The sequence below is a fragment of the Gadus macrocephalus genome, chromosome 16 (assembly GCF_031168955.1).
Source record: "Gadus macrocephalus chromosome 16, ASM3116895v1".
NCBI classification, from domain to species: Eukaryota; Metazoa; Chordata; class Actinopteri; order Gadiformes; family Gadidae; genus Gadus; species Gadus macrocephalus.
The window spans coordinates 18,670,814-18,742,331 of NC_082397.1; the positions used below are offsets into that span (position 1 = coordinate 18,670,814).

General features: G+C 43.5%; 4 protein-coding genes across 4 annotated transcripts; 1 reads left to right on the forward strand and 3 right to left on the reverse strand.

The window, feature by feature from the left end:
• Positions 1-1,115: 1,115 nt before the first annotated feature.
• Positions 1,116-20,296, reverse strand: cwf19l2 (CWF19 like cell cycle control factor 2). The gene is made up of 19 exons (XM_060074358.1): positions 20,138-20,296; positions 19,496-19,606; positions 19,203-19,337; positions 18,058-18,174; positions 17,662-17,781; positions 17,286-17,385; positions 14,459-14,574; positions 13,057-13,687; positions 12,508-12,739; positions 11,391-11,487; positions 10,350-10,451; positions 7,956-8,084; positions 7,578-7,715; positions 5,084-5,296; positions 4,707-4,823; positions 4,111-4,266; positions 3,857-3,937; positions 3,371-3,472; positions 1,116-1,453 (listed from the first exon to the last, which is right to left on the reverse strand). Exons 1-19 carry the CDS (start codon positions 20,228-20,230, stop codon positions 1,313-1,315), a joined length of 2,931 nt encoding a protein of 976 aa, XP_059930341.1. The 5' UTR covers positions 20,231-20,296; the 3' UTR covers positions 1,116-1,312.
• Positions 20,297-21,788: 1,492 nt separating this feature from the next.
• On the reverse strand, positions 21,789-30,725 carry alkbh8 (alkB homolog 8, tRNA methyltransferase). Its single transcript, XM_060074359.1, has 12 exons — positions 30,555-30,725; positions 28,980-29,113; positions 28,653-28,753; positions 28,416-28,544; positions 28,214-28,309; positions 27,910-28,014; positions 27,496-27,566; positions 26,005-26,111; positions 25,329-25,489; positions 24,464-24,732; positions 23,119-23,268; positions 21,789-22,889 (listed from the first exon to the last, which is right to left on the reverse strand). Exons 1-12 carry the CDS (start codon positions 30,687-30,689, stop codon positions 22,041-22,043), a joined length of 2,307 nt encoding a protein of 768 aa, XP_059930342.1. The 5' UTR covers positions 30,690-30,725; the 3' UTR covers positions 21,789-22,040.
• A 5,089-nt stretch (positions 30,726-35,814) lies between these two features.
• LOC132474995 (lectin BRA-3-like) lies at positions 35,815-38,416 on the forward strand. The gene is made up of 3 exons (XM_060075948.1): positions 35,815-36,728; positions 36,955-37,046; positions 37,479-38,416. Exons 1-3 carry the CDS (start codon positions 36,431-36,433, stop codon positions 37,602-37,604), a joined length of 516 nt encoding a protein of 171 aa, XP_059931931.1. The 5' UTR covers positions 35,815-36,430; the 3' UTR covers positions 37,605-38,416.
• Positions 38,417-53,559: 15,143 nt separating this feature from the next.
• Positions 53,560-59,569, reverse strand: LOC132474635 (toll-like receptor 13). The gene is made up of 4 exons (XM_060075430.1): positions 59,491-59,569; positions 55,768-58,343; positions 55,254-55,371; positions 53,560-54,147 (listed from the first exon to the last, which is right to left on the reverse strand). Exons 2-4 carry the CDS (start codon positions 58,259-58,261, stop codon positions 53,949-53,951), a joined length of 2,811 nt encoding a protein of 936 aa, XP_059931413.1. The 5' UTR covers positions 58,262-58,343; positions 59,491-59,569; the 3' UTR covers positions 53,560-53,948.
• Positions 59,570-71,518: the final 11,949 nt, after the last annotated feature.

A 71,518-nucleotide genomic window follows, 5' to 3' on the forward strand; every position in this document is an offset into this window, starting at 1 on the left:
CACCGAAACGTCGCGTTTGGGGAAAGCTCAATGTACAACTGGCTCGTAGTGGCTGTTCTGCACCATGGCTGAATATCGGGAACGTCTTCAAATACTGTGTTAGGAGCCCACCACTAATATCAATATTAAAAACATCCATAAAGTAGCATGCAATGGGACCTTTAATATACCTATATTTTGACGAGGCAAATGAATAAAAAACAGTTGATAAAATCTTTGTTCTCATTATTTCTACCAAACTTACAAATAGCCTGCTAACCAATAAGCCAACCTGGCACTTTCTTTGTCTGAAATTAATTAATGCATACTAATATTCCTTAGTCAAAAGAACTCGCAAAATAATGCAAAGATCCTAGCACACATGCCTCTGAGTATGTATGCATGTGAGTGTTTTTGGAAGTGTTGCATGGGAGAGCGTTGTGTTTTAGTGACAGCTGAAGGATCAGGACGCATTAAGTCCTTGGGCTGGACAGCATGGAGAGTAATGTTTAGAGGAAGCTGTGCCGGGGCTTATGACTCAAGGCCAGCCTGCCGTTAATGTGCCACCGTCCACCACCCCAGCGAACATACGCAGCCTGCTCTGGAGACGCCCACATTTAACGTTGATTAATCCAAAGCAGAGACGGATCATGGAGATAACCCACTTGTTAAATCAAAATAAATCTAGTTCTGATTAGAAATATATATTGCTACGCCTCCCATGTTTGAATGACATGACTGCTCTGAAGTGAAATATTCATATTTCATATATTCATATTCTGGCCACCATTGTACACTGTATTTTGTTGTGTTGTATTATAGTCCTTAACTGTGTAGCAACTGCAGTAGCTGCTATCATTGCTGTAACACAGGGAATTGGTATGCCTAGCGATTGTTGTACTTGCACTTGGTTCGATGAACATCCTTTCTGTACCGACAGCGATATATTGATGCACTTCTTATGACAAATGTACTTATTGTAAGTCGCTTTGGATAAAAGCGTCTGCTAAATGCCCTAAATGTAAATGTCTGATGTGACTTTACATTATCCAACTTAAATCCAATACTAATAGTGTTTATTCTAAACATATACTTTCTGCATAGCATTGAGTTGTTGTGTACAAGGATCCGACACATTGATCAAAATCCTTTTATTTAAAACACCTAGCATATTAAAATACCTTCATCCCATTCACATCATTTTAAAAGACTGAATGTGTATGTTTATTGGCTTGAGTGCGTTTGTCACAAAACCTTTCTTCTTGGAATTTTGGAACATACTTGTTACCTAAGTACTACACCAAGTACACCATGCATGTGTGTGTGCATTCAGCTAGCCGTCAGTCTTGGTACAGTCATACGGTTTCCACCACTGAGCGAACTGCAGGACTTTCTTCCTCTGATCGTCAAAGTTCTCCCTGATTGGTTTACGCCAGCGGCGCGGCTCCAGATCCATCATGCCACCCACCACCTCCTGGTTAATGGGAGAAAGGGGGAGAGAGGGAGAAAGGGGGAGAGAGGGAGAGGGAGAGGGAGATAAATAGAACATAGGGGGAACAAAATGCATTATATTTTAGCATTGACAGACACAATGATATGTTATGGCAGAACAACTTGAGTAAGACGGCACAGAGCCTGGCCTGGATATCAAAAACTGTTCAAGTGTACGTCCACACTGGCCGGTCCGGAGCTTTGATTTGAAAATGTTACAGACACATTGGTAGAGTTTGAAGAGTTTGTGTTCATTACATGCTTACTAGGGCTGTAACGATACACCAACTCACGATTCGGTTTGTGTCATGATTTTTGACCCACGGTTCGATACCTCCCACAATTTTTTTGGAATTTAAAAAGCATTTTATTTAAACACAAAACAAATAAATTGGAACACTGAACAGATTTGAACAGAAAGATTACTATTTAAGTATAGAAAAATTAATAAATAAATAACCAAAGATTGCAGTTGGAGGATGCTTGCAGGTAGCCGTAGGCTTACGTATTTGGAAATATTAATGTCAAATAAATAATAGTAATTTGAATAGTTTGGTAGCACTAACCCGAGTTCCCGGCGCTAGAAAAAACAGTGCCGGTCAAAGTGACCTGCAGAGGTTTCGTTTTTCGTCAAATATCCTTTTATCGCTTCTTATTAGGATATGTAGCTTAAATAATGACATAATCAGGCTGCACAGAATGAGAAATGTTTAATAGCCTAACTTTCAAATAGATGGGGAAAAAAAATGAACGTCTGATTCGCAATAACGAGGCATAGTGTTGCGAGTAGCGTATGCGTGCGTGAGAATGGCAGTGTGCGTGTGTGTGTGTGAGTGACGTCAGCGGATGAGCGAGGAGAGCGAGCAGTAGCGTGTGTATGTGTGTGTGTCTAGTGAAGAAACTAACGAGTCCGGTAGAATAAAGTACCCATCCTGTCAATTATCGGTGGCCTCTTCATTCCGACCTATAATCAGACCAACTGCCGGTCAAAGCACACAAAACAGTAGAGACAGGGATCACCCAGGCTAATATTGCGCGCTTGGCCCACTCTGGACAAAAGTTGTTCATATCGCATGAGGACTTCGACGGCTGTGGAGAAATGCGATCCTCCGTAGCCACGGAGAGCTGTCATCACAGAGAGGGCATCTCGTCGCAGACTTACGGCATCGAAAAGAGGAGTGGTGTCAGCAGACTATTATTTAGACATATTATTAGCAAATTTCAATCAGACCATTTGACCCGGAGAGATACAATTTTGTCTGACGTTACATTTTTCTATGACCGGACACGGGAAACCCTGGCACTAACAGCTCATCATATCACGTGGCTGGATCTGGACTGGAAGGATAATGGGAGTTAGAAAGGGAGTGTCGCGCTTCTGCCTTCTCACACCGCGAGACAGGTTCGGGGCCTTGAGTGTCGCGATTTCGGTTTCGATACGTATATCATTACAGCCCTAATGCTTACAGATCCTCGACCTCCAGTAACATGACGGGTTGAAACAAATATTAAGCGAAAGAAAGCGGAACATCTCGTTCCCCCCAGATTTGAGCCTGTATGCTCAGACTAAGAGACCCCCGCAGTACTAATAAAAACATGATCGTATCGCCTTTATTTAGTCATTTTAGCTCACCCATACTGAAGGAATTTTCTGTACTATACTAGGAGACCGGTTACCAAATGAGATTTATTTGCTGTTTTCAGTTTCCATTTTTCCACTCATGCGTTGTATACATCTATGTGCATTTTCATATTTTAGGGTCTGTTGATAGACCAAATCAACAGCTATCAAAAAGGGTTAGACTGAAAAGTGATAACTCTGTTGACTTTAGAATACAGGCAGCATCATAGATATACTATGTTTAACTCAATGGCTGTTTGTTCGATGTCCATTACTGACCTTGCCAAAGTAGTGAGGGAACTTCTGCTCGTTCTCAATCACATGAGCGAAGCCGCCCTGCAGTCCAAAGTCCACGGCGAAGTAGGGCAGGCCCCTGGGAACCTGAAGACCGAGACAAATCCTGTTAGAATGCCACCTCAAAATCCCTCCAAAACCACTTATACAGCCTCCATCTTCAGTTAGATCAACAAAATAAGAAGGAACACAAAGAAAACCGTTGGGAGACCGGTCTCATTTTCTATATCGGTTTAAACACACCTGTGTTGTCTAGATACATTTGTAAATTTCAATATTGGGTCGATATATATAGTGTTCAGTTTGTTATCGTTGAAAAATTACTGGTTGTGAAACATGTAATATCGTCTTGGACCCCAGGAAGATTAGCTGCCTCTCAAGGCCGGATACTCTTAATAGAAACAAACATAAAAAATCAACAACGGGAAGATCCAGAGGCATGGGGGACCATGAGCACCATGCTTTACGTACCGCCTGCCGGATATCCTTCGACGAGAGGTTGACCACTTTCTTGTTCATGGCCCACTCCTCGTCACAATCCATGATGGCTTTCTGGAAGAAACACACGGGCCACAGACGCAGAAGTTATTCAAGTACGTTAGATCCCCTCACTGTTCTGTATCTCCAACTTGAGCATGGACCCTGCGGGGCCTTCCACATCAAGGGTTCATCAAGGGTTCATTACATTGTACAAACGGGCTGACAATGCACAGACGGACACACACCTTATAGTATATAGGAGCCATGTCTCCCAGTTCTCGGGGTAGAGGTACGCACTCCAGAACCATGTGCTGCCGTCTGCGCGGGTTCATGTGCGTCTCCATGAAGACGCAGTCCTGGTCCTGGGACTCAAACATGCGCACCAAAGAACGGCGAAACAGCTGAGGACAGAGGAGAGGGACACCCCCGCAGCTGGAATGAACTGGTCTGTTTTGGTTAAGGAACTAAACAGGTTGGGGGACGTAAATGGATCACAGCATGTTGCATGTTAGCTCATTTGTTATCTGTAAGGAACGCTTTAAACCACTAACTTGATAAAGTACCAGTTCGTGGGAAACATTGAGACACGTCGATTTCAACATGGGAAACATTAAGGCGACAGATTTAAATGTACTGGTCAGTGAAATGTAACGTTATGTAATGTATTGTTCAGTAAAAAAAAAGAAGCCTTTCTCTGTTTTGTGTGTTGCCCGATCCACGAGATCCTTTCTTAGATCCTGATTACTTTACTTCTTATCATACGTCGCCGACGGCCATGCCATGTCTGGCGCCCTGAGCAGGGGCGCCTGAAAACAACAAGGAAAAACGCAGATTGGCTGACCTGCATCTCTGACCAGATGTCCTCGTCCAATCCCGTGGCGGAGCAGTGATGTTGGAGGGGTGAGATGAGACAGTGGCCCTCGGTCATCGACACTCCTGCTGGAAGGCTCAAATACGACTGGACACACAAAGACAAACATGTTCAAGGGCTTCTCGGGGACATGCGTGTCTCTAGAAATACCCTGCCCACCATGACTTTCAAATATATTTTATTATCTTTGAATACACATGTATTTATCGATGGCTGCAGGATGTATGCAGACATCTAAACATTGGTAATCAATTCTGTAAAATCCTTCATTTAACGTTTATCCCCGTTTCAATTCTTACTGCCCAGCCGGTCAGCCCGTGTGGGACCGACGACAGCAGCGGCAGTACCTTGGCCCCGATGGCCACGATGAGGTGCTTCTGCAGCTCCTGGCTGTTGAAGCAGCGCGGGCACTGGTCCATGGAGGCGGCCAGCCGCCGGCTCTCCGCCACCGCCTGGCTCCTCATGCGCTCCTCGTCCCGGCCCTCTCCCTCCCGCTGCGCCGCGCTCGACACAAACATGTCGTCCAGCGTGTAGTTGTCGCCGTCCGCCTTGCCCATCATCTGGGAGGAGGGGGGGGGGAGCGGATGTGGGGGATTAGGTAGAGTTGACAGCAATGAAGGCGGGTGGGTGCATAGAGGAGTTTGGAAAGGTTGTGACGCAAACGCATCGATACAGAGAGACAGAGAGCTGGTGTGTGTTGTATGTATACATGTGCCATGTATTTGATTGGACGCCTGATACAGAGCATTTCATTACAAGCTAAGCGATTCCAGTACTACTCAGTGTTTGTTTTTCTTTCTTTGAGTCCAATCAAGCAGTAAATGCATTGAATGGCACATGAATGTACAATGATTTTTAAACTTGAATTGATATTCTCACTTCATAGTTTTGGCGTTTATTTGTCTTATCTTTGGGTAAATGTAGCCTGGGTTCAGAGATAACGCATGCAAATGATGACGTCATCCTAACATTTAGTGCCTCTTCCATACCATGTCCAGAGTGTGTGGGGGGATGGTGTGTGTGTGTGCACATAAGCTCTGCAATGATTCTACTGTCCATCGCCATGGCAACCGAAAAACGGGTCAGAATCTGTGTATGAGTAAGAGTGAGAGAAATTGAAAGAATGACGCAAGCATGGCTGTAGTGCTGGTCTGTGAAAGAGTGAGAGAGTGTTAGTGAGATTAATTAGCAAGAGTGTGGGTGTATATGCAAGGACGCACGCACACACATTCGTTTTTTCGGCATATCTTTTGAGGTCTTATTTTAAAGTACATCTGCTATGACACTCTGGGATTAATAAAAGTGCATTGTGTGTGTGTGTGTGTGTGTGTGTGTGTGTGTGTGTGTGTGTGTGTGTGTGTGTGTGTGTGTGTGTGTGTGTGTGTGTGTGTGTGTGTGTGTGTGTGATGCCACACTATCTGTATTATCAGGTCTGTAACCTAAACCTGACTATCGTTATCAGCTACACATATACACCATGTAGACATGAGCACATATACCATATATCATTTATGAGTATCCCACATATAGGTTGGGAACCAACTGGTTATTGTAAGCATATAACAGACATCATTTGTCAATCCTGGCTAGCAAGCTACAGTATTATGCTTTTGAAAAAGGTGTCGATATATCTCATATGATACTATATAGCACAGTTCTGGTACCCAAACTAGCCCAATTGTTTTGGTTAGGTAGTCCTATTGGTCATTTTAATGTAGTTGTTTTAACATCGAGGTCCACTTTGGAAATGTGCACACTCTCGAGGTCTTGTGAGATTAGCTACTAGTGTGCTCATATCGAGCACGCAATAACTCCCCCTCGCATCGCTCACAAACCATTCTCACAGAAAATTAGAAATGCCCCCAATGTAAAGCATCGTGTGTATTACCCCCTCCTAGTCAGCAACAGCAAGTGATTTAGTCATTTGTAAATAAATTTGTGGCACTTAAAAATAGTACTTAGTTGTGTAGCATTTTATGCTAGCCAGTTTTGTTGTATATAGGGAATGGGTTAACCTAGCAATAGTTAGTGCTTGGCATTTCGTTCTATCATCCTTACTATACCGACAGCAATATATTGTTCTCCTTCTTCTGTCAAATCTACTTATTGCAAGTCACTTTGGATTAAAGCGTCTGCTAAATGCCTTAAATGTACATTTTATGTGGAATAGTTAGTTAGTTATGGGTTCACAACTAACTAATGTATCATTCTTCAAGTAAGGCACAATGATTTGAGGAATGCCAGAGTGTTCTGGAAAGATGGTACAATTGACACACTGTAGAGACAATGCAATTGTCCCTACAGACCAGAGCATAAATCTATAGCCATGATTGGTGTTGATATTTATAGACGCCCTGCCATGGTAACTGCAGATATATTTTTAGTATCCCTGATTGTAGGTGAGTCCCTGGTTGTGTGTGCGCGCGTATGGCCAAAAAAGAGCTTGCACATGAAAGAACATGAAAGAAACGTCATGTTAATGAATTTGATTTTAAAATCAACATGAGCCCTCTGCAGAGCAGGCATGCGCACACACACTATGTTATGCCCATCTGCGTCACTGCAACCATATGAACCATGACTATATGAGACAGTCACAGAGAGGGAGCAGTAGAAACAGAAAGTAAAAGACAGAGGAAACGTATAAAGTGGGACGACCAAATGTCTGTATTTGGGGGACACACGCACACATACACCCACACACACAGTAAAATGAATACATCATCACGATCGCAATGCACAAGGCACTTTATAACCCCATCAACCATCACCTCAGATGCATGTCCAACTCGGTTGACATATTCCTATCGGAGTCTGTGACATTGCGGGCCCAACTCTCACCTTGCCAGCCATGCGCGAGTAGAGTGCATTCTGGTCCTGTGGCGTGCTCATCTTCTCCCTGCGGACCATCTCCTGCAGACCCATACTGTCATCATCCTGGAAGTAGCGCACGCGCTCGCCGTCAACGTGAGTCTCAATCTGGGGACGGACAGACAGACCATCAGGGGATGGGGAAGGAAACACAGCCGACAGTCTGGACAATCATAAACACCCTTCTCCCTCACACTGCCCTTTGTTAATCTTCCATTGTGAATCCTAAGGATTGGTATTGGTTGTAACTGTAATAAGGATAGTAGGACACTCAAGGAGCACCAATTTCTGTCCTCTAAAAATAAAACCTCCTGTGCTCCTTCTCTCCCCTCCCCTCCCCTCCCGTACCGGCTTTCTCTTCCTGCGTCCTCCGTGCGGCTCCTGGGGTTCGGACGGGGCGTTGACCGGCCAGGCCCGGCCCGAGTGGTCCGTCCTGAACAGCAGCACTTCCTTGTCTTCCTCGGATCGCCCTGGAGGCTGAGACCCAGACACACAGACACAAACACAAACACACACATTGCTGGGTTCACTCTTGGTTGCCGACAGTCTGGCAGAGAGCTTGAGCACAATTGGACGTATCAAATGGATTGCTTTGGTTCTCAGGTCAACCTTGGTCTCCAGAGGCAGAACAGAGAGAAAAGTGGGTTGAGGGAAATGGCCAGATAAAAGAAAACAGTGGGCGAGAGCGAGAGATAATAACAGACCAGGAGCAGTGGAGAAACATTGGCTGACAGACAAAACAGAATCTCCTCTCCGTCTGCTCTGAACCAGCTCATTGGGAACCCATCGGTACCAGGTTTTAAGACCAACACGCTGGCACCGTAACAGAAGTCAAGCCCCTACCACAGCCACGACAACGAAGCACACAATTTGCATTCTTAAAACCAGAGTGGCCTTAATGGGATGGGGACAATGGGATGGGGACAATACAAATTAAGGGGGGAACACAAACATGGAATTATTCCAAGATAATTTTCTGGAGGGGACATCATTAATATAACCAATGTATATAAAATGGTCTGCCTTAACAGCCAGACTAAGAGTGTTATAGTCTGGCTGTAATATTTATTCATACATATTTTAAATAATTAATGTATGTGGAGGGGGGGGGCAATGCACGAGTATGATGGGCTGTGTACAGTAAGGCCAATATCCGTTATAGTCCCGCTTGACAGAAATCGAAGATATACCTCAGCAATTGACTTATCCTGGTCCCTAGCTTACTGAACATTTGTATTTACGCAACTATTCATAAAAGCCAATATTAATTTTGCAAGACCTCCTCATGTGTGCATTTATGTTTAATAATCAAAAGGTCCTTGAAGCTTTTTCACAAGACCATCAATTTAAAAGCATTAATACAAAAACAATCCTAAACCAACTGAATGCTATATATGCCAACTCCCTTCTTTGTAAAAAATAAATAATGGAATGGTATAGCCAATTTTTCTTTGATAAACTAAATGGGGAAGGGATTAAAACAGATTTTGTTTAAATCCGTCCGATTATTAAATTGAGTATGATTATTTCTGACATGGGTATTTTACCTATTTATACTCAATACTAATAATTAGCATTCAAGTACCGAATGAGATTACAATAACTACAGAACGAAAGACTGTCCAAATGTTCTGGCTCAGCATTGCGGCAGATTGCGTTGTGTTTTGTGTGTTGGAGAATATCGCAGTAACGCAACAGCGGAGCTTGGCCGATCTGCGCACTTCACGCATTGCGCGTCACGGCGAAAAGAACACGGATGGCTATAATGGAGGCGTCAAGCTGCCGGCAAACGACAGCGCGCTGGTCGGTGATGGGCTGCCACTTCCGCGTGCATGTGTGAAGCCATAAAAAGATAACCAAGTAGATCGATGGATGTATACTTTATTGATCCCCATCAATGAAATTCAAAAGGCATCAGGGGGAAAACGCTGCAGTGGGAAGAGTTGTCACAGTCCAACGTGGATCTCTGGCTGTTTACTACTGCGCTATTGGCACACAGATCTCCCTCTGATCCACCCCGTCCCGTGACTCCCATCTCCCCACTGCCCCCTTTTACCCAATAACATTCACGCACGTGTTCACACAAACACACAACCTCACCCACCCTCTGAGTGGCTCTATGGGAGACAAGCGCTGATTTAGACATTTGTTTCCCATTCAGTTCTCCTGGAGGTCAGACTCTGTGGAGACACTCCCGTACGTCGTGTCATAGGATAAAAACTAAGTTTTGAAAAACAGAGCAGGACGTAGCAGAAGCTATTTAGATGAATTTTAAGGCGAGTGTCTGGAGAGAGAGATGGATGCCCTCAGGATGTCTCCATGCGTAATAAAGTAGATTTAGGGCCGCATGTGTTTGGATTATGGCTCAGATAAGAGGAATGGAGAGACAGACTTCTAAGAGAGAGAGAGAGCGAGAGCAAGAGTGTGTCTGTCTACCCCCTTAACCGTGTGGGGCTAAACATGTGTGTAGTTTGACATTGTACATGAACTGGGTCTGGAAAGGTTATCTCCATTTGTTGATGTTCACACTCATCTTGATATACATCAAAGAGTGAGGGTCCATTATTAGGTTTGGATAAATCAGATGCAGAGGCCCTCGTCGTGGCTATCCCACCAACCAAATATGTCCTCTTGGAGTTACATTCTTCCATCAACTCTGATGACATTTAAATGACCTCCGGATTGATAAAGAAAGGGGAGTATGTGTCGTAGCCCTCATTTATCTTCATGCAGTCTGTTTACCTGGCTTGCTCTGGCGGCGTTCGCCTGTTGCAGTCTGGTTGCGTGGTTTTCTTTGGCTTTACGAGCGAGCTCCATCTGGGATTTGAGCTTGTCTACCAGGGCCTTGAGGACACCAACATAAAAACATCCATTACACACATGCTCAAATAAAAACACTCCTCTTACTAAAGATCACCGTCCTGTGCGTCCTAAACAGAATGGCATTCTGCGCACAAAAGGAAGGAAATACATTTACACTGATGAACCCGCACGGTTACCATTCACTCATACAACTAAAGTCACCCTTGGTGCAAAAAAACATGGAAAAACAGCCTTATGTACAAAGCATGCCCCCTAAAATGTTCAACACAAATAATGATTGTTATTTAAGGCAATTATTAGTAAAATGCCTTGATTGTAGTATGAATGGCATGGCCTGACATTTATTGGGAAAAGCTTTTGAATGATGTTCAACTTAAACACGCGTTTCAGAAATACGGAAATTGGTAAAAAAAATAATCCTAAAAGATAGCATATGATTCACTAAAAGATCCCCATAGTCATTGTTGCCTTGACAGTTAAAACCAGGAAGAGTGATAGGTGGTGGCGTCTATGGATGGATAACAAATGATTAGACCAACATCCATCCACTGGAGACACTTCTCCTAAAAGCAAAAGTTGATATCGTTCTTAGCCTCCTTCTCTTCTAATGATGACTAATAGGAGTTTTCAAAAGAAAGATAGAGGGAGACATTAGAAAGGACACTGTGGCCATTCAAGAGACATTTACTTACTGGCTCATTTACGGTCTCATTTATAGCCATTATTATTCACAAAAATGTGACTGAAAATTGACATTTTAGAGTGACTAAATGTTATCATAAGAGAAGGTGATTTATCCTAAAATGATTCTTAGTCAACTTCCTGAAGCCAGAATTGTAAGAGTGACTGACTTGTTTTCAGCTAAACTCCGTGAGATAGAGATAGCATGAAACATACAGCTCCCATTTTGTCAACAGTATCCTATGAGTTTCAATGTTGGACGGAAAAGGACCAACTCACCGTGTTCCCCATGATCTCTGCCTTCACCAGCTTGGCTCCCAGCTTGTTCATCTCCTCATCTGTGAGCAGTGGAAGCTCCTCTTCTTCACTCTCCTCACTATAGAAAAATGTATTTGCGTTGTAAATATCCAACCTTAGCTGTTCGATTTTGTAACGACCAATGTTCAGACTTAATCTTGTATGACAGAGGACACGCCATGGCATTAAGTCGAGCCAATCAGAAGCATCCACCACATCATTCTTTGTTTTCTAAGAGACGGTGCTGCTGTGTGGCGTGTCCATCTCCTCGTATCTGTCCGGGGGACAGAGGTGGACGGAAACTTTCCTCTCTATTAAAGCACACCCACATATTTGCAGACAACCACTTCGTCAATTATAACAGTGGGGTGGTTTGATGCTGAAGTTCTCCTTCTATTATTTGCTAGGGTTCCCATTAACTTTAGACGTTCCCAACTCCCTGCATAAAGCCCTGCATGGGGAGCACCTGAACCGAGGGTGGGGGGAGAGGCATTGTTCTGGCCTATTACACTCCTAATGGCCTCACTCACCATTGGCTCTCCATGCTGCCGGGCCTTCAGACGCCGGGTTACCTAAACAACTTAGCCTAATGAGGTGCATCAAGAAAAGAGTCTGGCGGCACCCGGGGCTACCACGGTCACAGCAGGGAGACAGCGGTAGAGACACCAGCCTGATGCACTTATGGATGAATACAGCCACCGACAATAAAAACAACAATTGGGGAATGTATGATCTTATGATGTTCGGTTATCTGACGACCACTGCGAGGGAGGCGCGCGGGTTAGGGGAGGGGGTTGTATTGATGTTTACTGAACAGAGGGAATAGGATTTAACAGCTTCCAGCCCGATATTCTCTCCGAACAGAGAGCGACCATGGCCCGTGACACTGGGGCTCTATTAGGAACACACTAGGGATGCACCCAAAAAAAAAAGAACAGGAAAGGGCACACACAGAGTGTGAGTGAGTGAGTGAGGAACTTGTTCGAGGTGTATACTCTTAGGCACAATGGGAATGGAGAATGACTAAGGCAATTGGTTCGAGAGAAAACTAAAACTCATTTAGCCGTTAAGGCTCGCTTAATTGAGCCTTGTCACTGACCTTGAGGATGTGACTGCTGCCTTGTTCCCATGGGGAGCCGTCGCTTCAGTAACCACCCTATCCCCGTGATGTGGTGCTGTTGGTCTGTCGGTTCCCTGGGCCGGGCCGCTCTCCCTCCTCGAGGGGGGAACACCGTGGTGCTGACGCACCGTCTTCGGGGAGTCCTCGTCGTCGGAGCTGGGCTTCAGGAAGGCCTTGGAGAGACGAGCAGGATCTGGTGCTGACCTGCGAACTGAACATGGAAAGGGATCCACTCTGTTACAGCAAACTTTCACCGTAGAGCGTGTTGCACACTAGACAAGCCACGATTTGACATCCGTCGTACTCCCGTGTTCTATATAACGGGTCCCCATTGGGTCACAATGGATGGCGCTGCCATGCGTGCCAATTCTGATATGTTCACTCACAAAGCCTATCAAGCGTTAATGCGGAAGGGGGGCGGATTATCGTGTTTATAATATATATAAAACATGCCCCTTTGAACAATAGTTCTTAAAAAAACGTGTATGTTTTTGCAATCAAACATAAAATATACCAAACTTGACCCACCTCCACCGTCCTCATCTTCTGAGGGCTTGAGGAAGCGGCCTTTCAACGACCCCAGGGACAGGGGAGGGGTGTGCCGGCCGCGTCCAGGGGAGGAGTCTTCTCGGCAGGACGGACGATCGTCGCGCGGGGCTCTGTCAGAACCCCCAGACCGGCCTCCATCCCTCTCCCTGGGCCCGTCTCTGTATCTCTCCCTGTCTCCGTCTCCCTCTCTGTCCTGGTCTGTACGTCTGTTATTGGCCCTCTCCCGCTCTCTGGGCCGTTCCTCGTCTCGGTCCATGCTCCTGCGTTTTCGCTCCCCGTCCCGGTCATCCTCTCCTCTGTTCCGGTCCCTACTGCGGTCCCTCTCTCTGTAGCGGCCTTCACCCGGGCCTCTCTCCCGCTCGCTCCCCTGTTCCCTCGGCTCGCCACTTCTCTCCCAACGCCTGCCGCCATCTCGAGGAGATGTGTCTCGCTCCCTCTCATTTCGTCCCCAGCCCTCTCTGTCGGCCGTGTCCCCCTCTCCCCTCCTCCAGCTGTCCCTGTCTCCTCTCCTCCAGTTCCCCCTCCCCATGCCCCTGTTCCCCCCTCTCCTCGGTGCCCCATAGGCCGCTTCTTCCGCCTCTGCCAGACGCTTCTGGAACTCCTCCATGGACTATGAGGAGAAGAAACAACAGTTTATTCATTTATTAACATTAATATCAAAATGAACGGGTCGTTGAAACGCAAATACAGATGGGCTCTTGCTGATCATTAGAAGCTGCACAAAATAATCCTGCGAGAGGTTTCGCAGAGAAAAATAGGTAAAGCTGTCAAAAGTTTCCGAAGGATGTTTCACAGATAACCCACAGACAAGGTACACCATATCTTTTAAGTACCTCACTGCACTGTCAGCAGTGTTGTGAGAGCACAGCAGTGAAATGACAGTCACAGCATTCAGTAGAGCCCTTGAAAAATAACTGTGCTGGTGCATGTGCGTTCATGTGTGTGTCAGAGAGATAGACAGGATGAAGGAGACATTGGAAGAACACACAGCCATTAGAGCCAACAATTCCGTCAGAATTTGGCAAAGCCCGTCCAAGTGGATGTCAAAAAAAATACTCAGAGATCTATGCATATGTGTATGCAAATGTTTGATTTTAAAAAAAATCCTAGGCAAACAGTAAACCTGATTTAGTCATTTTGATTGAAGGGTAAGTTCTTGACACAAGTAGGGTTAGGAACCGCTCTGGCCAAACCACCTGGGAATGTGGAGAAGAGGACCATACAATGCAGCAATGCCTTGTCTGCCCCCTACTACCCAACCAGTGCAGCACAAAGGATCTTGCCGTGTTCAATAAAAACGCAAAGGCCTGTGTAAAGAAATGGGAAACTGCCATATTGCCAACCAGCTTCAGCTTTGTGTGTGCGTGCCTGTGTGCCTCACCCCGTATCTCTGGGCCACTATTTCGTTCAGGCTGCAATTATCTCTCTCTGCCTGCTCCCTCATCCTCTGGTAGCTCTTCTTCAACCAGCTCAGACCGCCATCGTTGACTGCAGACACTAGGAGGAGAGGGAACACTTGAATTAAGGCATGCACACAGTTTCATTAATAGAAAAGTATTAACATTATCCTTGATGTTATTGCTAGAACACACATATGCCCGAATATATAATCGTGATGCATAGCGTGGTCGTAATCATTATGCCTTTTACACATCAATATGTCAATAATCAACAACAAAAATGCACTAAACAACCAACAGAACAGAATACGCTCAAGTAAAAGCGGGAAAATCTCAGCAATAAATATAAATCGGGAATCAGGGGGCGAGTCTCTTGACAAACTTAAATGGGGAAGAACACCACCCAGCCTTCCTCTCTCGGGGGACACACACCGATGGCATATTCCAGAAAGATCCCAATGATTTGTGCTGATGTGGGGAGTCTATCTCAATTCAATATCTGATTAAACAGATAGATCATGTTATCAAGCTGGAAACAACCCAATCTATAAAAGCGAGGTAGAGGTGATGCATATATATTGTTCCCAGACACGCAGCATCTGACATCAATTACATTTGCTACACCTGGCATTAACCAGTGACCATGTTTGATCAGGTTTTTCTTGCACGCTCAATAGGTAAATAGTCAAGCAAACAACGGGCCCAAGTATAAATCACAGAGATTTTATCCACAACAAGCCAAAATGTTGGATTAGGATATAATTATAATTAAAATCCGGATTAATGGACAATCAACAGTTGCTAAGCAACAGCCACAGCCAAAATGGCTGCTGGGGTGCAGACAATTTTAAAGGTCCCATGGCATGCTACTTTATTGATGCTTTAATATAGATATTAGTGGGCCCCTAACACAGTATTTGAAGACGTTCCCGAAACGTTCCTGAAATTCAGTGGTCCAGAATTACAGCCACTACGAGCCAGTCGCACTTTGAGCTTTCCCCAAATGCGCCGCTTTGGTGTCTGTAGCTTTAAGGCAAATGAGTAGGAGAGAGGCGGGTCAAGGAGGAGGGTGGGGGTGTGGCCCTGAGCAGCTTGCGGCCACGTTACCATGCGCTCTGTTTACAGTGGATGAATTGCAATGGCGAGGCGCACACAGCCTTTAGCCGTGTTCTGTAAATATTCTACAACACTCCTGGTGCTCAGGCGGGAGTCCTGGAGCTCTATATCTTAATAATATAATTTAATACCTAGATATCTATATCATATAATACATATTATCACCACGGCCGCCTTAATGCACGGGCTTACCTGGGCTGAAGCCCCCGGGCCTACGACGATCAGGGGGTCTATCTTGAGCTGCACATGTAAATGTGTTTTCTTTTATTTATTTTCTTTATCTTTTTTTTTTAATAATAATTGGCTCATGATAGGCCCCCCGATTGGCGTAGGCCCAAGACAATGTGATTTTTTTGTTTGGGGCTTACAAAGATCAGAGGCCTATCATGAGCCAAGAAAAAAGGAGGCCACTAGGGGGTGACGCGGGCACCCCCTAGTGGTAGCTGGGCCCAGTGGCCACTTGACACCACAGCCACAGTCCAAATCAGCACGCCTGAGCTTCCATTTTTCAAAGACAAGCAGGATACCTTGTGTTCGTTTACCACCGAACGCAAGTTTTAGCCATGGGGGACGATAGGCAGGCTAGGGGAACTCATATTAACGTTAGAAAACCTCATAAAGTGAGATTTCCATGCCACGGGACCTTTAATATTTGGTTGTGCATCCCTGAGCATCTAATGTGCTTTTGATTAACTGATATGAATAGCCTTGCATCAGTCTTGGAGTTTTCACAGCTGTATTTTCAGAGTGTTATCAGATCACCAGAGCATTTGAATAGAAGACAACCTATAAGACAAAGACACTGAAACAGGCTCATTATTATATAAATACCCCTTTCTTTATTATTCCCTATATTTGTTGGACTGTTTTTTCCTCTCTGTTATGTTATGTTACAGTCTGACCCATTAGGCCGGTCTGGAGAGATGGACACGGCCAAAACAATCTCTCCTCCATTGTATTGGTCAAGGGTAACGAGTTCGGCTATTTTCAGAACTCGTTGAGCATTTTTTCTCAAGACAGCCGCATATGGCCTTTTCATTGGCTTCATGGCCTCTAGCAATTGAGAAAAGATGCAGGTGCACAGAAAAAAAATATGTGAAAGGGTGCACGTAACTTTTTTTAGAGTTACTCAGGTGAGTACCATGAGATGATGTTTGGTACTCACCCCACACGTAGCGTTGTTTAATTAACATCTGATGTTTCGAAACTTGCCCAGTTTCAAAAAGCAGATCCCATTTTCAATGCAACAAGATGGTGTCGACGGGTGAACTACTGATGGTATTGTGTGTATAAAATGTCCTTTTTAATAAACAATCTTTACACTTACAAAGTTATCAATACCTTGTTTTATATGTTAAGACCCTTATTATACTACCAAAGAAGAGTCGGGCTACTTCTAGCCTTTGAAGTGGTTTAAAATAACGATTTAGCTTTTACCATAAAACATGCCCCCATAGTTCCAAGTTTATAGCGTTTTGGTAGAATCGTCTAAAAACAGCCAACTTAAGAATGCGTCTATACACGCTTTTTTGCTCCCAAAGGAACATTCCAACTCGTTATCATACTAAACATATCCCAGATCCATTTTACACCGGATTTGTCCTTTAATGTACATTGGGATCTCTGCAAAGTTTTCAGTTTCGTCTTTGAGAATAATGTGTAAAATGCTGCTGAATGGATTGCTACTACTACCTCTTTTGGCCTCAGCAACCGCAACAGCGTTCTTCTCTGGGGGCAGACCGCTTCCTCCGTCCTTCCAAAACGGGTTTAGCTCCAGCTTGTGCAGACCCGCCTGGAGACAACATGAACCTTGTTTCAGCTATTCTATGCAAGCTTTGCCCACAAAATAGATGATGGTGATGCACAATTGACTCTTGAACATAAAAAGCACAAATATGCATTAAATGTACACGTTGTACCTTTGGAGCTATAGATCCCTATTGGGTCAAAAAACAAATAGGATACTGTGCAAATAATATACAGACAAGAACTACATTATTTACTCCACCCATGCAAGGGGCTAACCATTATGTGCAATAGATATGGTTGCACACACATCCACACCCACCTGTTCGATAGCCTCGGCTTTGGACTTCTCCTCCCCTTTCAGCCGGTCTTTTTCAGCTCGCCTCTCTGTTGTCGATGTGGTTTTCATTGCCAGAAAGTCAAAGGTCATCCACTCGTCTCGCTGTAGAGAGAAGCAATGGACAGACCGGGCAGACCAGCAGGAAGGGTTACAATGACATCACTTAGTCATTCTTCTTCTTGGGCATTCTTTCCGTTCATCTCAAACCCAAAGTAGCAATACATCTGCTACCTGCTTAGCTAATATGAACTACGGGGGAACGTCCATCTTTTGGGAACATCTTTCATGACACTGAGGTATCCACTATTGTAAAAATTGTGACAGTTAAAACTGGACTTCTTTGTGTACGTATCTGCAGTAAGGATAAGAGTGCGTTACCTTGGCATCCTGGGCTGGACTACGGCTGCTCTCTGCAGCCTTGGCCTCTGCCGGAATCTTCCAGCCTTTAACCGTTTCTGGCTGGGGCTGGGCCTCCACCCACTCCTCCTCTGAGTCCTTAGATTCAGAGAGATTAGAAAATACAAAAAGAGGGTGAATAATTGCTTCATGGAAAAACAGATCTTGAATGGCTTCAATATGTTTTCAAAGTAAAAAAAAATAACAAATGAAATAAATATATTAAGATATATTTATATCATATATACAACATCACATATTCACAACATCAGCCGGACTGCATTCTTCCACCTCCGCAACATCGCCAGACTCCGCCCATCACTGACCCAATCCAGCACTGAAATCCTAGTTCACTCATTTGTCACATCACGCATAGACTACTGCAACGCCCTCCTCACCGGACTCCCCACCAAACTCATCAACAGACTGCAGATCATTCAGAACTCAGGCGCCCGGATCATCACCCGCACCAAATCATCTGACCACATCACCCCTGTACTCATCCAACTTCACTGGCTCCCAGTACACTACCGCATCCAATACAAAACCCTACGCCTCACCTACAAAGCTCTCCACAACCTAGCCCCCAGTTACCTCTGTGACCTCCTCCAAGAATGCACTCCCTCCCGCTCCCTCCGCTCAACCTCTGCTGGACTACTATGTATCCCCACATCACGACTCATTACAATGGGTGCCCGGTCATTCAGCTGTTCAGCACCCAGGCTCTGGAACTCCCTCCCCCCACACATAAAACAGTCAGACACCATTACAACCTTCAAGTCACAACTCAAAACTCACCTGTTCAAACTCGCACACAACGTCTAACTGATCACTGTCTTGATTGTTTGTTTGTTTTGTATTGTTTGTTTTATTTATTTATTGTTATTTTTTTCCACAATGTCTTGTTTTTAAACGATTTATGATAACTTTATGCTCTGTAAGGTGACCTTGGGTGCCTTGAAAGGCGCCTCTAAATTAAATGTATTATTATTATTATTATAAATGTTCTTTGAAAAATATTTCTCTCTCATTAACTTTATCATTGCCTTCATTGGAGAAAACCTGGTTGCATGGTCTGCTGTTGGTAAGCATTAGTAACAATGCATCGCATCATGGGGAGCTCATACCTCGGAGCTGTCACTGCAGCCATCTCCCGTCCCTGCTCTCTTCTCTTTCTTATCTCTCTTCTTCTTCTTCTTCTCCTTCTTGGCCTTTTTAGACTTTTTCTCTTTCTTCCTCTTCTTGCTCTGGAGAGAGTCTTCCTGTAAAATGATCAGATAAAAAAAATGGTGTTTATAGTTAATTTCGGTTACGCCACCAGGTATATAAAAATAATCCATTAAATCAGCCTTGTTATTGTGAATAGCGTCAACTAAATAGACGACATAAACAAACGACATAAACAGACACAACATCTGACCTGTCCTATCTGCTTCAATCGTTGGTCGAGCTCAGGGAGCATCCAGGTGTCTTCTCCCCTCAGCTTCTTCAGCTCCTTTTTCTTCTCCTCCCTCTCATAACACTGCTTGGCCTGAATATACAGGAAACAAACGACATAGCTGTGACAGGCATAAACGGCATTGAAAATCGCATTATGTCATCTTTCACCTTTGAGATCCGAACGAGTATTCATGTATGTATAATTGACTTAAGCTAATGAAAGGGTAAATACAAAGAAATCGTTATGCATGTTAAGATCTCACAAATGCACAAGGGGCACAACAAGGTGTATATAAAACAAGCTCTGTACCCAAACTTCCAATCAAATATTGACTCATTCATGCACGAATACCAATCTTAATGCTGCATTAGTATCCTCGGTGGCCTGGTTTGGTTGAATCTTTTTGAGTGATTCTAAACTACTCTAGATTAGTAACCATTGTAACAATGTACTTTTAAAAAGGAAGAAATTAAATAGTTGTTCCTGGCACTGTTAGCCGTTAGCATTCGTTTAAGTTATGGTACGTTGTTGCTTAACGAACACAATGATTCAGCCGACAACAACTGTCACACCGACTTGACCAAATCTAGGGTAAAGCTTGAGGAAATTGTCGGTACTGACCTTTTCAACCACTTCTTGACGAGCTTTTCTTTTATTTTCCTTTCTGTCTTCGATTGAATTCTCGCTTTCAAAGCTTGCTCCAAAGGCAGCCATGGTGCTGTCGTAAATGTGTTTTCATAAGTGTCGTAAATATGTTTTCATAGGTGTCGTAAATAATTTACCACTACTTGCGACTTCTGCAGGAAGGTCTCTGCTCACAGACAACGTGGCCGCCATATTGGAGAGGTAAAGACTGGCCTGTAAACCAAATGCAAGTAAACGGGAGGGGGGAGCGGCGGGTTTTCTGGATTGTTATGTAACGCGTACATTTCTTAACCAATTTAAAGTAGACACTTCTCAATGTGACAACCATTTATTTTCACTTTTGTGAGTTGATTTATAACATGTGGATACAGCCTGCATGAAATAAAAAGGGCACGGGCAAAGTATCCAGCATGCGCTTTTTGTAGACCATCTTGGGAACATGACTACATTGTGTGTAGTCATGTGTGCTTGGATGCACGCACACACAAGACAATTTACCATTATCAACCACCAAACGTCTGCTGGTGGATCTCAGCGGTCTCTGGCCATCGTCCCAGCATGTTTGACTCTGTAGGTCTAGGTGGGTTTGAAGTAACCACATGTAATTTCTTGTAATTCATTGTCTTTCAAATCGTCTGGGAGAAAACCCTCAGGGTAAAGGTGTTATGTAGGGGGGTGAGGGAGGATGAGTCAGAGAGGGTACAAAATAAGTAATCCAACAATACTGTGGTAAATGTGTGTCGATGCTTAAATGTATTGATACTCATGATATAAATCTTGATTAAACAAAGAAGAATAAATTGTGATAGTTTTTCTTTTACACCTGCAAAAATGTAGGGCACTCTTGTCCATTTCTGGAATTACAATAAATTGAATATAATTTGGACCACACTTTCAGCTAAATCAGTCAACTTTTCCCACCTATCCAACCTGAGCAAATCATCCCTCCCTCAAACGTGACACTTTCGCCCCGATTCAGACTGTGGGCTCCAAACATGACCTGGTGAATGTATTTCAGCCACAGCAAATGTGGGAGGCTGGGCTAGGATGTGAGCTCGAGATAGGAAGACGGGGGGAAGGAAGCAGAAGCAAAGTAGACCAAGGATTCATGGTATTGAACTGCATGAGGACACGGGGAGAGGAATCTTAATCGGATCTAAGGAGGCTGTTGTGAGTTACTGACCGCTGTCTCTTTTTCTGTTAACGGGGCGGAGCAGGAGGCGAGATTGTCCCGGAAGATGTCCAATTCAAGCTATCAGGGGTTTGATTTGTCTTGTGTTGCATAGCAGACGCTGGACGAGACTAGGTGCACAACCCAATTTCAGCCAGTGTCTCGCTGCCTCGGAAGCCTTCCATAATGGGGGAACTAAAACAATAAAATGAACTAAATTCATCTTTGAGAGCTTGCAATTTGTCAAAATGTTCCAGGAAACCCAAAGTTCCGCTGAGCAACACACTAAATCAAAACACGTGGCAACAATTATTTGCCGACACTGATTTATCTAGGTCTGCTCTTCCTTGCTGATCTAAATATAGGGAGTTTGGCTCCCACCATGGAAACTGCCTCTTGGCCCCGTGTGACCCAAGCAGAATTTATGAAATACTTACAATACAGCAGACAACAGAGAACAATTAAAAATTTATTAGATATGGGGTTCACGTAATTTTAACATAATAACATGTTTAGGATCAATCAACCAATCGGCACATATGTGCAGGAGGATTATTAATAATAGTTAATACGCCATGTAAAACTGCGGCACATGGCTCATCATTTTATCCAAGCTCTATGTGTAGGTGTGTGGGGGTGTGTAGGGGGGGGCATATGTTTATAACATACGTTTGTTGGGCAGCGGTTCTTGTTCTTGTATTCATTTGTTCAGTCTTTCACCAGTATCACACACCAGTTGCCCTGGTCATGGTAGCTGGTCTGAACTTTGACACCATCTACCTGACAACACACCTTCTCAATCTCTCCCTGCTGGAAGACATGGTAATAGCGGTGGAATACAGCTGCCGCCGTACTGGACTCTGGGATAGCGGGTGTAGCAGCAGCTTCAAAACCGGGACAGGATTTGCGTGCATGATCAGTATCCTTTGTTGAGGATGGCAGGCTGGAATCCAGACAAGCATTAGGGGTCGCGACCTTAGCCGACATCGAGTCTGGGGGTGTGCTCCGTCGATTGGAATCAGTTGGTTCAGTCTTGCAGTCTGAAGCAGGCCCGATAGAAGGCAAGATATTTTCGGCGATCGAGGGGTTATCTTTAGAAACAGCCAAGGCCGTTTCTCTTATCACGTCACGGTTCCCAGCTTCTCTCCCTCCTTTCCTTCCCTTTCCCGCCTTGCCCTTCCCATCCTTCAGATGCCAGGGAACCAGCAAGTCCTGGGAGTTGAAAGCGGTGCGGTTGGTGTGGACACTCAGTTTCCCGTGGTGCACCTGGTCCTCGCCTGGCCTCTGATCTACGGGGCCACTGACCTCTGTATCTAGTCTGTCAACATTTGTGATGCCTACGTCGCCGTGGCTATTTACAGTCCTCTTGGGTGATGCGCTGTCCTCTGATTGGCCCTCTGCAGTGTTGGGGCTTCGGGAAGGTTCCCTGCTCTGGTGTTTGAGGTACTTTGACCTCTGCTTGTTGTATTCCTGTTCAAGAGCCCATACATAGATGAGAGCCCGACCTCCGGGCTTCAGCAGCCTCATCAGTTCCCTGACTGCAGCCAGGCGACGCTCCTATAACACACACACACACACACACAATACCATTTCACAATGTCAGCTAAGGTTTATTTTGTGTGTGCACTTTGAACAAAAACACATTTCACTTCTTTAGTTTGCGTGTCTATTGTTTATTCTTAGTGTCACGCAATAGTTTTTTTTTGCAGTGTCACACTGTGTGTGTGTGTGTGTGTGTGTGTGTGTGTGTGTGTGTGTGTGTGTGTGTGTGTGCGCGTGCGCTTACCGGTGTGGAAAAATGGTGTATTACAGCAATAGATATGCATGCATCACATGAGGCAGTGAGCATGGGGACGTTGAGGGCATCAGACACAAACGCCTGAAAACCCCTCTCTGCACAGATGTGGACCAGGGCACTGCTACGGTCACAACCCAACTGTAGACAGACGGACAGACAAATAGATAGAGAGCACCATTAAGGAAATATGTTTGCCGATGAATGACAAGAGAAACGAAGAAGGCAGGAAAGATGGGGGATAGTGTTTTAGTAAGTAAAGATGCAAATGTTACTTTTTCTTTGAATTTACTGATTCCATACTCATATAAAGGAAGAAATTTTTTTACATCACTGAAGTAAATACATGTTTGCGTTCATGAATCCTCTCTGTACACCAGGAGAGGTGACAAGAAAGGGCACCAACCATTTCCTACTTCCTTTCTTTTTGCGAAATTGGGGAGCCCATGAAAGTGCCGAACCAGATGTTTTACGGCGGAACAACAGCGTTGCAAAAGGGAGAACCGCTGTCGTTACTGATGCCCGTATGGACATTAAGTGCCAGTTAGAGGAGGGATTCGCCAGTCAACCAGAGGGCGCTTGTGAGGGCCTTTGTCTGTTCTGGGACACTGCAGAAACATGGCAGTGCAACATAGGAGAGGACCCGCTCACTATGTAGACATAAAAGGCTCATTCTAATGAAACGAAAATACAACAATTCTTATTTTCATGGGACTATACAGTCATTAAAACGTACACACAATATTATATTCATGTTATAATCCACTTCTTCCAAATCCAATGTGCTAGATGCCGGTCAACTCTACACACTGAACCGTTAACCTATTTACCCACACCTTTAATCCACACTCAAAATCAATCACGCATATCAAACAGGCACAGAGTCAATCAGACACAGGTTTTCGACTAAAAGACAGCTGAGAATGTACCATGATCAGCCTACTACTCTCTTACGGTACGTTCACACCAAAAGATGCAAAATCGCAGAATAGCTCAAAACACAACGCTGTCCAAAATATTAATATCGCTATTATCGCTCATCACGTGAACCATTCGAACGTTCCATCTTGCTCCTCAAAACATCCAGATTGGTTGTCGGGTCATTTACAGCTAAATCGCTGATAGCTATTTGCATAGAGTTGAACTGTTTTCCACTCTCATTTACAGCTTTACAGCTTTAAGGCTATCGCTCAAGCGTTTTATCGCTCCTATCGCTTTATCGCGCATGTCTAATAGAAAGTGAATTGGCGTTTATCGCTCGAAATTAGCCAACGTCTCTGCATTCTAACACACTACTCTCCACCATCCTGTCCTGCCGACATCAGAAGACACCCACCGCCACTACTTCCGGGTTGACTCCCAGGTACTTCCCGTTTCCGCAGCCCACGTCGGCCAGCACGGCGCCAGGCACCAGGGAGGACAGGAAGTCACACACTCGCGGCCAGGGCGAGTGGCGCGTGCCGCTGAAGTGGGGGGCGATGGCGTCGTACACGCGGTGCACGTACTCCTCCTCCAGGCGGGCCGCATCGCCTTGGCAACGCGGGAGTGATGGGGCCGAGGGAAGTGAGGACGGAGCTCCCTGGCTGTCACACGCGGAGGGAAACGCTGAGGAGAGAGGAAGGATGAACGGTAAGCAGACGCGAAGAATAGCACGCTTGACGAATGGTTAAGATGCATCACATTGATGCACCAACCCAAACCATTAAAGGGTAGTTGTGTGCGATTACATACTAATCGTTTACATATTAGAAGTCAGGGGGGAGTAACTACAATCGTGGACGCAGAGTTGTGCTGCTGAAGCTATATTGGAGACCGATGTTACAACCTGATGAGCCAAAAGGAAACTGAGTCAACTATCAAATTACCAATCAATGGAAGGAGATGAAACATCTTTACAGACACATATTCTCAATTACTTAGAGGCTTTGATACGGACACACTCTCCATCACTTTGTCACCATTCGTTGACATGCATGGATATGGGGTCAAATAGACAGAGTCATAGCTTCAGACAGCTGGCTAAACAGACATCATGTAGCGATGTCATTGATCACATCGCAGGGAACTACCTCACCTAGCAGTTAGTATAGATTATTCTCACCAGGGTCTATGCTTTGTTACCATGGAAGGCCAGTGTATGCCGCTGTTGTTCACATATGCACAAACAATCAATTGGCTGAGTGGGTGGGGAGGCATCTCACCACATTGGCAGGGCGATCGCCTGATCCTGCGGAAGGTGAACGAGGTGCGGGTGCCCCTCTTGCTCAGGGTTAGATTGCCTGGATTTCCCAGGTCAGGGGTTATCGCTGCAGGGGGTTCGGGGTGGCAGGCAGGCACCATGTCAAACTTCCTGGGCGTGATCCTAGAGAGAGTATGAGCGATGGGAAGGAGTAAGTACCTTGGAATGTGAATACTAAATGAAACCTGGTAATCCAAACAAAAGCATGTGAAATGACCTACAGGCAAGGCATTGCATCAAGTGGTAGATGTTTTATGTCCAAAGTAACTGAAAAATAAATTAATAGCCCATATAAAGGAAATGCACGTGGAAATCGTTCAAGGACGTTAATTAACACTGTAGGGAAATAAAGGAAGGAAACATAATAACTTATTTCTTTACATCAATCTATATAGCCCATTTGCCCTGTTACGCATGAATTAACCTCAGTAAATTCTATGAGGTTCATTCTGCAAAAAAAAAAAGTACACATTTGATTTGCACTGTCATGCTCACGCCGGAAATTCCCTCCCGGGATGAATGACGTGTTCCCTTGACTCATCATACTAATGCTAATTAGTATGACGTCACATGATGTCACTATCACATCTACTATAACAGCTGATAGAAGGGAAAAAACATGAATGAACTGAACCGACCCGTGGCTCCAGAGGTGGCGGCTCTCCCCCTTCATCACCAGGAGGCTTCGCCCTGGCAACAGCACAGCCACCACGCGGCCGTCTGGATGACGGAACTCCATCACCGTCTGTGACCACAACCACACACACACACACACCACACTTAAAATGTTAACATCCATATCTATTGACTATCATTAGGATACCGTTTCTAAAAGCACTGTCATATACCTACATATTGGGGGGTATATAGATAGATAGATAGATATATTTATTTGTCATTGATTGGACAGAAGTACAACGAAATTCAGTGCACTCACGTACTGGTCTCATTTAAAAAGGTAACATAATAAATAATAAATAAAGAAAGAAAATACATTCAACATTTCGTTCACTCACTACATTCATGTCGTCATACACTATACCGTTAACTTAGTGCCAATGTATGCCTAAAAAAAATAGTAAAAAAAAAAATTGTATGCCTTAAAATAGTAGTACAAATATGTAAAGTGCTGAGCATTGCATTACATGTGGACGTCACGGATTAATACTGTCGGAACTAGTGGATTTATTTTCAGGTCAGAGTTAAGTATGGTGACTGCTTTGGGATAGAAACTGTTTATGAATCTTGTGGTGCGTGTTCTGATGGACCTGTAACGTTTCCCTGAGGGCAGCAGTTCAAACAGATAGTTGGCAGGGTGGTATGAGTCTTTCATAATGTTGTGTGTCTTCTGCAAGCATCGGGAGTTGAAGATGGTGTCCAATTGTCCATGGTAGGTAGCTGTTGGTTGATGATGTTTTGGGCGGTTTTAATAATCCTCTGCAGTGACTTCCTGTCTGCAGCAGAACTGCTACCGTACCACGACAGGATTCCGTAGGTGACCACACTCTCGATGGAGCAGCGATAGAAGGACCTTAGGTGCTGTTGTGAGAGATTGACTTTCCTGAGTCTATATATACTGAATAACAAGGATGTTTGTGTGTGTGTGTGTTTGTCATTGTGTTTGTAGATTGTGTTATAATTGACTGCAGCAACCGATTTCACAGTTTTTTTCTCATGGAAATGTTCATATTTTAGAATAATGGAATCTACCATCCACATATCAATTTGACCTAAATTCCTAATGAAATGCATCACTGTATGAGCTTCTGCACACTACTGCAGATTATGGAACCGTAGCCCTGGAAGTTTAAAGAGGATGATTGAAGTAAGGAGAGAGCAGCCTAATCTGATGGTACTCTCAGTAGGGACCACAAGGGTAGGTGCATTGCTAGGTACATGATATGATAGCGTTGGATTGATACGTGTCATCCAGAATGAATGACTGGATGACAATGCTGCTGACCACACAGTGCCGCAGGACTTATTAATTCACCATTTCAATGTTGATGGAAACTAATTTGAGCAAAGATGCTTTTGTTTTGTATACACAGACCGTCACAAGAGGATGGTGATAAAAGAACAACGAATAATACACTTTATGATTGAGAGAGATGTCCCAGATATCACACCTTGGATCCAAGGCTCAGAGAGAGGATGGTGTCTTCAAAGGCTGAGTGAGTGTCAACGTGAGGGGGGATACCTATGTGCAGCGAGGTGTACAGTTAGCATGTTATTCAACCCCATTATGCAACAAGATAAGAGAACACAATCATTAGATTATATGCAACTAAATATTTGGTTTTCTTAGTTTGGTGAAGTTTGTGTTTCTGTCAGCATAATTGTTAGTTTTTTTTACGCCAAACTAAAACCTATGCAAGTACATAAGGATTAAAAACAAATGTGGGCTAGGTAAAACTCTGGTGCCATCTTGTGGCAAAAAAAGGGATATATAAGTTTGTTTTTTATCGCAATAGATAGCTTCTACATTGCTAGAAATTGTAGAAAGATAAAATATAATTTTATTGTATATATTATGTACCCACCTTGTCCTGGCTGGTATTGATTGACAGTCAGTTGGTCTGGCATGGCTCCGATGTGTCCGTCCTTCAAACATCTCTCCAGTATAGGCACACACTCATCAGGAAGGCCTAGCAATAAAACAAATACATCTTAATATTCCTGAGCATTAAATGCCAGCTTCCTTGACCGTTTCCTTTAATTGCGGCAAATGTACAGTATGAGTATAAGTACTACCTCCCGTTTGGACTGGAGGTCACATGACATGACATCGCGAAAGGCTGATAGGAAGAAGATGTGGTTGTGGTTGGTTTGAAGTGCAGAACTTACCGACCGATAAAGGTTTGTCTTTCTCCACATTGTTTGTGTCGTAGCGAAACTCATAACCGTAATGCTTCACTCGTCTGTGTTTCAAAGCCTTCTGAGCTATAAATAACAAACAAAGGTAAAAGGTCAATGTTTTTAAAGGGTAAGAACAAATAAAAAACACAAATCTATAGTAAGATACATAGGTAGTATTCTTGTCTCTTACCTGTGTCATCATCAAACGTGACCCAATCGACAGCTGCCAACAGCAAAGCCTCTTCCTCTGAAGAGACGAAGTCCTCGACCAATGAGAGGCCTTCTGGGAGAGGAACATGCTCCTCTGCCTCACAGGGTACTGCTCAGATCACAACACAAGGTGCATCCCTTTTAAAACACATTTTTGCAAAAACTAATTGTCAACAATGACCCAAACAAGTGAGTGAATGAGTGTTAATACTGTTACCTGAATCAACAAAGCTGAGGTAGAGTGTCACACTGTTGTCTCCACAATGCAACAGGTGTCCATTGAGAAGGCCATGAGCTTTCTGGGCACTCTGCTCTGAACTGTATGTACATTAAAAGCAACACTCAACAGCAAGTGAACTAACTACCATTTAAAATCAAAGCATGCCATCTATACCCTGAAACAGAACCTCTTGATTCTGAAAAGGGACAGATCATCACAATTAGACCATGATCTTAAGATTGAAATGACAACTGAATATTTCCAAATACATAAAGATGTGGTATAGTTGAGATTTTGCTAATAGTATTCAAGTACTAGTCCTACCTGTATGTAGCAAAGGCATATGGTTTATGAGGAGACATGATAATGGTCTCCAGCTCACCCATCTCCTTCATGGCTGCACACAGCTGCTCTCGGCTCACCCCATTCCCCAGCCCACCGTTAGCCACCACCAGACTCTATAGAAGACATCAACAACTCCTTAACTTCTCTACAGAATGACTAATGTCTTGAAATCAAAATGATGGGACACAGACGGATTCAGATATCTATAGTTATTTAAAGACGCATAACAGTTTTCACACTTTGTTACATTTCTCAGATCAGTATTGAAATTCTCAAGACTACTCGTTCAATCTTCACATAATTGTGTCACTTGTGCACATCAAAAAAGCGGTTTCCCATTTCTTTGTACAAGTTGCAAATGCTTTGGTACATCCATGCAAATGATTATGTACAATTCTCTGCTATTTCCTACATTATCAATCGCTTATTTCATGTTGATCAAAATGTATTACAATGGATCTGTTGAATAGTCTCAGCCCCACAACATTTAGGTAGTAGTTCATTGCATAAGTCTTTACATGCAAAATGGTTGAACAAGTTGTCATAATATGTCAACCATCTATACATTTCCATTAGACTTTTTAAATCTTTTTTAATCTGTCCTGACTCGGTAATTTGCTCCCAGGTGAATCTTGACTTTCTCTAATGAAGGGAAATGTATGACGCCTAAGATCAACCAATGATCAACCAGTTTACTGAAATAGCTCAAAGGTGCATCTCATGAAGATAATTGTGTAATGTGGATGAGAATTTGTGGCCAAACAGACAGGAACGTCAGCAGGTGAAGGAAGACTGCACTGCAATTCCTACAGCACTGCATGTACAGTTTACACTAAGGAGATTGTCCTATGCTCACATTTCTAATTCTGTATCGCAATGACATGGTCTGTCAACAAATTACAGTAGGCTACAAACAGTAAAAGCGAAAATGTGAATCTTGTCCAGTGTCTTGCAATCCATCTCCCACACTAAAGTGTAACTTACAATTTACAATAATTGTCTTCAAAACTTTATCCATAGTTTACATCAGAACATCCCTCAAGAGTACACTGTCATATTGACAAAATGACAGTTAAAGATATTTGACTGAATTATCCGTACACAATGACACAAGGACTTGTCATTCTGATGGCACTGACATGTACATTGACACAGATATTTACTTTTGAGAGATGAACTAAGGATTTTGAGCAAGAGACTGGCTTTTGCAGGTAATCTATGGTGTTTTGCTATTTGTACGAGAAATGTACCAAAGCGACTGAGAAAAACTGTAATGTGGTTCATAGTAATGCAGTGGTGAGAGAGGTCCCCCCTTCACTACGTAGCGTCTTTGAGTGTCTAGAAAAGCGCTATATAAATTCAATCAATTATTAATATTATTACAGGGAAATCTATACCGGTAGCATACACTAATTAAAAACAAAGCACTTGAAGAATATCATAAGGTTATGATTTAGTTCAGTACTTTAAGTAACCATCGAGCGGTTCCTGTCTTTACAACACTGCTGTTTACTGCCTTCTTGATTTACTTGTACGTATCATTATTTTTTTTACCTTAGTGACGTGCGATGCTGTTCTAATACCGTCATGTTTTAGTAAAATATGGCATGATTTCATTTGTTTTCGGATGAGTTTCTTCCGCTCTTTACTCATTTTGACAGCATTCACGCTGGCCTCACTGAGCTCCATGGTCTTACTTTTATCTGTGTCCGGGTGCAACGTAACGTGATTTCTAAGTTCCGCTCTACAATAACAGGCGCCGTCGTTTCTACGGAGATAGTTGTGCATTTGGTCGCTTATTTGTTCTGTGTCTGTGCACAGAAAGGTCTCCAATGTTGCGCTTTGGAGAATGCGTGCATCCTGCTACCCGTGTTGTAGGCTTTAGTTGTTAATAATATGAATGTTGATTACATTATTATTATGTAAAAAAAAATTGATGTGTGAACTCCAATCACGTCAAGCCTTCAAGCCCAAAGCTATGCTAAATGGCTATTAGATTTATGTTATTATGGACTAACAAGTCCCACATGCGAGAGTTGTTCAGTCCATCAGCATGAAAAAAGTCAGACAAATTCTAAAGATATATATATTTATTTTTAAATTCCCATGGGCCCCCCTCTGCCTTTGGCCCCTCCACAACTGTCCACCTTATACCCGCAGTCCGATGGCCCTGAATAGAGTCATTTTCATGACTATGAGCATGAAAAGGTGTGAGAACGGGTGGCTCTGCACACCTGTTGGTGTGTCTATCATTGTAAAGACAGATGTCGTATCATCGATGACGACCTCTAGTGGCCGTGGAGGTGAAATGCGTAAATCACACGTGTTTGGTTTGTAAACACACCGGGCGGCACTTGCCTGGGTTTGTGCATGGGAGAACACGAGAGCACGCATTGGTATGTAATTTATTTTTTGAACTAAAGTGTAGTTCGCACAATGCGCATTTTTCTAGCACTTTTTCCCGTTGGTCATGTCTTCCATGTGACAGCGCATGGGACGGCGCAGACGTCCTTAGTGACGTCTTGGGCACGTTTGGTGGAGGCGCACATGTTGGAAATGTTTGTATTGATATTAGATAGCACAGTGATATTGGATATCATAGTGATATTGTAATATGAATTTGTTTATTTGGATTTGTTTATAATATCTAACAGATTTATTGGATTTGATTTAAATGTTTGATTAGGCATTTTGATTTATTTAGATAGATAGATAGATAGATAGATAGATAGATAGATAGATAGATAGATAGATAGATAGATAGATAGATAGATAGATAGATAGATAGATAGATAGATAGATAGATAGATACTTTAATAATCCCAGAGGGAAATTATTTTTGTCACGAACTCCAGATATACATACACAAATAAATAAATAAATATTAAGAATAAAATATAACATATATATATCCATATCCATATATATACATACGCACACACACATATATATATATATATATATATATATATATATATATATATATATATTTATATACATACAACATAAATACACATACATACACAAAAGATAAAAGATACAACCTAAGAAAAACAAAACGTCCTCTGTCAAACCTTGCCATTTCAAGTTGGGCAAGCACTAATGAGAAAATAACCCAGATAACTTGACAATCATTCCAGGTTGATTATAAGACATATCAAAATAAAATCATAGATACGTATGAACTCTATATTTCATAGAAAAAAACTTTGCACCTAGATGGGTTATGGGTTTTATATTACATTTTAAATCTTTCGGTCCCTTTGGCAGGTAATTCAACTGTACAAATGGCCCTGCTATAGCCTCAAACTCATTTGCCTTCAAAATAGATAAAAAGGTCAGGCGTTCCAAGGTTAAAGTAGCAATGCAAAAAGCAGGACTTTTGAAGGCAAATGCAAATGTTCACGAATGTTTCCATTTCCCATTAAATGTGTCCTCTTTAATGGCTTGTTTCCACTGCAGGGTGCGGTACGGTTCGGTTCGCAAAGGTGCGGTACGGATTGCGTTTCCACCGCCAAAAGTGGGCGTGACCCGGACTGAGCAGTACTCGTTTTGCCCTCGTCTTCAGTACTCCTCCGTTGGGGTACATAGACTACATCGTGCTTCGCCCTTTAACCCAATAGCAATAGCCTTAAAAGGGAAGCCTATACGACATAGAACGTTAGTTACGTATTGTGACTAGATTCTATAAGTATAGGCGCAGCCTTTTAAGTGGTTGGCCTCATCGTCCTTTAAATAGCAGAAGAAAAGCTGTTTATTGGGAGCAGAACGTCCGCCGGCGCCCGCTTGTATCTGCGAATAAGAGCATAATAATAAATAGCAGTGTTAGGCAGTAGCTTCACTACTTGTAGAGAAGATAGTAACTTACTACAATCCTCAGTAGCTTGGTGGTAGCTTCACTTTATCCTGAATCAAGTAACCTGTAATAGAAAATCTCCTTTATTGATCTAGTAGCTTGGCCACACATACGATTCCCTTGGGTATTTCTCTGGCTAAACACAGCACAACCGTTTGTAGTATTGACATTAGCCCTGCAACATACAACATACAACAAATATGATGGCAATGCTAGGCATAAACTCATTAATCTTATGTGCATTTTCAGATATCTCCATCTCCAAGACAACTTGGACCCTGCTGTGGACAAGTCTGACAAGCTCTGGAAGCTCAAGGGATTCATGGACCTCCTCATCAGATTCAAGGATCTCTATGAGGTCAATGGCTTTGTGACCGTGGATGAGTCCATGGTAAAGTTCAAGGGATGCCTGGCCTTCCGACACTACCTGCCCATGAAGCCGGTGAAGTGGGGAGTAAAGGTGTGGCGGAGAGCAAGACAGGCTATGTCAACAATTTCCAGGTGTACACGGGGGCCCTTCAGGGTAAGGCTGAGAAAGACCTGGCCAAACCTTATTTTGGAACCAACCTATCCATTTACATGGATAACTTTTACACTGGTGTCCCATTGATGGTGGACCTCAAGATCAGGGGGGTACAAGCTTGTGGGACGGTGCGTGCTAATAGGAAGGGCCTCCCCAAAAGCAAGGACCTAACAAAGCAGGCTGGCATAAACAGGCACAAATACGAGGTGGCGCAGCAGGATGACCTTACCTTTTGCATATTGGCAGGACACCAAGGCAGTGATGGTCCTGTCAAACTTCCATGACCCGACAGCTTTTGGGTCAGTGACGAGGAAGGCGAATGGTCAACGCCAAGCGGAGGTTCACGTGCCAGCCTGCCTTGCTGACTATCAGCAGCACATAAAGGGAGTAGACCTTCTGGACCAGATGGATACTACCAGATCCAGCATAGGTCTACAAAGTGGCTGAGGGGGCTGTCCTTTCCCCACCCCTCCCAACTCCTTTCCCACCTCTCTTTCATACCAAGGTGCCTTGGTCTTTGTGTTGGCATGTTTTAAAATGTTATTTGTTATATTAAAGGTTATTTGTGATATGTTATTTTATCATCTTAAATATTTTTCCTTACCAATCAGATTTTGAGATTTTTTTATAAAAATGTGTTGGTATGTTAGTGCTAATGGAGCATGTTTTTAGCTTTTAAATGCAATTTATTTCATGTTTCTATGTGCTACAGACGCTTAGATATTAAGGTTTTCATGTATGTTGACAATTCCTAGTATTTTTCAAAAAACCCTCAGGAGATAAGAACATCTATTATACATAGGTTTTTATCTGCATTTTAGGAGTAAATGGGTTAACACAAAAAGCCCAACCCTGGGTCAAACTCAAGCCTAAAAACCTTTACAATGAGGCTGAATACGCTTCGAATGGAAACCTCTTGAAGAACCTCATTAGAATGGACCTGGAAATGAGACATCTGCAAACGTTCACACTTTACATCAGAAGTCCTGACCTTCACATTGCTTTACCTGTTGAGCTATTTTGGAGGGAAATGAGCAGTACGTCATAGAAATAATGAATTTGGATATAAAATCTAAAATAAATCCCAATTTTGCAATTCAAATGTGAGAGCTGGAGATGGAAGGAGTTGCGAGGAAGGAATATAGGCAGACGGCGAAAGACATAACCAGTAACTACAACGTCTCATTGGGAGCTCAACAAGGAATAACAAAAGGTAAGCCAGATTTTATTATAGTATTGTTTGGGTCAGGACAAGTACTTAAACATCAAGTTAAACATATTACAAGGGACTTATCCAAAAATAATTTACAAAATATTTTTCTTACATTAATCGATATTGCTTTATCTTCATGTACAGATACGCTCCTATGAACATATATATGTGTATTCTTCCAAGAAACCACAAAGTTCATTCATGTTTCTGTAAAGTTATAGTAAGACTGAGTGACAATTTTGAATTAATTTTCTATCATGTAGGCATGGAAGCTATGGAATGGAAAACATTGTTTATAATCACAGGTTAGTGCAATTGTTTTAACATCATCTTCAGGCATCAATGTTAAATGCTTGTTTGAGAAAAAAAGTATTTGTTGATCTTCCTTGTACAATGTGATGTATTTGTTCATGTTGGTCTGTTTTAAACGTTATTTAGAGACACATTCTTCACGATTGCATTCAGCATGTGGATAATACTCTATCATGTTTGGCATTTTTGCTTTTTCCGTTGTTTAGAACAGGGGTGTCAAACTCATTTTAGCTCAGGGGCCACATGGAGGATAATCTATTCCCAAGTGGGCCGGACCGGTAAAAATATGGCATAATTATGTACAATTAAACATGCTGTGAGCACACCAAACACAGGTTTCCCATTTACTTCCGTGAATAAAAAGGACGATGACCATTTTTCTCAGAAAACACTGCACTCTGTGTCCACTTTTCATCTTTTTGACAGAGACATTTTGGGGCAATGAGAGTGCCAAAGCGCATAATGTTGAAAGTATAAGGCAAAACGACAAGGTAGCTCCGGGCTAGCTGCACTACCTGTTTATACTTGCTCCCTGCTCAGCCCCGGTATAAAGTTTGCTTGCTTAACATAATTGCTATTGCGACTTCTAGTGGACACATTAAGAACAGCAGTTTCCTTCATTGAAAAATAGCAGATCATTTTACATTACATTCCAAAGCGACTTCCAGTTACACACAATTGTCCAGTAGTTCAATGTACAACAAATTAATCAGTGCCAGTCAATGCAATCCATGTAATGCTAGGAAGGATTTTTATAAAAAAAAAAAAAAAAAAAAAAAAAAAAAAATTACAATACTGTACTTCACAAAATCATCTCGCGGGCCGGATTAAACCCGTTAGCGGGCCTGATCCGGCCCGTGGGCCGTACGATTGACACCCCTGGTTTAGAACATCGTACTTCACAATAGCATATAGCAAATAACTAGTTGTATTCCTGAAAATATTACAAGATTCATAATGTGATTTTTACCCAATACCAGGACTGTGTACCAGCCCATCCTTTTGTGCAAACTACCGCCAACACTGCCTAGTAGAAACACCCAAAACCTGGATCGGTGCGCAGAGCTACTGCAAAGAGAGAGGTTTCGACCTGGCCACCATAGACGACATTGGGGCAATGAAAGCACTGCTTCCCTTGATCGCCAACCAAAGTTCAGTGTGGCTAGGCCTTTATGGAGGTGGATCTACGAGCTGGTTGTGGTCCCTAGCAGACCATAATTTTTACAAAGCCGGCGAGAGAAATTACAGAAATTTCGAGTTAGGTTCAGATAGGAATTACTTGGTTACTTCCAAGGATGGCATCTGGAAATCTAGCATTAAAAATAAAAAAAGCTCTCTGATGTGTTATGATGGTAAGGAACACGCTGCTAAAGTTATACCCAATCAAAATAATTTTGATAAGGATCAAACACATTCAAAAACATCATAATTATAAACATGATCAGAGATAAAAACGTTATGATTTATGTTTTTTTTGTTCAGATAACAAACAAGGTCGAGAAAGATATGTCCTAGTCCTCCAGGCCATGGACATGTCCGCGGCGCGGGATTACTGCAGGACACACCACACAGACCTAGTCAGCATCAGGAGTGCAGCAGAGAACCAGGAGGTCCGTGAGGTCGCCGCTGGTCACGAGGTCTGGATTGGCCTCTTCAAAGACACATGGAGGTGGTCGGACGAACGCTACTCCTCCTTCAGATTCTGGAAGCTAAATGTTTATACTGCTTACACCCTTACTACAATTTGCGGTTTCGTGGATTTGGCACAGACAGGAGAATGGGGCTTGTCAGATTGTGGATTGAAGAGACCTTTCCTCTGTACCTGTAAGTAGACATGTGAGTTTCAGGGTTATTGGTGAACAATGTTACGTGTTTTTTTTTTTTTTATCATCCGCTGCATATATGCAGGAAATCCTTTTTAATTCCAACCCATTATTCATGATACACATGAATCGTGTGTGTTTGTGTGTGTGTGTGTGTGTGTGTGTGTGTGTGTGTGTGTGGTGTGTGTGTGCGTGTTTGCCTATGTCTGTATGCATGAGACAAACAGGTACTAAAACAAGGGTGCTCAAAGTGAAGGTCCGTTCAGAGGATCTGCAGGACATGAGCGACCCGGCAACAAAAGCAGCAATTTTAAAACAAGTGAGTGTTTCCGTGCGTTCTTCATGCTTCACCGTGAAATCCTAATATGCTCACACCCCACAACACAATGGACTCTCTTCTGTCTTAAAATACATTTAAGAAGAATGTACAACAATAGCCATCACTCACAGCCCAAACATGAATCTCGTTCTGAAACCTGGTTTTAAAAAAACACTAAGGAACTCCTGGTTTTAAAAAAACCACGAAGGAACTCCAAACAATAGATGGCTCCACGCCTGAAAGAAGGTTGTCTCTACTCAAGTAGGCCTACTCTGTTACTTTAAGCGTCTTAGAGTACCATATTAAGCGCTATATCAATTTTATTTATTATTATTATTATTATTATTACTCAGTCATCTTTATTCATGTAAAGAATATATTCATAATGGTTTGGCGAGTCACAGAGCAAAAACCTTTTGTTTTCGTTTTCAGATGCAACAGCTGGTGGACAAGGCGACGATGCCCGGCGGACATAAGATGATATGGAGAACAAAGCCTGATGGACAGGTGTTCACCAGGGAGCAGTGTCATCAAGAAGACTGTGACTCTTTAAACTGAGCCACTGACTCACTGGAACACTAACATCTGGCTCAAGTGCATGACTGGATTGACGATCACTGATACAATAATGTGTGATGCTGATTTGAGGTGATTTGCTTTTAGATTATTTTAGTTTGTGTATGAAGGGCTCTGTTAGCTTTGTTTTGTGCCGTTTTTTGCGATGTGGCCTTTGGTCACTTTTTGCTTTCCGTGTTGCGGTTTTGTGAACCTTTTGGTTCAGACCACACAGGAAGTTGGTATAGGTGTGGGTGGCCTTTTATTTGGTGAGCCATTTTCTCCTGTTTTTTGGTTAGGGGGCTAGGCTCACCCTTTTGAGTTTTTGTATAGATTAATTCTGTCTATGTTTTATATTTGGGCCAAGGCTCACCCTGACATATAGATTATTTTGGAATTAATATTATTTATGCAATACATCCTTTGTTAGCGTGTGAAAAGTCTCTTTAACTGTTTGAGTTGGTTTTATGTTAACCCCTCTATCCCCCAGACTAGAGGGTCGTAACAGCTGTAAATGGCTGGAATTGGAAAGTGTGCGGAGTTTGAAGAGGCTTGAGCATACAAAAATGTTCAACATTTACACGCTACTTTTTTATTGAACAGACGTTCGGTTTTTTGTTATAGGCCTACTTTATTTATTTTTTTAGAAGTATACTGTTGTGATATGAATTGTGTGTGAACTGTATCTGAGTTTATTATAATTTAGGATGACTGTAATATCGCCATACATCCCACTGGGGGGGAGCGGTCAGTAGGTCCATCTGTTTTCCCGTGTGGTGTGTTGCGCTCCTAGCGCTCGTTACTTCTCTACCAGAGCAGGGTCTTGTAGTAAACCTGTGATACTGACTCCTGTTATATATGAGGTAGAAAGTAGTGGTGAGGTTATTTCCAGAGGATACCACGCAATCAAAGATATTGGAGTCACATTAATAATATAATTAAACTTAAAAACAGGCTGTACAAGTGGTAAGATAGCAATAAAATGAATAGGAAAGCAAGGGTTACAATTTGTTTACAAATGTTTACAAAGGTAAACATTTTTGAGTGCATATCGGTAGTTTGGGTGGCATTTTTGTGTAGTGATCGTAGCAGTTTTTTGTATATTAACACGTGTGCATGAAAAATGTGTCCATTAATAAAGTTACATTTGAACTAGCTACGAGAAGAGTACCATTGATTTATGTCATCCACTGACTGGAAGTCTGGTTATGATGAATTCATTCATTCCCGTCTCCAATTTTTTTATGAACCCCCGACGCCTCATTTAGGTATAAGGAGGGCCAGACGCCCCAGAGACGTCTGACCCTCCTGCGGTTCCCCCTCCTTATGGTTTTAGAATGTTTATTCTGTATGTTGGTTGACTCCACTTAGAAGTTGAAGTTAACTAATCCATACTCCTGTTAAAATCAGACAATAACAGCTTCATAATTATTATGTCAGGTTAATAAACAAGGCGATGAATTGATTTTAATCAAGGACCTCACTTCATATAACTGTAATGTGTAGGCTAATATGTAACTTCATGTAACTATAATTTAACCCGTTTGTACATAATGCTTGCGGAATTACTGTATAGAATGTACTGTTTGCACCATGGATGGGAAGATAAATGTCAATGGAGAACGGTGAGAGCCCGTAGAGCATTGTGATTGGTCAAGATTTTGGTCACAGATTTTGGGGTTATCTCTCAGAGCCCGGGCCGCGCTCTGGAGCTCTTTGCAAACCAACTCAGGTTCTGTTGTTGCTCTATGTAGTTACAATAAAGCCTTGATTGTTACTGGGAATTTCCTCTCTCTCCACCTCATCCCTAACTCTCCACCTCAAGCTGGTGTGTAGTGAGCGTTCTGGCGCCGATTGGTTGCCGTGCATCACCCAAGTGGGTGCTACATATCGGTGGTGGTTAGTGAGGTCCCCCCCTTTCTTTTGAGTGTTATTCTGTTTTGATATGCTCTGTAAGGTGACCTTGGGTGTCTTGAAAGGCGCCTCTAAATAAAAAAATGTAAATAAATAAAAATGTATTATTGATCATTCAACCCTAGTCCTTCTCAACCTCTCGTATTAGATTGTCGGTTTTATCCACAACAACCACCAAATTATTTTCCATAATCCCCCAACACAGGTAATCTTTAATATAGCGACAATAAAGCTCAATTAATTTCTCAGGTCCTTCATTTTTCATAGATTTAATCAAATAAATGTTACTCCTGAGCATTGGTCCTCAATATCACTTGCCTTAGAAAACACCACAACAGGCAACTACTATTGTTGTGGCAAGCTCTAAGCTTATGTTTACAACCCTTTCACAGTTGCAGGGGACTGCTTCTTGGACTCGCACGTCTCCGTCTCCAATCAATCGCATAGTATTTTTGATTAGTTTACCTTGATTTATTTTGCCTATTCACAGCAATTCCTTTCATACGGTTACGTGAGGTCGAAAAAAGTCTCGATCCCCCTGTTCCACCACTATCGCTGGCTCAGTTCCTCATTGATAAAACTGACTCAGTGACCCACCCATTCTCGTTTCCGGCCTATCTAAATCCCTTTAATTAGGCTACCTCAAAATTATGCAACATAAATATAACATTTAAGTCAAAAAGGAATTCATCAATAGTATAATTGAAATAAAATCGATTTTAAACGAACATAAAATATGTCTCTAACAACCACGATAGTTTAAAGTTCTTGAGGGTCATCTGGCATGAAGACAGAAGAGGAGTCCGCACAGAGGTGCTTCATGCCTATAGCCCTACTGTTGTTAATTTACTTTGTTGAGCCCCCAGAGGCTTTTGAAGTGTAGGCCTATTTTTTTGGTCACCATTGTGTTTAAGAAAGTGGACCTACTCACTGTAATGATCATTGTTCTGTGCACTTTCCTCCTCATGTCTCTTGTTTGCTTGTCTTATTGATGCAATACTCTAGCTTTACTGTTTTTATCTGTTGAGTATATTTTTAGCTATGCATTGAAAGGTGACCTTTGTTTCATGAAAGTCACCCTCAAATTAATGTAATTATTATTATTATTATTATTATTATCTATTGTCATATATTGATTGATACTTTATGATTACATTTACAAATTAAATGGTGTTTAATCTCAAAGTATCTTGTTAGCCATATCTCCATTATGACCAACCATGTCATAATTTCTTGAAAAAGAAAAGGCAAAGAACAAGACCGAAGGCTACTGAGCAGAATGGAGAAATGGACAATAAGAAAGATGAAGGGGAAGAGTGCAAGAAGAGTGCAAGATGGAGAAGAGCAGACTCCAACAATGTAGGAAGATTGACAGTACAGATGGTAGAGAAATGTGTAGACTGTTTGACAGAGACTGTTGAGGACAGAGAAGGTCCCGAAAAAAACAAAAATCAGACCAAGAAAAAGAAGAGAGAAGGACATCAGGGTACTTAGCAGGATGGAGAAAGTTTTGGCGAAATGTATAGACTGTCGGTATCACACGCTTTCGGGCTCATGCTCACGAAAATTAATCAATTGAATCGTGTGCCAGGGTAAGGGCACCATTGTCCGACTTTTTTCTGGCTACACAGAACAGGAGCAGAACGTTATGATGAGGAACATGTAAGCACAGTTCACGTTTCACACAAGTTCATGAGTTCCATGTTATGTGTCACTAAACAAACCTAGATGAGGAATTATCACCTTAATAGTGCACTTCAGTCATTGACTGATTTAAAGATAAATTATTTAGCCGGCTTTGACACCAAACAATAGCTTTGCTCCAAACCACAGCTCACTCGTTGCCATAACAACATTAAGTGTGGCAGCTGAGCTGCCGTTGTGTTAGTTTTGTCGTAAACTAGATTCTGCTGGCTAGGAAACAGACAGATATTCCATGGTACCTTTTTGAGGCAACCCTGAGTCAACACAGTTTAGTTGTAATTAATAAGTTACTTTTTATTAATAATCATGAGGCATTTTGTATTTTAGTAACTGTCTGGGGGCTAGTCAAGTCCCTCATAGAGATGCGCACAGTCATATTTGGCTCTGACACAGCCAATTAACCTATTGTGAAAGCAAAACACTAAGGTCATTGATTTAAAGAGGCAGGTTTATTTGTAACGATTCATTAAGTTATCATCGTGCGAGAGGTCATTCCTCATCCTCAGTGTGTACTGTGTATAGACTTTGAATTTGTGTTGATTGAATTGCTCATTGCAAGCTTCCTATTTATGTCTGGTGTACCTCTACTGTCCACAAGCACCCCCTCCCCCCCACCCCATATGAATATGGAGAATTGTTGCTATGCCCCAGTGGTGCGGGTGTCATATATAAGAAGAGGCCATTTGAATATGCTACAATGATCACTAGGGGGCTGAAGCCCTAAATGAAGTGATGCAATGAGTAGGTGACTTCTGAGTCAAGGGCCGTAACAAGTAAGCTCTCGTCCTGGGGTCTCTTTTATATCAAAGAGGGTCTCAAAGGACACAGAGGATTATTTATGTTGGGACTCCAGCCCAACAAAATAAATAACCCCCGCAAAACCTCAGAAAAGGTTCCATCTCGTTGCACCTCACCAGTGGCACGCTTGCAAGACTGACTTTTTGCTCTGCACTGTGTAGTGTTTTCTTTGTTGTTTGAGCCCTTGTCTGGTTCTCTGAACGCAGAACCCTGATCCCCTAACTTGGATCAGATAGGGCCGCATATATGGTTCCGTTCAAACAGAATCGTTAGAACCGAGCGCCCGCGAGACGTCCGGGCGGCGTGTCGCAGGGAGCTGGAGGGCTGCCGTGAGAATTGTTAGCCGATACACCTAACTGTAAGAACCCCCAAAGGATAGGCATGCATGGGTTTTTGCAAAGATGTGGGTCTTTAACTATTGGAAAATACTTGAATTAACTACTTTTCGACTTAATGTTCCTTTTCATAGCCTTCGTGGGTTTAGTAAACTATTTGGCCACTGGTTCGGTTTGAACTCCGAGGCTAAAATCAGTGCAAGCAACCACGCTAACAGTGAGGTGGCTTAAAGTGTAATTCCGGCGCAAATTGAACCCAGGGTCCTTTTTTTGGGCTGAAAACCCATCAAATAAGCCCTCCAGATACCTTTTTCATTGAAAATCGAGTATTAGAGTTTGCCCGGCGCAATGTTTGGCGTCCATGTTATTGGCTAGGGGCATTGAGTTTTGCTTCCAAATCGGCATTTTTTAACCAATATCAGTGCTAAAAATAGCACCAAACCTCTGCAGTAGCATGACTAGGGTCCCTACACATAAATCAACTTAGTTTGCAAACCCGGAGTTTATTAAAAAGACAGTTTAACAAGCATAACCGGTAGGTCCGTGTTTCGATTGCCGAATGCACCGGAGTTCAGTTCAAGGTTTTGGGATTTATAATTTATATGATTTATATTTATGAATAATATATAGCAAGTGTTGACACGTAAATTAAAGGACTTGCATGTGTAGGTAACAGTCACAAAATATCTGTTCGCCACAATCAAGCATGGCACGTACTGCACAGGTGATTATCGCATAGAGTGAAGGACAGCTCAAGCACCGGAGAAGACGACCCATCTACAGCTTGAAGTCAAGAGAGAGAGATGGTTCGTGTTTGTGTTTTCCCCGGCTGCGGAAAACAAATGAAAAGTTACACCCCAGAAACTTTCCATAGCCATCGCGGTACAATGACTGATCTCTGGTAGACCAGTGGCTTATTGTTTTGAATATGGACGTTGAGACGCCAATCGAGATGCTGATGCAGAAGGATTACCGTGTCTGCAGTGCTCATTTGGATAAGGACGACTTCATCATTCCTAAAAGAGCTGCTGACCCAAAGAACCCAAAGAAAGTGTCATTGAAGAAGGATGCTATTCCACAACTGCAGCAAGTAGCTACGGATAGACCATCTGAGATGGTTTGTGTTGCGTTTTCCCCGGCTGCGGAAAACACATGAAAACAAATGTTATTGTACCGTTATTACACAAATATATGACCACAATTGCGATCGGATGACTCTTCCTCCTCCACACCAATTGTGAACAATCTTATATAACACGACAAATAAGCAAAAAACTTTACCTCAAGTCTTTCCGTGGCTACTTGCTGCACTCGTGGAATAGCATCCTTCTTCAATGACACTTTCTTTGGGTTATTTGGGTCAGCAGTTCTTTTAGGAATGATGAAATCGTCCTTATCCAAATGAGCACTGCAGACACGGTAATCCTTCTGCATCAGCATCTTGATTGGCGTCTCAACGTCCATATTCAAAACAATAAGCCACTGGTCTACCAGAGATCAGTCATTGTACCGCGATGGCAGTCTATGGAAAGTTTCTGGGGTGTAACTTTTCATTTGTTTTCCGCAGCCGGGGAAAACACAAACACGAACCATCTCTCTCTCTTGACTTCAAGCTGTTGATGGTTCGTCTTCTCCGGTGCTTGAGCTGTCCTTCACTCTATGCGATAATCACGTGTGCAGTGCGTCTTCTGTCAACAACGTGCCATGCTTGATTGTAACAAATAAATATTTTGTAACTGTAACTTACACATGCAAGTCCTTTAATTTACGTGTCAACACTTGCTATATATTATTTATAAATATAAATTAGATTAATTATAAATTCCAAAACTTTCCTCCTTGAACTGAACTCCGGTGCATTCGGCGATTTACTTGTGTGGACTTCCTGTAAACACGCGCCTACCGGTAATGCTTGTAAAGCTGTCTTTTTAAATAAACTCTGGGTTTGCAAACTAAGTTGTTTGTGCTTCGTTTTATGTGTAGGGGCCCTAGTCATGCTACTGCAGAGGTTTGTTGCTATTTTTAGCAATATTAGTGGTTCAAAAATGCCAATTTGGAAGCAAAACTCAATGGCCCAAGCCAATAACATGGACGCCAAACATTGCGCCGGGCAAACTGTGATACTCGATTTTCAATGAAAAAGGTATCTGGAGGGCTTATTTGATGGGTTTTCAACCCAAAACAAAGACCCTGGGTTCAATTTGTGCCGGAATGACACTTTAACGCTAAACCTAATACCACTCTGTGTAATAACTGTTTAGAGCTGTCATGGATCCAAATGAATAATAATATGCCAAAAAACAAGCAGACAGGGCAGTCGGTGAGGAACTGAGGGAGCAGGCCTGCAGCCTGTTAGTTAGCCTATTAGCTCTCCCACGAAGACTCATTCACAAATAAACACGAATAAAGATTTATTTTGAATGATAACATAAGAGAATATTTAGCATGATACATCTTTGGCGTGAGCCCCATCACAGATCCAGGATGACGTGTGGACTCGGCATATCCTGCCAGGACTAGCAGGGGCGGAGCCTTCCTCAAAAGAAAGGATGTAAGGGGCAGGGGCGGAGCCCACCCCCAAAAGATGGGATATACAAAAGGGAGTAATGAGAACATACATACCTGCTGTAGAAAAGGTTCTGTGTTGTTCCACCGAGGTGGTCAACGAACTCACGAGTGCCTGTGTTGTGCCACCGACGTGGTCAACGCACTCTCCGGGGTTACTGCAGGGAACATTGAGTACTTTCTTGTTGTTCCAGCAACGTGGTTGTAACGGGTTCACAGGAGTCAGGACACAGTTCTTTAGTTAAATGGAGCGAACTCCTGTTTATTTCCCCTTCGGGCCAAACAAACACAATGTCACAAGAACAAAAGGACAACATCGAATGTTCATTCCGTCCGTTTCGTGGTCTTACGACGCTCTCTCTGGCTCGCAGAGAGCGTCTTCCTTCTCTCTCTCTCAACCCCTCACTGAAAGACAAGCAGGCACATAAATATACACTTCCTGATTGTGTCAGATTGCAGACACCTGTCCGCAATCAGACCCCATCACCCCAGCAGACCCGGTGCTCAATACTCCCCCTGCAGGCCAGACGCCGCCCCACCTCCACATACCGCCACGCCCGACACAGGCCGGGGACCCATCCGGCCGTAAACCTACTCCCCCCCCCCCGGGACAGGAGAGGAAGTCTGCCACGACCATCTGCGCTCCCGGCCTGTGGGCCACCCGGAAATTGAAAGGCTGCAACGCGAGGTACCACGCGTTGGCATCCATCGTCTGGTCGAGCCACTGGAGGGGGGCGTGGTCGGAGTAAAGTGTGAACTGGCGACCCAGCAGGTAGTAGCGAAGGGCACCGACCGCCCACCGGATGGCGAGACACTCCTTCTCGACCGTGCTGTACCGACCCTCGCGGTCCGACAGCTTGCGGCTCAGGTACAGCACCGGACGGTCGGTCCCCTCCACCTGCTGGGTGAGGACCGCTCCCAACCCCCTATCTGACGAGTCTGCCTGGACGGAGAAAGGGAGAGCAAAATTAGGAGCACACAGGACTGCTTCCCCGCAGAGGGCTGTTTTAATAGCCTCAAACAACACCTGGCATGGCTCCGACTACTGGACTGTATCTGGGGCCCTCTTCCGGGTGAGGTCGGTCAAGGGGCTGGCCAGGTCGGAGAAGTTCGGCACGAACTGCCGTTAGTAGCCCGCAAGCCCCAGGAACCGCCTCACCTCCCTTTTGGTCCTGGGCCGAGGGGAGGCGGCGACCGCCGCGGTCTTACCGACCTGCGGCCGGACCTTCCCCCGCCCCAGGTGGAACCCCAGATACTGAATCTCCCTCCGCCCGATCACGCACTTCTTCGGGTTGGCCGTGAGCCCCGCCCGTCTCAGCGACTAAAGGACGGCCGCCACCCGCTGCACATGCTGCCCCCACTCGTCACAATAGATGACGATGTCATCCAGGTAGGTGGCAGCATATGCAGCATGAGGCCGTAACACGCGGTCCATCAGTCTCTGAAACGTGGCCGGGGCCCCGAACAACCCGAACGGAAGCACCTTGAACTGGTAAAGACCGAGCGGAGTGGAGAACGCCGTTTTTTCTCGGGCTGCTGGAGACAACGGAATCTACCAGTAGCCCTTCGTGCAGCCCAGGGTCGTATAATACGTGGCCATGCCAGGCCGGTCCACTAGCTCGTCGATCCGAGGCATTGGGTAGGCATCGAACTTTGACACCGCATTCACCCTACGGTAGTCGACACAGAACCGGACAGACCCATCCGGCTTCCCCACCAGCACGACGGGACTGCACCAGTCACTGTAGGACTCCTCGACAACGCCCAACTCTAACATTGCTGCCAATTCGCCCCGTACCACGTCTTGCTTGTGGACTGGCAGCCTGTAGGGACGTTTCCGCACCGTTAACCCGGGTTGCGTCTCGATGTTGTGAGTTATTAACGGGGTGCGACCAGGCAGGGGCGAAAAAGACGTCGGCGAACTGGAGCTGCAGACTGCCCACGTCCGCCGCCTGACTCCCCGACAGATCCTCTCCTCGGCCGACCGGAGGGACAGTAGGGACTTCCGGTCTAAACTCCTCTCCCTCCGGTAGTGTCGTGGCGAACGCCACCGGGACCACATCAATCCACCTTTCAAGCAGATTGATGTGGTAGATCTGTCGGGAGTCGCCCCTGTCCGACCGCACTACCTCGTCATCCACGTCCCCGACTCGCCGTGTGACCACAAAGGGACCTTGCCACTTCGCGAGTAATTTGGTGCTAGAGGTGGGCAGCAGAACGAGGACCTTATCCCCCGGTGTAAGATCGCGTAATCTAGTCCCCGTCGTACAGGCATTTCTGATTCCCCTGGGCTTGGTGCAATACTCACTTGACATTACCCCGAGTGAGTGGAGCTTCGCACGCAAGTCCATGACGTACTGGATTTCATTTTTACTGTCGCTGGACCCCTCCTCCCAGTTTTCTTTAATGAGGTCCAGGACGCCCCTCGGCCTGCGCCCATAGAGCAACTCGAACGGGGAAAACCCTGTGGAAGCCTGAGGCACTTCCCGCACCGCAAACAACAGAGAGTCTAGCCATTGATGCCAATTTCGAGCATCCTCCAGTACAAACTTCCGGATCATGGACTTTAACGTCCGGTTAAACCTCTCACACAAGCCGTCAGTGGCTGGGTGATAGACGCTCGTGCGGATGGCCTTGACCTTCAACAACCCGTAAAGTTCCTTCATCGTGCGTGACATGAAATTGGTGCCCTGGTCAGTGAGAATCTCTTTTGGGATTCCCACCCGCGATATGACATGAAACAACGCCTGCCCAACACTCTTCGCAGAGATATTGCTTCCGGGTATCGGGTTGCGTAGTCGATCAGGACTAACACAAATCTATACCCCTGTGCGGAATGTTGTAATGGCCCGAAATTTTACATTTTCAAATCAATTGGTCTAGACAAAAAAATATATGTTTGGCTTTTTAAGCCCAAATGCCATCATTATGTGCCATAAAACTAAAAACACAGACTGAAAACAGTCAAGTAAGAGCTTATGCCTTTTGGAATACTAACAGTGCTCATTTGCATTCAACTGACATAAACAAAATAAAGTATTGATTAGACAGAGATTTATTAGATGGGCCTACCTAATAAACCGTTGGAACACACAAGACCGGAAACCATAGCAACGCCGGTAAACAAACCCCGAGAAGCCCAATCCCTATGAGAGCTCTCCACGCTACGGCCATCCGGAGGCGCACAGAGCTGTTGGCCGTGATATTATATATACAATTATGTTATTTTATATACTATTATATATAGAGCTCCGGGAGTCGCAAACGGCAACAATCACATTCTCCTCAATGCCGCAGTTCACCCCGGACTGCACTGCACTCAATTGTCACGCTGTTGAACGCTGATTGGCTGTCATCACGTGAAATTCGCGTCAAAGTTGAAATATTTCAACTCGAGCGAATTTGTCGCGGCACAAATCCTTGTGAACGCGTTAGCCTGTGCACGGCGAAAGTGTGGCGCAACAAATCAAAACTTGTCGCCGGTTTTCTCTTGCAAAAAATGTGCCCGATACGCGTCTCTACGTGCACTTTGTATGGGATCTTGTCACCCCATCGTGTTTGGTGTGAACGCACAATGCGCTTCTTCCTCGGCGGCGCCATGTTTGCTGCGTTCTGAACCAAAACAAAGCAGCGTGTGTGTGACGTCATGACACATTTGCAGCGACCAGAACCGATAAGCGGAATCGTTAAGCAGGCTTGCTAATGATTCCAAGGAATCGGTTGACTCGGCACCGGTTCTGAACAAGAACCGGTTCTCGATTCCCATCCCTAATCGTATGCGCTTGGAGAAAGAAACTTGAATTTGAACGGATGTATGATTTGTATGCCGTGGAAGACCACCTTCCCAGCCGTTTGATGGATGCGTCCGACAACCCTCGTTCGGCGGCTGTGGTTGCCATGACCAGTGTAGAGGGGAGATGGTAGGCCGCAGCCTTCTACTACCTTGGCGAGAAGGACTCTGAACCACTCTTAGTCATTGGCATGCCGTTGGAAAACATAAACCGAGGTGATTCGGGGGACGTGCGTTGCCGAACCTTGAGATAGTGGAGCATGGAAGCATGAAGGACAGAAGGACAGAATGAGTAGTTGATTCTCGAAATAATGATGGTTACACTTGCTCCTAAGCTATCGCTTTTAGACCGTTTTAAGAAGATGGAAAAATGCCTAGGAGAAAAAGTGATGTCGGCGAAAGCCAGGCCCCGTGTAGGGAAAAATATCTGAGTAGGTGACGTATATTCCCCTGGACACATAAAACCATAGAACGCTGTGAAAAACACTGTCTCGTGTAATACGTTCAAATAAAGATGGAATCTCCCAGTTATGAGAGAGCACACATATCTATTCAAGATATCGAGAGTGATAGGCAAGCGTTTGTCTGGTACTCTTGTCAGTGACTTAGAAATACCTTTCGGCAGTAGACGAATTGCGGGTGCCGAAAAATGAACTAGAAAAGCCAGAATCCTGGCATCTTGCATAAATTTAATACCAGACAAGTTTCTACTAATAGAAGAGCATTTTTGGCTACGGGATTCTAAGCAGTGGCCGACACTGGAAAACTGATACATGCATGGAAATGCAAAATAAATTAAACAAAGACAATGCATGGCTATAAGCTTTGAGGGTAGACGGCGCTACGGCTTTTGCCATGAAGATCCTGGCGGAGTCTAAAAGAGAATTTAAACTGTTGCCTTATCCAACCAGAGTTTGTGGAAGGGTCGGCTGAGTATTGGATCCGCGTGCGCTGCGGAGCATAGGCGTCTGATTTCCTGGAAATGGAAACGGGAGAGAGAATCAGCTAGAACATTATAGTGACCAGGAGCAGAGACATAATAGTAGGGCACGCAGATCGCTTTTTATTAATCATTGCCACCACTAGTTCATTTTCGCAGAACATTGTTATGCCCTTGCCCCCACGAAATGCTAGCAGCCATGATTGGGTAAAGTTCGAACAGCGCAGACGACTCGGACCCGAGGGCGAATGGGCGAAATTCGGCTGGCCATCTTTCGTCAAACCATTGCCCTTCGAATAAACCCCGAACCCAACCGAGGGCGCTGCATCGGTAAATAGTTCAAGAGAATCTGATGATTTTGGCATGTCATTATAAAAGAAAGATATACCGTTCCAATTAACAAGGAGAAACAACCAGAATTTGAGGTCAGACCTGCAGCCTTCGCTGAGGTATATTATGTCGTTAAGATTTGGGACAGAAAGGGCCAGAGTTAGAAGGCGAGAGATGAACGAGCGGCCTTACGGTATAATGCGCATGGCGAAATTGAGCCGGCCTAGGAGGAGAGCATTTTGCGTTTAGTCCCTCCAGCAGTAGTTTGAAACTAATCGGAAAAAGATCTGATCCTCTGTAGTTTCTCATCAGGGAGGGATGCTTGCATCCTATCGGAGTCTAAGCGAATCCCTAGAAATTTGATTGAGGTAAACTGGCCCACCATTTTCTATTCAGATAGGGGGACGCTGATTTCCCGGAATGCTGCCGTTAGTGTGTCCAGAACGCTGGTTTGATTAGATGGAAAGTCAATTAGCAATATTTCGTCCAGCAAATGTAAAACGAATGGCAACCGACATACATGATCCAGCACAAGGCCTCGGATAACAACTTGAAGAGGTGGGGACTCCTCCTACACCCGAATGTTAACCTGACTGCAAAATACAATTTAGACTACCATTTAAATCCGAACAGCGGCCAATCGGAATGATGAATAGCATGATTTTAAAAGCATCCGTGATGTCGGCTTTAGCAAGCCAGGCTCCCTGACCTGACCATTTTAATCAACGCAAATGTGTGGTCGCTAGTGGCATTGTAGAAAGAAAATGGTGCATGATGCATTCATTGATACTAGCGATAGAAATACTTACCCGGATATGAACTACAGTTATTATAAGAACAGACGGATTCGTTGAAATTGTTATAAATACTCCTCCCATTAAACAGACGATCGCCAGGTTGGCCTACATGTTCACCACCATGGACGGGGAACAGAACGGGAGAGGTAGTAGAAGTCTTTGGACAGAGCACCGTTGTGTGCCCGTGAGAACTGCAGATAGCGACCGATAGCGACTTGTGGCCAGGGAAATGGGAGAGCAGGAGCTCGGTGCCCGCGATAGACCGGTCGATTCTAGTATTGAACATAGCTATGCATTGAGCTGACTTGGCAGAGAATGCTTTGTGGTATTCATAAAATAGTTCCCCCATAGCACTGGTTGAGGTCAGCGATGATAGCGAGGTAAGCGTCTAGTTCGATCCTCCTTTCAAGATAAACTTGCACAGCATGTCTCTGTAAATATCGAAAGCGGGTTAGTCTTGGATCTGTTGTCTTTAAAAGAACAGACAACTCGCCACAATCAACCCATTGGCGCTCAATAGCAGGGGAAGGTAACAGGAAACCCACAAGATTTACATCTTTACCCTGGAGTATATTGTATTTAGTGAGTTGGGAAATGGTTGCCGCGGCGGGCCTGATGAAACTCCTACCCGGATGCTGAACTGATAGAGCTGTAGATACTGTAAAGGATACGGGAGCTAGGGCAGCTACCGCAGATGGTGGCAGTAGGCAGGATGGCTAGACACGCGGCTGGTGTGTAGGCTGTGTTAGCGGAGAAAGCCGAGACCGATGGTTGCGCGCCGGGGCGCTCAGGCAGGAAGTGGAAGGGCACCGTGACGACTGAAGACGCGGGTTGAGGGCTTGGACCTTGGACCTTAACGGGAGTTCGGATCGATGTCTCGACGGCGTCCATCCTTGCCCCGAGGCTTTTCAAGGACTCGGCGAGGGTTTGTAGAACCTGGATGATATCCGTGTTGAGGACTTGTGGGTGAGTTGGTTGAGGATGCCTGGAATGATCAGCGTTCTTCATCGCAGTTTAGCCAGACCAGAAGTGGTAGGACGAGTAGCTGACTTTAACTGGATCCTTGAACTCCTGCGCGATATGGTAGGAGATAGAGGAATGGTATCTTCGTCAGATTCAGAAACGTCAAACTATGGGTGAGTACTAAGCGACATAGTGGGCTACTGAGAATAACCATCATCGAACGAAAAACCTAAGCAGCAATGGTGTCCGCCGGCCGGGTGTAACACAAAGGGACTCAGTGGGGCTTGTTTGTGAAGCGGGGGGTCCTCGGTGGCTGATATCCGTACAGGTGACAGTTAAGCACATCGAAGCAGCAAATCTCCGCTGACACCAACATCTTCCCTCGCTCAGATTCGGTGAGAGGCCGGACAAATTGTAGCTGGCAGGAGTAGGGGATAGCACGGCTGTACTGACTACTACTACCGCCACTACTACCACCACTACCACTACTATAGTTGTTTACCTATCCCCCCAGTCCACCTAGGCCGTTGACTCTGCCCACGGTCCCAGCTGCAAAAGTGGTGGTGGCGGCGGTGGAAGAACCGATCCCCAAGTCTGTCCCACAGACCTCCCCGACCCGGGGGATCCCGGCAGCTTCTGCTCCTTCACCCCGCAGCACCCGGCTGCCATCTTGGAACAATCTGCACCGACATACCGCTTCCGAGCCATAATCGTGACCGGGGGATGGGTGGGGGGGAACCCCGCCAGACGCTGAAATCCCGGAGCTCTAATGCGTGCAACGGACAATCCTCCATTTTTTTTGTTGTTTTTTTGTTTTTTGTGTCGGGTCGACGGATCAAAACAACAGTGGTGGAAAGAGAAAGCGAATGCAATGTCACCCTCATGTGCCTTTTTACAAAATAATAATAGGGGAAGTCCCTGGCCGATGAGCTCGTACCTTGGATAACGTCTCTATAGTCACTGAGGCTATGGACGAGGGATTCTGAGCCGATGAAACCCGACGAATCGTGCAGAGATAATAACACCAGTTTGAATAAGACGAAATCCTCTGGAAACGATCACAGCGAGATGATCTTAAACTCCGAGGACCTCCCGACCACCAAGGCCTCTGATGACTGAGGATGGACGATCCAGATGTGAGGCGGTCAGATCGTGCGGTGGACCCCCGCAGCACATCCTGCGTACTCAAGACGGGAGCTTGAGTATGCAGGACCCATAAGCTTCAGCACGAAGAGTGCACAATGCATCTGACCATGTAGCTCCCCACCGCACCAGCCGTGTACTACTTTAAACAACTTCTAGTGAGATGACAGGCCCAATATATTGAGATTTCCGATGCAGTAAAATGGCATCTGACGTAGGTGTAGGCCGTTTTTCAACGCAAGTGCACACTCCAAAACAGAAGGAACATATTCAATATTAGAAAAGCCAGTGTACTTTAGAGTGCATTATGATGAATATCCCATACATATAAGGTAATACATTATTGTATTACAAATGGAGGTGGCCGTAGTCTATTTGCAAAACAATACTAGCCCTAAAATTGGTCAGGTAGACTGTTTACATTTAGTCAATCTTTGGTAACATGGATTAATAACGGATATACATACTAAAACAATTGACGAAATATGATCAAAGATTGGGACCAACAAGCTTGTCATCTAATACTTCATCTGTTTTCTTAGTTGAAAAGACGCCTGGTAATGCATTGGATAAACTTGATTTCATGCTACATTCATAGTAAGTGGGAAGTTTAGGACTTTGAGCCTTATCCCATTTCCAAGAGAGGTCAGACACTATTAAACGATGTAATGATCGATGTTTATTTATACAACCCCTTTTGTAGACCAAAAATAGAATCTTACATATATATTTTTAAAATGTTTCTTAGTTATCAATAATGTTACAGCAGAGTTAACATAAACTGTTTATTTTAAGAGGTTATAATGCAGGTCTACCATAAAATTATAGCATATACAAATTAAAGCAGAGAGGATGACCATAAAAAGCAATCCGACATACTGTGAATTGAACCATGCGTTGATATACATTATGGATATACCATGAGGATCTGGCAGTTGAATCTGTATCTGCAATCCTTATGGTTTTATGAAATATCTAAACACAGAAAATCACTGTGTGTGAATGCAACTCTGAAAGCCTCTAGTTTAGGCGCGGGAGTGCATGTGGTCGCCTCATTACTGCGGCCCCCTATGGCTGGCCCCTCTCTAGAGCTCTGTGTACGTTTTGCCAGAAGACGTCGGTGTTCTGGCCGGCCTTTGGCCAGCTCAGATACGTGCTCTTCTTCACCATCTTCCTCATGCGGTAGTAAGGGGAGAGCTGGTGGTCCAGGAGATCTTCCATGAAGAGCAGGATCAGCACATCCTTATTCTCATCAAAGAGGCGGAAGCTGGGGACACAATGTACAGGTTCAGGCTGTTGCACAGCATGCTTATTTAACCTGTTCCAAGTAAGATATTATGAGAAAACCATTATTCTTTTCAAAACAAATCAAACAGATTCGGACGTAAAATATCAAGATAAAACAGTTCAGCGTCATATGATTGCCTTTATATTGTGCCTTGCTTTGATGCCTGGGTTTGTGTTTATGTTTCTTTCTTTAATTTGGTGCCCTGGGAACCAGATGAATCTGCATGCTCATATTTAATTTTCTCTGGCATGTGCATCTGGCCTAGCCTGGTTCAACATCAGACCTCATCTCAATCTACATTGAGAAGAGGTCTGGGAACCACACATTCATTTTCTCGTATTTGAGGTGTGGTTTATGATTATTGGGCGCTATGAATGTCTATCATATGAGTCTGTGCGTAGCTCATAGCCAATCGTATCAATTACGTATATAGCGTGACAGAAATTAAATGAGGAAGAAGACGATGGGTGTGTCGCATCGATGTCGTCATCGTCTTGTCGTCCCTCCCCGTTCTGTGATTGGTTCCCTATCTCAGACGAAAATCGGATCCATGGAATCCAGGCTGCCCAGCAGCTCAAAATGAAATCACACGCAAGGCAGCATGGGTATACCCAGGCTACATCTGGCCCCCCTTCTGTTCAGACAGATTTCCTGTAGACTGTGCCAGGGTCAGGCCAATCACGACCAACAAATCTAATATGGGGCTGGTACGGTGAATGTACGGAGGAGCGGCCTATGGGAGCGCCATTGAGTCACTTTCATAGACAGCCAAGATAGCGGCAACTGATGTGTCACACGTTCCTTCGCTCTGATTGGTTGTTGGTCATTCCAAATGCATCCAGATTCATTTTGGTCAGCGCCTGTTGATAACGTCCCTTGAAAATCAAAAATGAACGGAGAGGTTCCGGACTACGACGCATTTGTGAATTGGTCTGGCGATGACAGCCCAGGAATTTGCTTCCCTCAGAGAATTAATAAAGAGTTGTTGTATGATCTAGAAGAAGAGCTGTCAAAGTAGACAAGTTGATGTTTGCTTCATGGTGTCTTTGATTAGATAAAAGTGAGAAGGTTGCTGTGGTCCCCACCTGGCCATCTGGATCTCTCGGGAGCACCACTCACTCTCCAGGTAGGGTCTGCTGATGACACAGATGGTCTTCCTGCTGCTGTAGATGGCCTCTGTGATGTTCTCGATGATGGGCTTACCTGCGGAGTTAACGTTTGGTCCATGAACGCAATTTTCTTAACATAAGGAGTGTTGGTAAAAAGTTGGAGTCGGTGGAAGAAGTAGGGCCGCGTCAACATTTTTATGGGACTGTTTTTCAAAATGCAATGCCTTGTTTTTTTGATTATTTTTTACCTGTATTTCTTGGTCAAGTTTGAAGACTGAAAAGGCAACTACTATATTGAACAATATTCAATTGATTGTATACTTGACATACAATCACACAAATACAGCCATGCAACCAAACTTTGTTAAAGAACACCGGAATCCTCTGTCAGGGCAATGGGAATAAATGAGACAAGTATTTTTACTCTTCAACATTGACAGACAACAGAAGGGACAGGCAGTCACGAAGACAGACAGAGAGGCAGCCGTACCTGGCTGGAAGTCTCGGTGGTGCAAGCAGAGCTTCCAGCCTCGCTCGTCCTCCAGCGCAGGAAGCATCTCCCTGTGGACCCACTCTTCATCCTGGACGTTGTAGGAGATGAACGCGTCATAGCGGTGCTGCTCATTTTTCTTCCTCTCTCTCATGTCGTACAGCAATGCCATGAAGAGGTAGTAGGCATAGACCAGCTGCCAGCGCAGAAAATGATAGCTGAAGGAAGCGAGTAAAGTGAACAGTACTATGGAAGAGGTGGAAATGAAGCAGAGGAAATTGGAGTCCATCCAGCAGGAGCGCACGTCAAAGTCGAGGAGCATGGTGCTCTTCTCGCTAAGCGGATATGTACAGGGCTGATTGTAGCCTCTGGTGAGCTGCGTCTGCTCGCTGCTCAATGCCCACAGCAGGAAGCCAGCGTTGGAGCAGTCACAGGTCAGAGGGTTGTCAGAAAGATCTAGATAGGTAAGGGCAGGGAGGGACTGAAAGACGGACTCGTTGAGCACTGTCAACTCGTTCTGACTGACGATCAAACATCTGAGACTGGTCAGGTTGGCCTCCAGGAAATCCAAAGTCCTGAGGGCGTTCTCAGACAGGTCCAGAACCTCCAGATTAGACATGGCTTGAAAATGCTCGGGGCTCATGCCTGTCAGAAAACTTGCCCTTATGCTAAGGCTTTTCAAATTATGTGCGTACATAAATGTGTCCAAATGTGGCTCCTCTATGTAGAAGTTCACAGCTGTGAAATGCTCTAAATGTCTCATTTTGTGCAAATAATACGAAGGGATATATAAAGGAAATTCAAAGTGAAAACTTTTGCATATTATTGTAATGTTCCTCACAGAAGGTAATTCCATTAGGCCTTTGTAATTATTTGCATATGTACCATTGAAGCCCTCTGGCACATCCATATATATTGTAAGATTTCTTAACTCATGCAGTCCTTTGAAACGAATCATTTCGAATGGCAAATACACACTAAGACTTCGAAGGTTGCGCAATCCATCAAAGACATTAGCAGTAGTATAAAGTTTGTCCATATACAAATGCTGCAAGGATTCCAAACCCTTAAAACTTCCCTTTGGAAAATTAGGTATTTCGTTCCGAGTCATATCTAGGAATTGTAGTTTCTGAAGTCTGGTTTCGAAAACTCCTCCCAGCTCCAAAAGCATATTTGAATTTATAGACAGAATTTTCAGAACATTTTGATTTTGAAAAACACACCTCTTTAATTTCCTAATGTAATTGTACTGGAGATATAGTTCTTTGAGGCTTGTTAAATTAACAAAGTCTGAGCAGCCTAACTCAAGAATGTCATTGAAACCCAGGTCTAGGATTTCCAGTGAGGAAAGACTGTTTACAACCACTGGCACTTTTTGGAGGACGTTGCCACGCAAACCGAGGCGTCTAAGTCGCTTCATTGTTAGCACTGATTGACTGGAGAGATTGCTAATTTTGTTGTTTGATAAGTCCAACTCGTTCAGCTGGCCACACTGAGGCAGTTCACAGTCACTGCCCAAAGAGTTCAAATGGAGGTCCAGGGTCCGCAGAGATAGGGTTCTGCAGGCTGCTTTGAGGAGGCTGCTGTTGATCCATCTCTCCATATTAGAGAACTGTAGATAGGATAGGGACTCAACACTCTCTAGAATCTCACTGATGCCTTCGAAAGATACTGTAGTATTATGAAAATGAACATGAGTTATACTCTTGAGAGAAGATGGGTCTGGAAGGTCCACATGCATAACATCTTTTCCACAACTCGAAAGATCGATCTCCTCGAGATCCTTAAAGTAGTTTGTTGTGATGCTCAACACTTCTAAAGGATTAGAAGATAGATTTAACAACCTGACAGGGGAGCTCATGTTGTGGGGCAGATGTTTGGATTCAAATGAGGAGAAGTTGTTACCACCGATGTGTATTTCCTGAATGTGTGGTAGTTGGAAGATGGGCAGAATGTTAGTAATTTTGTTAAGCTGGTTGACTTCGAGTTTGACCGTTCGCAAGCGGGACGTTAACTCAAAGGCAGAAGGAGAGATGAGCAGGATTTTGTTTCTACTGAGGTCAAGCACTGAGAGCTTCAACATACCATGGAAGAGGTGCTTAGGAAGCTTGGTCAGTTTGTTATCTTGCATGTACAGTTCCCTCAGCTCTATCAGATGGACTAAAGAACTGTATTCAATATGAGCAATATGGTTCTGGTGAATATGTAACACTGTAAGGTTGAAGAAATATCTGAAGTCATGCTTGCTGACTTTTTTAATTCGATTTTCCCCAACATTTAACCACACTAGACCTTGGGGTAGGCCAGCTGGTACAGAAGTTATTTGATGGTAAGAGCAGTCAATGCTGATACCAGCCCCAGTCTGGCCAGAAAACAGTACTATGCAATTTGGTATTGAATAAGCAAGTGATGGGTTGAAATGAAGCATGGAAGAAAGAAGCAAAAGAGATACATATTGTGGAAACCATGGACACCAATATCTCTCTCTGGCCATGGTCTTCTGTGAAGGGATACCAGTCAGGTCAGCCTGGTCGATATAGTGTGGCGGAGTCGAGAATCGACCTACTCCATCCACACTACAAAGGGCGGAATGAAACTGAATCAATGAGAAATCCCCTGACCGGCTTCAAACACATCCAGTGAACATACATCTTTTTTACCAAATTTTAAATTTTAAATACAGCAAAAAGCTAAAGATCTTCCCTTAAACATATGGATAACACTGGTCTTCACTACATTATACAATTAAGATTAATTATTGGCGTCATTTACCTTTGCAATAATATTTTTGAAACACTGTGGATGACATATACAAATGGATGAAAATAGTATAACTATTATATGACAGTGATATAGAATTGGTTTAGTATTGATATCAGGCTTCATAGGTTAACTGACTAATTATGTTTACTAATTAAGTTTCACCAAACACAGTAAAGACTACAAAGGTGTATTAGGAAGAACAAGCATGATGATTTTTTAAATGAGGAGATTAATGTCAAAATGTCGACTTTGCGCATATCGAGCCTGTGTCTTTGCGCGTGTGGAGCCTTCGTGTGCGCGTGTGGAGTTTGTGTCAGCACGAAGGTGGAACCCGTGTGTTCGCGTGTATCGAGCCTGTGTCCGTGCGCGCGTGGAGCCTGTGTCTGCGCGTGTTGAGCCCGTGTATGTGCGTGTTGAGCCTGTGTGTGCGCGTTTGGAGCCTGTGTCAGCGCGCGTGCGGAGCCTGTGTCCATGCGCGTGCGGAGCCGGTGTGTGCTTGTGGAGCCTGTATGTGTGCGTGTGTCAGGCAGCTGTGGCCATCGAGCTCTGAGGGGCTAGGGAGCCACCCAGCTGATACCTCATCGACTCCACGGCCCATGGTGCTTAGAAACTGCATGTCCTCGATAGAAGGAGCCTCTTTGTCGTCATCCTTTACATTAATCTCGACATTTCGAGCCTAAAGTCGACATGATATGGCAACTTTATCCTCGAAAAGTCGAGATTGACGTCGACATGTTGACTTTATTCTCGAAATTCCGAGGTTTAAATCGACATTTCGACATTAATCTCGTCATGGAAAAAGAATATTTCATGCGTGTCCCTAATACACCGTCGTAAAAGACAGTTCAGGAGAGAGACTGAGAAAAGGCACATATTATGATGATGACACTAAGAACATCCAATTAATGATATTGACATGAAAATATCGGTTAAAACAGTTCTCTTGCTTTTAATACTCACCGCTTTCCGAAGGCCTCTTCTGATCACACAATCATTTAGGACTCGTCTGGCTCTATGGTGCCTGCTGCCTGAGATGAGGGTTTATTTGTATGCGTTTTGCCTATGTTGTTCCTCTTATTTTAATGATCTGTCTTACCAGCTGCATGGCCCGTGTTTCAGTTCACAGATCCTTAGAGAGGTCAGAGTGAGGTGAACATGGTGTGAATGCCTTAAAGGACTGTAATACACAGGGAAAGGCAACCAGAGATCTGCAACAGGAACACAGCTGCTGAGTTCTTCGAAGAAAGTAAAAAACTTTTACGGTATAGTAACTACGGAGCAAAAGGAGGGGAATCGCTTCCTAGTGGTTATGTGAGGGTAATACAGCTTGTGTGTTTGAATCTGCTTCCTAGAGGCTATGTGGGGGCAGCTTATGTTCTTAAAATACATAACACAGCCTATAGCAACGTGTCTGAGGCTCCTGTTGTGCCCATGTCCATCCTCTGTGCGGTTTGTCCAGATCCTTGGTGAACATGCCATGCAACAATGTTTTAAAGTTGTCATTGTTTACATTGTTAAACCCAAGGTACACTCACTCGTTTTGTACAATATTGGAGTGAACAAACCTTTGAAAAAGTAGAGCAATTACAAGATTTCAATGTTTATTTGAAACAAAGTTAAGCTAGGTTTGCTGAAGCCTGGAACTAAGTTTTGCATATGTACTGCAATCGGCCATTCGTGCAGAGCCCTTTAGGGACTTTTCACAACATGTGAACTTCACACCGGCTTCTTTCTCCTTAGCGAACTCTAGCGAAAGTACCACAATGTTCGAAAGAGGAACATTATGCTAATTGTGGAAAATAAAAATAAACTAACCCTAACAAGATTTTGCTATCAGAAAGTGAGAAACCGCGACACACACACACACACACAAGTACACACCCGCACGCAAACAATGTTAGAATAAGAGGAACAACCTTATGCTAATTGTGGAAAATAAAAATAAACTATCCCTAACAAGATTTTGGTATTAGAAAGAGTGGGCCCTGAGGACTAAGGACTCACAGACTCAATTGATCTCAAGTGCTAAGTGAGCGAGTGTGTGAGGCCACATGGGCTCAGATAGGTATATTTGGGATTGGGACACTACTTCACGAGAGCACATTTTACCTTGGCAATGTTTAATTACAAAGATGTTGCTGACACTTGCCGGTTTGCGAATTCTCTTTTTTTTGTTTTTTGTTCTTAAATGCAATGAAAACAATCAGCTACAGCAATTTATTGATATTAGAAAATATAATTGTTACTTTTAATTACTTCAGTATAAAGGCAAGGCAAGGCAAGGCAACTTTATTTATATAGCACTTTTCATACACAAGGCAGTGCTTCACATATAAACATATTGTCATACAATAAAATAATAGATAAGTAAAAGAAAACATATGCAAGAAATTAGTAAAATAGAAAGTGCAATGTATTTAAGAGAAAATTAAATTTAAAGTTAAAAAGGCTTTTTAGTAAGTAAAATTGAACGTGCAATGTATTTAAGATCAGATCAACAGTCTCTCTGGAACCCAAGTCGGGACTACAACCCGACCTAAAGGAACTTGGTCCTTTCTCTGGAACTCCAATCCAGATTCTAGGACTCTAACCCAGAACTTGGACACAAACTCAGGACTCTAACCCTTATACAAACAAACTCAGGACTCTAACCCTTATACAAACAAACAAATTCAAACTCAGGACTCTAACCCTTATACAAATACAAACTCAGGACTCTAACCCTTACACAAATACAAACTCAGGACTCTAACCCTTATACAAACAAACAAACTCAGGACTCTAACCCTTATACAACCTTTCTCTCTGGTATCAGATCATGTATTTTTCTGGTAAAAATAGAAAATAAAGGGAAAGTTAAAAAGGCATTTTAGTAAAATAAAGGTAAAGTATTTAAGATTTAGCAGAAAGCTAAAGCAAACATAAAACTCTTCAATCTTGTTTTAAAGGTGCTCAGAGTTGGGGCAAGTCTTAAATCCTCAGGGTGTTTATTCCAGCTATTTGTTGCATAGTAACTAAATCCTGCTTTCCCATGTTTCGTGTTTACTCTGGGGATAATTAACAGATTGGTCTCAGAAGATCTTAGTGTTCTAGAAGGCTTATGTAGTGGAAGCATATCAGTTAAATATTTTGGGCCTAAACCATGTAGGGATTTATAGGTTAGCAACATGATTTTAAAATCAATTCTCTGACCTACAGGAAGCCAATGTAACGATTTAAGAATTGGTGTAATATGTTCAAATTTTTTGGTCTTTGTTAAAACTCTAGCAGCAGCATTCTGAACAAGCTGAAACTTCCTTAGAGTTTGTTTTGGGAGACCTGTAAGGAGACCATTGCAGTAATCAAGCTTACTAGTGATAAAGGCATGTTCAAGTTTTTGTAAGTCTTCGGTGGACATGAGCCCTCTAAGTCTTGCTACATTTTTAAGGTGATAATATGCAGATTTTGTAACTGATTTGATGTGACTTTCGAAATGTAAATCAGAATCCATGATAACCCCTAGATTTCTGGCTTTGATTGAGGTTTTCAGGGACAGAGAGTGAAGGTGTTGGGTTACTTTAAGCCTTTCCGTTTTAGCACCAAATACAATTATCTCTGTTTTATCCGCATTTAGCTGAAGGAAATTTCGGCACATCCAGTCTTTCACTTGCTCAATGCACTGGCACAGCAGATCTATGGGCCGATAGTCATTTGGTGATAGCGATACATAGATTTGCGTGTCATCAGCATAGCAATGATGGTCAATATTGTTATTATGCATGATTTGCCCTAGTGGGAGCATGTAGATGTTGAATAAAGAGGGTCCTAAGATCGAACCTTGTGGGACTCCACACATCACGTTGGTTGATTCTGATACAAAGTCGCCAATGGAAACAAAGTAGTTCCTTTCCTAGGTAGGATCTGAACCAATTTAAGACTGTGCCTGAAAGCCCCACCCAGTTTTCTAACCTGTCCAAAAGTATTGTATGGTCTACAGTGTCGAATGCAGCACTGAGGTCTAGTAGCGTTAGTATTGAGGTTTTGCCAGAGTCTGTGTTAAGACGGATGTCGTTTACAACTTTAATGAGGGCGGTCTCAGTGCTGTGCAGGGGTCGAAATCCTGATTGGAAGGTGTCATAACAACCAGTTGATGCCAGGAAGTGATTAAGTTGCTGGAGGACAACTTTCTCAATGATTTTACTTATGAAGGGTAGATTTGATATTGGTCTGTAGTTGTTAATAATAGAGGTATCTAGGCTCCGCTTTTTTAAAAGGGGTTTAATAACTGCAGTTTTCAGGGCTTTTGGGAAGTTGCCTGACTGGAGAGAGTTGTTAACTATCTGCAAAATGTCTATTGCTAGGCAGTCAAAAACATTCTTAAAGAGGTAGGTAGGTAAAGAATCAAGGCAACAGGTGGATGGCTTTAGTTGTGTAACAGTTTCCACAAGAGTTTTAGAGTCAATAACATTAAAGCATGCCATCCCTGCCACGTTACTTTTGCCTGAACAGGGTGGTAGTCCAACATTTTTGTTTGAAGTGGAGATATTGATGGCTCGTCTGATGCCTTCAATTTTATCAGTATAAAAAGCTGCAAACTCATTGCATTTCTGCGTGGAATGGAGATCAGGTGGAATTTGTGTTGGGGGGTTGGTCAGTCTGTCAACAGTTGCAAATAGGGTTTTTGCATTATTAGTATTGGTTTTAATGATATTGGAGAAAAATGTTTCTCTAGCACTTTTTAAGTCTGAATTGTAGGCACGGAGGCTCTCTTTGTAGATATCATGGTGAATATGAAGTTTTGTTTTACGCCAGATGCGTTCAACCTTCCTGCATTCTTTTTTCTGTGCTGTTACAGAAGCAGCTTTTCTCCAGGGTGCCTTTTGCTTTCCAGAAATCGTTTTAACCTTATAAGGTGCAATGACATCCATGACTTTCAAAATTGTCAAATTAAAGTTTTCTACAAGATCATCAGCAGAACATGGGTTGAGAGGTGGTAGTAAGAAGATGGCCTTTCTAAAAAGTACATAAGATTCTTCATTGATATACCGTTTTTTGACAGTATTTGATTTTGTCTGTATGTCGGGAAAAAAAGATATATTAAAGAAAACACAAAAGTGGTCAGACAAGGAAGGATCAGTCACAGAGAGATCAGAAACATTGAGGCCCTTTGTGATAACCAGGTCTAGATTGTGCCCCTTACAATGAGTAGTCTCTTTCACATGTTGGGACAGTTCAAATGTGTCCAAAATGGTGAAAAAGTTTTTTTGCACACTTGTCATTCAAATCATCAGTATGAAAATTGAAGTCACCAGTTATAACTAGACAGTCATAGTCTGTGGAGATGCTAGACAATAATTCTGTGAATTCATCGAAAAAATTTGCAGAGTATGTGGGTGGCCTGTAAATAATTAATAGGAGAACTCTGGGGGAGCATTTTAATACAGCACAAAGGTATTCGAATGATGGAAAATCACCAAATAACATCTGTTTCCCCTGAAAAACTTTTTTAAATATAACAGCAACCCCTCTAAAGGTTGTTTTGAATAATTAAGGTGGTTATTGGCCTACACATAGGGCCTACTAAACATAAATCAGAACGGGCTACATTTGGCTGAATTGTAAAAGGTATCAGTAGTAGCCTAATATCAATAGTCGTTTGGGAGCAAAAAAGCCGGCTCTTGTTGGTGGGCTGATCCAAATGATCTGGCTCACTAAAATAAGGCCGAAATTCCCATCTGATCGCGCATTGACAGTAGCATCATCTTGTTGTTTACCTTCCTCATGTCCGGATTTCCCTATGGTCTACGCGGTCCTAACGCTTTGAACTGTGGGTAATTCCCTTAGGTGAAGTCTGCACTGATGCGGACTCACGGAAAGGGCTCGATAAGTGTGGACTCAAACCCTCACGCCCTTTGGAATTCAACATTGGGACAGCCCTAAAGCCTTAAAGGAGACATATAATGGTGTTTTCCCAATAAGTAAACATAGTATTTGAGTTCCAGGAAACATGTTTTTTAAGCTGTTTGCTGGAAATAGCTTTTAGGAAAAAAAATATTGTCTACCGCTATTCCCCTCTGTTTCAGTCCCTTCAGAATGCGCTGTTTCTGGTGTCTGTAGCATTGATGCAAATGAGCTGCTGCCCATTGACCAATGAGCTGTCAGACTGAACCACAGCATGGAGGAAAAGGGATTGTTGACGTTTGCTGACTCCTGGAGCTCTATATCTATATAAAATAATCGAACATAATAATAATATTATATACAAGTATTTATATAATCTATCTAATATCACGGCCGAAAGCTATGTGCGCCTCGGATGATATATATGAATAATAAAGACTGTGTCTGACGTCTCTGGTACTTCCACAAGTAAAGACTCATAGTGGGGGATATCTCGGCCATGGTTGAGAAGAATTGGGGGGAAGGAACTTTGGCATTGACTCTCTGAAGTCCATGAAGCGCGACATGGAGAAGAAAAGGATTGTACTCCGGGAGCTGAGCTGCCGGACATCCAAGCTCCCCATGCCGGAGCTGCCGGACTGCAGTCCGGCCGCCGTAGAAGCCCTCCGGCCGCAGTCCGGCAGCTCCGGCGGTGTACTCCGGGAGCTGAACTTGCGCCGAAGCTAGGTGGCAGCTCCAGCGGACTAGCAGCTCCGGCGGACGAGCAGCTCCGGCTGGGGTAGCTCGGCGGCAGTCCGGCAGCTCAGCTCCGGGAGTACAATCCCTTTCTACTACATGTCTGTGTAATACGAAAAAAGTCTGACAATCGTGCTCGGGGACACGATCCAATAGATTAACATTTGTGCGCATGAGCACGAAATCGTGCGATACCGGGTTGATTAAACAGGCTTACATGAACCACGTGACCACCCCGCCGCGAGATCGCAACTCTTCTCTCTCTATGGCTTTGGTGAGCGTCGTTCAGGCAGCGTTGCCAGATTGGGTGATTTTACCCGCCCAATTGGAGTACTTTTATTATTTTAGGCTGGAAAAATTAGCATTAGGCGAGAACATACAATTTCGGCTGGTTTAAAAAAAAATATTGCGGGATTGTTATAATTCTTTCTACAAACCTCAATCAACACAATACTTTTCATAAGGCATATCGTTTGTGCAGCTAATACTACTATTGGTTCAGCTACTATTACTACTACTACTTCTACTTCAGCTACTAGCCTACTACTGTGGTAGAAATTAGTGAGTATATTCTATAGTAAACCATGATTATTAACAGGCTTAATATTTTAAATAGTGGAAAACACATGACGCCTGAGTCAGGTTTCACACCAGATGGTAGGTACGCAGAAATGCCCTGGGAACTGCAGGGTCAAGTCATGTTGACCTCCACCTTTCAGGCGTGGGTCATTTTGACTGACAAGCCTAATCCCTGCGTACCTCAGATCGGGGCACGGTTGATAACATGCTGAGATGAAGAGACAAGGCGGAAAACCTCATTAGGGACAAAGGGAACCTCCATTGGATTTCGAAGTTCCTGTATGTGTATAAAGGAGGGCTGAGACCGAAGTCCAGCCAGTGACTTTGCAAATCTACTCAGGCTGTTATCGTTGTTGTTTTTCTGCACGATAAAGTCTTTTGTCAATTCTTGCTCCGGACCCCTCGATTTCTTTTGCACTCTCTCTCTTGAATTAGTCTAAGTGTTTTAAATCTCAGTTAATCTTCAATATATTGGCGTCACGAACAGGATTGGAAAGAGACAGCCCAACTGCCGGGCTGCAAGGCGGGGCGCGGACGAATCACACAACCAAGCGCACAAAATTATTCTCGGTAAGTTGGCTTACCACTAATTTAATGGTTGGTTGATCTGTTTTTGCCCCGTCTGAACGCTTGGTAAACGGGTAAATTGTCTCTTCAGTCAAACGAACCTAGAGAGAGAGAGAGAGAGAGAGACGGGAGCTCCGGAAGAGATTGACGTGTGTGCGCACATATGCCCTAGGCGCTGTGGTTTTAAATGACCAAGACGTATTGTGGTTCCCTATTTTGAAACAAGTAAACGAGTTGTTGTTATTTGGTGTTTTGATACTTTGGTCAAATAGACCTATTATCAAATCCTGTGGCTGTCTTCTGGAGGAAGGAAGGACAGTGCAGTGTTTTGTTTAAATAGGTCTTCTGTCAAATCCTGTGGCTGTCTTCTGGAGGAAGGAAGGACAGTGCAGTGTTTTGTTTAAATCTGTCAAATCCTGTGGCTGTCTTCTGGAGGAAGGAAGGGCAGTGCAGTGTCTTGTTTAAATAGGTCTTCTGTCAAATCCTGTGGCTGTCTTCTGGAGGAAGGAAGGACAGTGCAGTGTTTTGTTTAAATTGACTTTCTGTAAAGTCCTGTGGCTGTCTTCTGGAAGAAGGAAGGACAGTGCAGGTCCGCAGGTCGGTTGAAGTAGGCCTACCTGTTGGATGAAAGCTGGGGTGGAATTCATTGCCGTTGATGAATTCATTTTTATTTGAGAAAGGTTTCCGTGGGATAGACGGGTGATTTTTAGACTCTTTGCTTGGACCAGTTCGACTGCAGAAAAGGGGGATTACTAATTCCGGTCGTGGTATCTTGAGAAAGCAGATTCTCGCACTTTTGAATAGATAAGTTTCTTGTCTGTTGGAATTCATTGCCGTTGATGAATTCATTTTTATTTTAGAGGTCTGTTTGGGATGTCGACTAGTTCCGGTGTTGGCATTTTTGAGAAAGCAGATTCTCGCACTTTTGAATAGATAAGGTTCTTGATTGGAGTACCGTTTGAGTTGGTATTTTGAAGAGTCTCTTGTTTGTTCGTAATCTGGTCGAGTGTGTATGTGCCATTATTTTGAAGGAATAGACTGGTTGTGCGAAACATCGTTTGTATGAGTTCATTTAAACTGCAGATATTGGATCTGAAGGTGGGGCCAGTCTTTAATTCTGATCTTGGTGCTTTGTGGCAATCATTCTTGTTTGAAGTTCTGATTGATTCATTATACATCCGACCGTTCATGTGATTAACCAAAAGGCCAGTTTCTATGCTCGGTCAACTTTTTATTTGTAATTAATTACAAACAATTCGGACATTTTTTAATATAAGATAAAGAAATTGTATGAACCGGCTTATTGTCTGTATTTAAGTCGTGTTAGGATTAAGTCCTCGGAGGTTTTTACGACCCGGTTCATTTTTTGTTGTTGTTGATTCTGTCATAAATAAATTAGGTGGACAGAGAATAGTTAATTTGTTTAAATTAGTTGATAATCATAAATAAATTAGAGGGATAGAGAATAGTTAATTTGTTGAAGTACTGAAAAAATGTGTAAATCCTCTTTGACATCACCGCGCTGACTAACTGCACGTGCACGAGCAAACACACAGGGGTCGAGCAGGAGCCTGCAAGGCAGAGTTGGTAATTGGTAGCAGTAAAGGGTGGGGGCTACATTCCAATCTTTGGGAGAGAGACGAGCGCTTGGGGGGAGTTCACGTTTGTAGCTTAGAGATAGTAAAGTATTTAAACTAACTAGTAGAATAAACTCAAATAAATTGTATCAAATAAATAGTGTATTTCAGAAAAAATAGATAAGTAAAGTAATAAAGTAATAATTAAAAATGGCACCAACAGCGGTAGAGATTTTGAGTAGAGACCGTCTATTGCTCAAAGGTGAGATGAAAAAGATCTCTGAGAACTGGGAAGAAAGGACAGAAGCAGCAGGTACTATATGGCCCATGGGAGGGACTTTTGATTCAATAATGTATCGAGACATGGAGGTAGTAATAAGGAATTACATAGATAACAGAAGTGGAAAAACGGCCTTAGCGAAGAAAGACAGGGAAAGGTTAGTGCTAGCTTTGTTCGAAAAGGAGGGAGAGAGGTGGCGCGCAATACAACGAGTGGCCAGAAAAATAATCACAAGGGAAGAGTGTAACAATGCTGACATTTGTTGTAGTGAGGGTGAAAACGAGAATGAAGGAGAGGAGGAGGATGACATTGAACATGTTGGTGAAGGGTCATCACAACCATGTGTAAAACACATTACTAAGAATGCTAAAAGGAAATTAAAGAAGCGGAACAAAAGAAAGGAGGAGTGGTCTAGTGGGACACAAGGGGTAGAGGAGCCTGGCTGCAGTACATCAGTAAGCCCCACACCACTCGAGTTAGATGAGAAACTAAGGAGATCACAGAGAGAAGGAAAAGCACCCGAAACTTCTCCGGGAAATTATCCTACTCTAGTTAACGGACAACAGGCCCATTATCAACCGTGGGGTTCACAGGACTTAAAGGGAGTCATTTCTAAACTCCCTAACATAATTAACGGGGCGTCTAAATGGATTAGAACATTTGAGGAGCTCACAGTGGGAAAGCTAATTGCAGTGGGTGACCTGAAAGCTCTGTTGGCAAGAGTATTGGGGTTATCTAAAATGGAGTCTGTACTGAGGAATGGAGGGTTGGACATAATGGATGGAATGTATGATGGGACTACACTTGATCGCTACAGAGTGGCGATGTGGAACACACTCAGGACGGAGTTCCCTACCCATATCGATCATAAAAACATGAGAGGCCTCCCCATCAATGACACAGAGAATCCTGCATCCTACCTCCAGGCCCAAGTGGACAGATGGCGCTTGGAGACGAATGAGGATCCTGAGATCCATCCGGTGTTCTCTGTCATGTTTAGAAACTCTGTGATAGAGACACTTCCCAGCCAAATCAAAGCCAAACTAGAGGATGTGGTTGGACTGTCTACATCAGGATCTCATAGAAATTTTAATGGCCATTTAGTTCATGCAGTGGATGAATATCGTCAGAATAAACAAAGAATACAGGAACAAAGCAAAGAGGTCCAGAGGAAGCTATATCAGCTTCAGCTGGAAGATCTCACAAGGAAGGAAAGAGATAAGGAGAGACAGGCAGGTGTTTTAGAACCAGCTGCTGTAATTTCGCAAGCCGCCCAGCAGGGCGCACTTCAAAACCAATATCCACGATTGGCATTTTCTCTCCCAGTACAACAGCCTCAGAGCCAACTGTCACCTACTCCACCTGTTACACATGTACACATCCATAATTATGGGAACCCCACAAATAAAAATAGACAGAATCAGGGGCCCCGAGGACAGTTTAGAAACAATCAACAACCAGGATCCCAAGGACAACGCAGAGGTCCTTTAATATGTTATGGGTGCAACATGGAAGGACATATGAAGAGAAATTGTTTGACTAACCCTCTTCCATCCCAGCAAGGACAGGGTAACAGCGACCAGGGACAGGCGGGTCCCTTTTTAGGTCAGGGATACTAGGGGTGCCCAGAGAATCCACAGGGGGAGGGTCAGCTTGTAGCAATCACAAAACAAGCTGATGAGGAACCAGTACTGCAGGTTCTGATAAATTATAGAGGCACGCCAATGATGGCCCACACTACACTGGAGCCACTTACACTTGCGTAGGTCCAAATTATGCCTCTCACCTCCCCATGGCAGGAAAATTCACCAAAACTTTAGGATTCTCGGAACACACGCAGTTAATGCCTATGACAGCTCCAAGGATGAGAATCTGTGAATTCCTATTTTAAAGTTGTATATGTGAGTGAGTGAGTGAGTGAGTGAGTGAGTGAGTGAGAAAGAGTTAGCATTGAGTTAAGTTAGAGGGGACAGATGAAGTGATTTGTGAAGAGTGAGACAGAGAAGAGGAAGAGTGTGTAGATTGGCAACGAGAAGTGACGATGAGATTGGAGAAGGCTTTCCGGTTAGAATTTTCTTTGGGGAGATTCATATCTTTCGATGGCCTATTTAAGATTAATAAATCTAGTTTTGGAGAGTGTCCAAAAAACGAATAAACCAGAAAGGAAAGGAAAGGATTACTGAAAGTGAAAATGGTTATGGAGATTTGTGAAAGCAAAGGAAGTAGATAAAGAGAAGTAAAGAAAGTTAGAGAGAAGGAACGTAAGTAATGAAAAAACCCGCAGGTGGGGGCTGGACAGAGAGACAACAGAGAGAAAGAGATTGAATTTGCATTGTGCCTAATACATGATTTATGTGTTTGGATGTACTCTGTAATTGGTTCCTGTATGTAACCCATGTCCACTGTTTTAGAAAAAACCTAGAACCACCGCTGGGATTGGTGATTCTGTGGCTCTTGGAGACTCTCCATCGCGTATATATCATTACATCTTGGTACACAGAGCACTGGTGAGACAACCGGTTGGATCAGAGGGAGAAGGTGTTTGGAGAAGGGAGTGGAATGTATAGAAAGCAAAAAGGGCGGATGAGGACCGACCCGGAGGTAATAAATCAGCGGAGAGGTGGCTGGGGTCGTTTAGCTCAGGAGGTAGAGCAGTTGGCTAGTAACCAAAGGGTTGCTGGTTCGATCCCCATCTCTCCTAGCTGAGTGTTGATGTGTCCCTGAGCAAGTCAAATGGTGATTACAGGATTTAGGAATAATTATTTAGACTCCAAAACATGAGCAATTAGCATTAAAAAATTGTCTGCACACCACACTCCACAGGAGTCAATGGGTTCAATGGCGCCAGGGTAAAATGACTCAACAAAAGAGGAGCAGACCCAACCCATGGACTCTGCGTGGATAGGTGGATGTTATTTTGGTGCTTGGACCTGACGAGGTCTAGGTGCCAAGATAACAACACAAATAAAATATTTCCCTCGAGATTATGATAAGTAATAGACAATATATTAAAAGTGATCTTATAATTTAGAAAAAACAATCGGCAATACTTAAAAATTAGACCGAATAAGTATGATAAAACGTTATCCAAATTTCTAATTTAGGTTATCCACAATGACATGTCATTCAAAATAAATAGGTAGAATAAAAGGTTTAATCAGGTCGTTCAATTTAAATAGATAGTGAAGGGCAATCGGGTAGGATTATGAAGAGAATTATGATTTTGAGTAATGGTTAAGACAAAAGTGAGTCGCGCAATATTGAAAATGCAAGTTTTAATATTGTGATTTTTGTTTTCTTTCACATCTCCCTAGTAAAGGACAGTAGGTGGGTTGACGCCACATCTGCTGGGAAGGAGTCATACGTGCTA

Bases quoted from the DNA above. Each gene is read 5' to 3' on its own strand.
- cwf19l2 (XM_060074358.1), bottom strand. From the start codon at position 20,230: ATGGCTGCCTTTGGAGCAAGCTTTGAAAGCGAGAATTCAATCGAAGAC. The intron at 12,740-13,056 runs GTGGGTCAAGTT...TTCCATGTTCAG, and splicing joins AGAAGATGAGGACGGTGGAG to TTCGCAGGTCAGCACCAGAT. The intron at 4,824-5,083 runs GTACTGCCGCTG...TTGTGTGTCCAG, and splicing joins TCGTGGCCATCGGGGCCAAG to TCGTATTTGAGCCTTCCAGC.
- alkbh8 (XM_060074359.1), bottom strand. From the start codon at position 30,689: ATGGAGCTCAGTGAGGCCAGCGTGAATGCTGTCAAAATGAGTAAAGAG. The intron at 28,545-28,652 runs GTAACAGTATTA...TGATCTGAGCAG, and splicing joins CCTCAGCTTTGTTGATTCAG to TACCCTGTGAGGCAGAGGAG. The intron at 27,567-27,909 runs GTGGGTACATAA...CGCTGCACATAG, and splicing joins TCAATACCAGCCAGGACAAG to GTATCCCCCCTCACGTTGAC.
- LOC132474995 (XM_060075948.1), top strand. From the start codon at position 36,431: ATGGACATGTCCGCGGCGCGGGATTACTGCAGGACACACCACACAGAC. The intron at 36,729-36,954 runs GTAAGTAGACAT...TGAGACAAACAG, and splicing joins GAGACCTTTCCTCTGTACCT to GTACTAAAACAAGGGTGCTC. The intron at 37,047-37,478 runs GTGAGTGTTTCC...TTTCGTTTTCAG, and splicing joins AAGCAGCAATTTTAAAACAA to ATGCAACAGCTGGTGGACAA.
- LOC132474635 (XM_060075430.1), bottom strand. From the start codon at position 58,261: ATGGCCAGAGAGAGATATTGGTGTCCATGGTTTCCACAATATGTATCT. The intron at 55,372-55,767 runs GTACGGCTGCCT...TTAACTCCGCAG, and splicing joins CCACCGAGACTTCCAGCCAG to GTAAGCCCATCATCGAGAAC. The intron at 54,148-55,253 runs GTGGGGACCACA...TTGTGTCCCCAG, and splicing joins CGAGAGATCCAGATGGCCAG to CTTCCGCCTCTTTGATGAGA.